Source organism: Hakea prostrata, chromosome 2 (assembly GCF_041222555.1).
Source record: "Hakea prostrata isolate BN-2017 chromosome 2, UWA_Hpros_2, whole genome shotgun sequence".
Classification (NCBI taxonomy): Eukaryota; Viridiplantae; Streptophyta; class Magnoliopsida; order Proteales; family Proteaceae; genus Hakea; species Hakea prostrata.
The window spans coordinates 63,040,009-63,098,132 of record NC_142601.1 but is presented as its reverse complement, the minus strand read 5'-3'; the positions used below and the strand labels follow the sequence as shown (position 1 = coordinate 63,098,132).

Below are 58,124 nucleotides of genomic sequence, written 5' to 3'. Positions count from 1 at the left end.
TTTTCGTTTTGTTTACTGCCCTGAAGTTTTATATAATAACATTCTACAGGAACATTTGAGGACAATAGCCCTATGAGAGAGTAAAATTCTACTGAAATTCATTCCAAGCAAGACTCCAGAGAGAGAGAGTCCAGTAAGCTCTCTTAAATTTGACAATATCAAGATATTCTTGCCACTTTCACACTTAAAGCCAAACCTTACTGTAAATAGTGCACTCAAATCTTGGTTCTTAACATGTTTCAAATCAAAGATTAATCTATTCTTGCTGAGACCAGTTTCAGATCGTAGTTTTATGTCTCCAGGGACCCTTAGATTAACTTGGATAAAGGGTCACTTAAATTAAGAACAGTGAAACAGCAAGAACCCAAAGCTTAACACTACAAGAAAATGGAACACTTGAAAAAAAGAAAAGATTTTCTGAACCTACAGCCTCTCAGCCAGACACTTGGAATACTATTCCTGACATACAACTCGACGTAATGAATTGAATTCCATGAGAAAGTACTCTTCAGCCTCATCGATCACAGACAAAAAAAACAAGTTAACAAAAACAAAACAGGAGAATTGGAGTGAAGTGAGATGAATATATCCTCTTGTATTCTTCTTCTTGTATAGCTATGATCCGAAGGAAAACGACGCTCAGAAACACATATATATATGAAGGAGAATTCGTCTAAAATTTGACCATGACCGTGAGCATGACCATCTGAACCTCACATTTGAATGAACCTGTCACCCACTTGACTATTTCTTATCAAACCATGAGAACGTAAATAAACTTTCTTCATCCCACTGACATCAATAATAATTTAAATCAAGGAGAGTAAGATATCTTCTTCTTTTTTAACTATTTCTAAGGAGTTAAGTCATAACCATTATCAATTTTGCCTTCATTACAAATACATAATCAAATCATAACTTATCAAAATACCCCCTTATAATCTAAATCATGTTAGGTGGGTGGATGCCTCCAGGCATTGGATCCTACAGCTCTTAGCAAGACATGTAAACTAATGCAAGGGATTAGACTATAATTAATGATACCAAAAATCTAAGAAATGAAACAGATTAAAATATAGAACCAACTGACAAAGGCAGTGAATTTTTAGAAGTATGAGCAATCGTCAACTTGTGGGCTGATTTTTCTTAATAGCCTTAATCATAATCTAATGATGTTTAAGAGACAGCCTTCGCTTTCATCATTAGTTTATTATTCAATCTTTGGAGTTTAGCTGTTGAACTCTTGCGGCCCTGGAATATTCCTTCCCTTCCCCAGTACCCTCGAAGACCTCAGCTTCAAGATTTATCTGATTCCTCTACAATTTTCCAAGAGGACTTCTCTCTCATCCTGACTGGTGTAGCTGTCTCTGAAATATATCTTCTTCTCCCAAGTAAAAAGATCAGAAACATCTCTGGCGACGTCCATGGGGAAAAGCAAATTACTTATTCATTAATAAGGTTCTTGGGTTTGATTTTGCGTGTTGAAATTCAAAACAAGCCCCAAAATTAGTTCCTAATTTCAAGGCTGGAGGTCCCAGATCCATCTCAACTTTCCTCAAACAACCCAGATATAAAGTAGTTGATTGATTGCGGAATCCACTCTACCTTCATTCCATTTTTTTTTCAAATAAGCTGTCCTGAAGAAATGTATCTTCTAGTATATTTTCTTTAACAGTACAAATATTGGATTTGAAGAGAAACATGTTAAAACGAATACCAACATAACACAACTAGAAATACAAATATAACAAAAACAACAAGGAGACTTAAACGTCCTTCACACACCACAATGGTATGCTACATCCATGAAAAAAGAAAAAAAGAATAAAGATCTCTCAGCTAATTATTCAAAACAGCATTACAAAACTCTCAAAAAACCATGTAGCAAAAAAAAATCTTCAATCTCACAATATGACCTCATTTAAGAACGTAGGGTATATATGGATTTTAATCAGGTAAACAAGTTGATCCATCTGATTGGGTACAAAAACTTGGATCATTCAAGTTGCCCATCAAAATGTCAGCATGAGTCTATCTTTGAAGTTGGGTACAAGGATTCAGTTCACAACATGATAGAACATCACGCCTATGTTATTGAACATGAAATTTTAAAGATGAGCTCTACTCAAATCCCTATCAGGTTTTACCATTCCACTAAAATTTTCAATATGGTTCAGATTATATGTTATCAACCTGACATCTCACACAAATCACAAATCATACTTTGTCTTATGACACCAAGAAGATGATCCACGCATGATAAATCATTGAAAGTTCAAGTTTACCAAGGTAGGTAGTTTCTTACATTCAGTATCTTTTAGAAAGATACTGGACTCGAATTTTAATCAAAAGGATAGTAGATTTGGATCTGGAAAATCTTATAGAAATCCACGTGCTTTTACTTCGCAAAGTTGAAGAATAAATGCCTTTCAGAAACCTCTGAACGATTCAATTTTGAAATGCACATCTGACACCATTGTTTACATTCTCTCACTAAACATAACTCGCTTTGAAAACTTAAAAATAATAGTTATCTGGATGTTCCTTCAGATCTTCTTGTTTCCTTATTTCAATGTCTATACAATTACAGCTAATAGGTATATTAAGGATTGTTTGGTTGCAGTAATAATATGTATTCAAAGAAGTTGATAATAGAAATCTTCAGCTGAACTAGCTAGACTAACCAAGTCACAAACATCCTCCTTGTCGCTTCTATATCAGCTTTCATTGATTTGAACGGTTCATATTGGTCACATTGAAAAGGACACCATATAGTAAAAATATAATTTTAAGAAATGAAAAGAAAAGAAAAACTAAGGAAATGTGATTTATTGAGTGTGACCTTACATTAACATTAGAAAAATGCAATTGGAGACCACTATGACCCAGCAACTAAACAATGTACCTTGCTCATATATTACCTTCATTTATAAAGATTCTCCTTTTCTAACTTTACATCGATAAAAAATGATAAAGTTGTAAAGCTCTCTTTTTCTCTCCTTATTAATACATGAATCTCATGAAAAGCATTCTTAGGTTTGTTATAGCTTTCAGGGGAGGAATGGGACCATTGAATCCATGGACTGATAGTGACCACCATGGTGTCCAGGAAGCTCAGTAGTAAAAGATACCAAAACTTAGAGAGGAAAGTAACCTCTTTCTTAGTATGTGGGCACTAATATGCCCATGCCACTACTACTGGCAAATTTGGATAGCATATACGAAGCTCTTTAATTTTTAATGGAGTGAGGTACCACATCCCTCTTGACATTATAAGCGCAGCTCAAGCAACGTAAAAAAATTTTGCACAGTAAGTGTCAAACTTCCAAGTGTAGCTGTTTCAGCACGGTACCTAAAACTTTCACGAACGCACGCTCCCCTCACATTGGTTTCTTGTATAACTTATCTTTTACAAATGAAATAGGGAGATTGTGCTTTGCAAATGAGAAAAGGATTGACTGACTAACTAAAATATGAGTCATTTTCATTTGGGCCTCTTGATATTTGATTCAAGACATATAAATAAATAAAAACATAAAATGATATAATTCTAAATGCTAAGAGCAAGCTATTATTTCACCAAAACACCTTTATGTCTTGGATTTTTATTGGCAACCATCAAGTTTGTCTTGTGTAAACTCAATTACATCTAATTAAAAAGATAGGATATACAAAGATTTTATAATATTTTAAATTTACGATATTATATCATTTGTTAAACTCGATCAAACTGAACTAAAGCCTAAAAGTATCTCGCGAATTTGTATTCAGACCGATTTTGCCAAGCTAACCTCTTTCTTGTACCTGGGGAAACACTAGAAACCCTAGAACCCATCCAATGACAATCACACCAAGGTAATGCACCAAACTAATATATTTTAAGAACTAACATTTTCTTTCTTTGAAAATAAGTTTGTCTATGTATCGCTACCTACCCAAATTCTGCAGAGTTTTATTTCTTGTACTAGAAGCTTCTTCATGAGATCCTCTTTTCCTTTGGAAGTGTGCACGAGAGCCCAAGGAAATCTTCAGTCCTCTTGTTTGAGTGTTGCAAAAAATCTGATGACCAATCTAGATCCGATTTCAACCAACATCAAAAACTTTCCACAAGGTTTGATCGAGTTTTTAGGTTTTGGTTGGTCGAGTTTAAGCGAAAGGTATATGACATTGCACTTAAAATATTAAAAACCCTTTGAATGTAAAATATGAAACTAAGAATTACTTGGGCTGAATTGGTTAACCCTTTTACCCAAAAAAAAAAAAAAAATAACGAATTGGTTAACCCTAGTCAGTAGGTTGAACTTGACCTTTACCCTACGGGCCTGCAGCCCACTAAACACGACCATTCAGACATGTAATTGTTTCAATATCTATGGGCTTTCTTGCAGCCCACTAAGCCCAACCATTCGGCCCGTCTCTCCAACTCCAATAAACCATTTGAATGCTTACCAGTTGGGTGACATACAAGTACAACCATTTAAGCTGCTTAATGTTTAAGGCTTCAAGCTAACCCCACTGAGTGTTTTTGTTTTTTTGTTTTTTTGTTATTTTTTTTTTTTTTAAGAAATTTCTCTTAACAGAAAGAAAGAAAAAATAACCCGCGAAACAGCCTAGGCAATTGGAGAGCATAACTCCTGAAGCCAAGGAATGAAAATAGGCACTGAGTATTACTGCTACTACTTCAGCAACTTTGAGTTCATATACGAGTAGTACAAGTACGAGTCCTTCAATGTAAGCTAATAAATACAGCCTTAGCACACTCAAGACAGTTTTGATAATTAGTAAAAATTAATTGAAGGAGAGAAGTCTCAGACTCTGAGTGGAGAATTTTGTAGGAAGGCAGAAAACCTATATTTTTAATGGCTAGGCCCACATTTGGATATGATAAAATAATTTAAAGGTGGGAAATACATAGGGTCCCACAGTGAAAAAACATCAATGCTCCCCAATAGAGAGGTTATTTAGAGTCATATTATTAATCCCCTCCCAATGTTGAATCTTGTGTTCGTCCCTACGTGTCATCTTTTTGAAAGATTATTATTCATCCTCCTCAACTTTTAACATTACTTTAACTATAACTATTGAGTTTTACCAATTTTGCCCAAACCATGAAACACAACGAATGATGTGTTGTAGTGAAGAATGGTTCTATTGAGCGATACCAAGCTCTTTTGGTTGCTTAGGAACTTGTTACTGTACATATTCTTCTTACCATTGCAGTAGCTCATGAATGGAGCTTTGCAAGCTAAGCTTACAGAAAGGGTGGCAGAATTCATAACGCTTCTTGGTGGGAGTTGGAAGATGCCTTTGGGATTCTGGAACTACTAATTATTCCAAGCATGAGATTTATTTATTTATTATTATTATTTTTTTTTTGGGTGAGGGGATAGATTGCGTGACAGCTACTTGAGATGAAGCATGAGAAACCCATGCACCCAATTTATTGAGCCTCATCTTGAAAAGATGACTTGCCAAAATCTCAGTAGAAGCACCACAAACTCCACCAAACAAGCACTAGTAGCTAGGCAAGATTTCTCTTCTGACCCACAACATTACTATAATTTTCATGGACACCGATTGTCCATGACCATGACCATGACCTAAGTCGCTACATTTACTCTGTTTCTGCCTTTCTGGCAAACTAAATTGAAGGGTTCTCAATGATATGCACTCCAGCAATAAGAGAAGTGTCTTAATACCTTACATAAGGATGAATTCTTTGAAAATCCTCTTTCTTCCACATTAATGGAATATATTTCTGTTTGCTTTCTTACGCTTGAAAATCTTTTATTCCCCCTAGCAGGAACTTTCTCTTTGTGTAGTGTGTGCTTGTGGCCATACCATCATTTCAACACAATGCGGATTAAAATGGATAACCGAAATCCGCTTCCGAATTTGCATTTACATCCGTTTAGGGGTATCCGAATCCGTCAAATTACTAATAGAATGCGGATATGATATGCCCAATTCTTATCGATTATTATCCGTCCGATAAAATTATCCAATTATTTAGATTATTTTTAAAATTTTTTACCCGTGATATATGACTATTTTTTTAGATTTTCTACTAAAATAACTACCAAAGTTGTTAAATTCTTAAATTTCAAACCTAACCCTCACAATTAAAATGGTAAAAATGTAAACAGATAGTCGAAAATTTACATTCAATCTGTATTTATGCCAATTTAAAAGAATTTACTTAAGAAATTAATTATCCGATTATCATCTGAATTCAACTAAATCCGTCCGAAAACTGATAGGATATTATCCGAATCCGTCCAAATATAATAAGATGCGGATTTGGTATTATCACTATCCGATTCGAATTTGGTCCGTTTACACCCTAGTGCGGATCCAACCCGAGCATGCTGCAACTTACTTTTCTATGCCATGCCATTTGGTTCATTAAGAAGTAGAAATTCGATTTGACAGGTCAATAGAATTCTAATACCAATATCATTACTTGATTGACTGGTAAACAGTTCTTTCAAGGTTGTTGGTGACTAAAACAAAATTGAAAGATGACTCTTTAATCTCTTTCCCCCAATTCTCATCTTTGAGTCATCATTTACTAATTCTATGTAATGACGTTTTGTCTCCCAATGCAGACGTAAACAGATTAGTTACATGTTCTTAATCAAAACAGACAACTAAGTCAATTTTGCAGCGTGGAACGCCCCTTCTAAGTTACTTGATTTGGTCAAAAAGACAATTTAATCAATTTTCCATGGAAAATTTTTTGATAGAGATCTTTCTGCCATTAGGGTTTTGCTGTTTCTTGGTGGTAGCCGACGATGACTATTTCTTCTCTACCTGGAATTTGCGTCTGGTGCATATGGTCTTCTCAAGAAAAAGCCAACCTTCTATCTAATGGTTAATATTAAAACCCAGATTGGAAAAAAGCTGATCTTTTCCTAAAATTTCTTTCTAAGGCAAGATTTCTATTCGTTACTCTCTCTTTCTGTAATTCCCTTTCTCCTCTTTCATCAATGTAGCCATTATATACTTGTGCATGTTCTTCAATCTCTTTCTTCTTCTTTGTTCAATTTAGCCATTAATAAATTGAACAATTTATTGCCATGTATCACAATCCTAACAGTTATTTCTAGGGAATCCTGAAGGATGTGGATCTACTCAAGATCTTTATAAGGGAATAATGGAAAATAACATTTGGATGGAGAAGCTGAGCGTGTGACCTGTTGAACCATATAAATCTGAATCACACATGGGCTTTGCCGTGTGAATTGTGACCACAACTCTCTCAGTTCTTCATCTGCTACAACTGCCGTTTCAAATCAGGAAAACCCAAAGCTTACGATTATGGTTAGGTCATCCATATCAAGAAGGTTAGATAAGCTCTTACCTTCTTGTGAAAACCCATTTTTGGTGAGAAGAAAAAGCAATTTGAATTTTTTTGTACGCCATTAATTAAAGTGGAATTAATTAACCCTCTTCTTCAGAATTAGTTTTTCTTTTAAGGTTTAAAGAATAATTTAATCCCATTTCAAAACTAGATGTTCCCCCTTTCTGACATGTTTCTCATGCAATGCAAAAACAGAGTATGAACAGGGGAAGAAGATGAACAGAAATCACAAAAGTTCTCCTTATTTTTCTTCCCAATACTTACAGATTATAAGGAGACGAATCATCTTCCTATGTCTAAATTGTAAAGGAAGACCGAAATTAAAAAGAAAAACCCCTGCACCTGCACTCCTCTAATTTAATTCCTTGATGAAGAGTGCAAGCAGAAGTAACTACAGAGCAGAGAAAGTAGTTAAAACTTGAAAATCAAATCAAATGAAATCAGGTCTCTAAAGTTTCAAATGGAATTCAAAGCCACAAAGCTCCTGCTTTCTTGAGAATGGGTATGAGTTCCCCAGAGATATGAGCATTCATAAGGCGATCCAAACCTCCAAACAACTTCCCACCAATGAACAGAGCAGGAAACTGGAGCTGATTAGCATTAGTAATGGAAGTTAATTCCTTAATTACTCGAGCTTCATCTTCATCATCCACCTCATACACAGATGGGTTCACTCCCAATCCAACCAGAAGCCTCTTCACCACATGACACATACAACAACCTCTCCTCCCAAAAACTATCACAGCGTTTTCTGATACCAATCCCTTCACATCCTTTCCAATTCCACCTATTGATGATGATGATGATGATGAAGTGTCTCCATTAGTAGTAATAACTGAAGATGAAGAAGCTCCTCCTCCTCCTGACTGGGCTTCCGGCCGCCGGCACTGGCAGCCATGTTCTGTAAGGAATAGCTTGCTGCATGGTCTCAGCTTCTTCTCCGACGATCAATCAATAACACAAAGAGTTTCTCAAGATAATAAAAACGAATGAGAATTGTTGCAGTTAATGAATGGTGAAGGGGAAGGAATTTAATCAATTTATACAGAGTGTGGAAGAAAATGGTGAATTATAATTAAACGCGTCATCTACCCTGTAGATGATATCAGCTTTGCATCAGCACATCATCTTCTTTGCCTGACTACGTTCCATTTTAGATAAAACATTGCTTGCGTAGCGATGATGTAGATTGTTTGACAATTTCTTCCTCTATTTTATTTTCATTATCTCTATCATTCCCCTTTTTTCTGGACTCTTTAATAAATTAAAGAGTTCATCTCAATTCGGAAATCCAGCACATGGTTTCATGGTGTTGCTGCAACTTGCAAGAGAAAACAGGCGAAGTGGTCAAGAGATCTATAATGGGAATTGTCTGGACATTCATTTAATTCTGATTATAATTTTTTATTTTTACAATTAAAAAATTAATTTAATTGCCTTCCATTTGATTTGATATGTTTGATACGATATTATAATCTTGCTGATGAGAAAAATCTCTCGATTCTATTTGTCCAGGTTTTCTTAAAATCCGCTAACCCTAACCCCATGAAACAATTTGGTGTAATTCTAAGAACCGCTTGTACATAATGATTGAAATTTAAAATATTTTTAATAAAATCTAGATGCTGTTAATTTATTAAAATAACTGAAGTACTTTTGACTAATCATTCTATTTTCAAGTTTGAGTTATACACATGGGAGTTTTTAGACTTATGTAATCTTGATGCCTTACGTGGGCGCGTTAATATATAGACCTATTTCTACAAGAAATAAAAAAGTTATACACACGGAGGGAGGTCAATAAAACAACTAAAATAGGCCTCCCTTCTAAAGGTGTCAATGGGTACGATTTTGATAACCTAATAGGGTAGCTGATTTCCTTGCCGGTAAGGCTGTGTCCGTTACGTGCCGGATTCTTTGGCCTTATTTGGATCCAGGGTTTTTAGATTTATGTAATCTTGATGCTTTGTGACCCAGAATTAGATTTAGATTTATGTAATCTCTCTTTGGATCCAGGGTTAATATATAGACCTATTTCTACCAAAAAAAAATTATACACACGGAGGTAGATCAATAAAGCAACCAAAATAGGCCTCCCTTCTAAAGGTGTCGATGGGTACGGTTTTGATAATCCGATAGGGTATCAACTTTGAATACCAAAAATCAAAATATTACCATATCGAACTTATATGGTACGTACGGTACAGTTTTAGTATTTGAAAAAAAAAATGAATAGAATCGTAGAAACTAGATTGCATATGATTTTTTTTTTAATAATTGAGGACTTAAAACAAAATGAACAATCGTCTACTTACAACCATCAATGGTTGAATCCGTCAAAGCATCAACAAAGAAGAAGATCTCGACTAGTCAATTGCAAATCTCGTGTGTGGCTTCAAATGACAAGAAAAAAAGGGAAATAAACTGCAAGCATAACTCTCTCTGTGGGCTCCGGCGCTTCGCCTATCGCAGAGTCAAAAAAGAGGAGTGAAGGGTGAAACAAAAGACTCAAATAGGGAATTACATTTTCCCTTAATTTGGTACGGTATCATTTCGGTACATATCCACTGTCTAAGTATCTGAAACCATACCGTACCATATCAAAATTTAAACAGTGCAGCTCAATATAATTAAACAATTTCAATACACAATTGTTATTACGGGATGTTTTCCCGTAACTTCAGAGTAAGAAGTGCTACACAAAAGTGAGGGTTTCACCTGTTCCGTGCAAAGTCAGAAAATGCAAGTAAAAGTAAAACTCTGATATTTTTTTTTCTTCTCCATATTAATTGAATACATAATAAATGATAAATAAAGATGGCGTGTGGTTTTTTTTTTTCTTCTTGTTTTTCTTGGGGTAATTGAGAATATAATGGCGTGTGGTTGGATGATACCAAGAGGACTAACAAGTTAAGAAAAATGAGAAAAAGGAGCCAACCATGTCTTTTTCACTTTTCTTCTTCTTCTTCTTTATATTAAAAAACAAAATAGCAAATTCTAATGCATGCATGCAACCATGCACTACATCTCTTTAGGAAAAAGCGAAACAAACCATACACTCTTTATATTCCTTTTTTGATTTTTTTGATTTATTTTTTATGGAATCTTTTTTGGTTTTTCTTGTAAATTAAACTTTTCATTTTCTCGGTGAAAAAGTTATTTTTAGAAAAAACTCATGACAAAATATGTGGATGGTTAAAAATCAGGAAAAATAGGACACAAATGCCGAACTATTGGATTTCTCTCTTTCTTGATTTTGTATTTTTATCATATCATATAATTGTAAATATATTGTATCAGGAAATATGCTAGTCTAAGTAATTCATGGTGGAGATCAAATTCAAAATTGAAGATCAATTGCTAGAATGCACAATTGACACATGAAATTTAGGTGTTTGATCCAATTTAGGCCTTCAAATTAGGAAAAATTCCGTACTCGCAGTGGAATCAAGTATAAAAATAGAGATAAGTGATAACAATTTATTTAGTTTAGTCAAGTTATCTACATCCAATAATAAGTCCAAAGTACTCAAGATAATAAATTTAACTAAATCAATGTAAAATTGAGTACAAATGAACTCTCAAATAATATATACAACTTCTTAAAGAAGGAATCTTCAAGAGATCAACCAAGAAGACATGACATCACAATGGAAACACCATAGAACGATCTCACATTGAAGTATACAACAATAACATATCCACGAACAACACGAAGCCAAATTGAATGCTATAACGCCATCGAATTATAGAGGAAACCAACCACCAAGCCTCAAACCAAAGAGTAAGAGAGATAGAAAAGAATCACATCTCATATGGAGAGAACCCAATACAAATTACAAAATGACTTATGAAACCCAAAACCCAGAATAGGGGTTTATATATACAATACTATAAAAGACAAAAATGCCCATTTAAATGAAAACAAACTACAAGTACACCACTTGAACAAATAATGACCAATATGCCCCTTTTAAGAGAGATGTTCCAACATTTTTTCATATAAATTTGTCCTTTAAGCTATTAAATGGTTGCTCATTTGGTAACAACGAACCTCTTTTAATAAAGATACCATAAGTTTGATTCTCCTTGGTGAGGATCAAAGAATGATTTGGCCAAGCTGAACCAAACCCTATCAACCCAGGGAATTCGTTTGGTCAAGATAAGTCATTGTAGAGTTATAACCAACCATTCCTAGGCTTTCAGAGTAGACTCCTAAACGAATAAGAAAAGCGAGGTTTATCATTGTGTCCCAGGAGAACTCAAATAATGATGAAGGTAGGAATGCCCTTGATTAGACAATCGACAAACACCTTGCAGAAGGTGATTGGACAACTAAGGTAATGACCATAAACCTCATTAATTCGCACTATCAAGTACAAACACTTTCACCTATTTCCATACTCAAAGGGTTGTAACTTACTTAGTATTTCTAAAAATAAAAGTAACCACTAACTTAATCATTGGAGGCATTTATTGGCTATACGATCCGGTTTTTAAGACAAGAGTAATTCATTCAAATTATATATAAAAGTTATTCTACGAATGTAGTTGGAGTTTACGTATAATGGCTGGATAAACCGCATATCCAAAAACAAAACCTTATACTTTTAAAGTAGGCTTCTCTGGCCTATGAGCTCTCCCTGGCTTTTGGGCTTGGTTTCCTTTGAGCTGGGTCTTTGTAATCGCTCTTTATCTAATTAAAGTGTCGTTTACCAAAAAAAAAAAAAAAAAAGTAAAAAAAAAAAAAAAAAAAAAAAAAAAAGTGAAACTTATACTTCTAACGCATGTCCACTTACAAAGAAAAGAAATAAAAAAATGAGCAAAGAATAAGAACTTTATTGACATTAGAGGAGGATATGGACAAGGATCATTGAATCTGCACCGGTGGATAAACTACACCGCGTAAAATGGAATCGAACCAAAACCAAATGCCAATCGAACTCTTTCTAGTTTAACCACTTCGACACCACACCACACCATGAGAATCACCACAAACACGGGGGCTATACGTCACACATGATTAAGTAATACTCACTCTTTCTAGAAGCTCTCCTCGTCGGTGACTCCATTGTGATGACGTCATCGCGGTCGTAGTAACCAAGAAGATTACAAAATGACGCGTCCGCAGTCGTAGCCCACGTGGTTCACGATTTTATCTTAACTTATCATCCCCCGGTCCCACCCAGATACTAATAAGTAATTAATAACCGATCACATGAATCGCAACGTGTATAGAATTTTGCTTTGGAAGTTGGAACTCTTAAAAGTTTTAACAAAATAAGATTTTCAGACGGTTCAATCAAGCAATTTACATAATTGTTACCGGCACCTTCTCAATTTTAATTGTAAAAAATCAAATGTTTATTGCTCAAATTAGTGCTGCTCTCCAACAAAATTCTAATTTACATAGAATCACCAATGCAATAATGCAACTCTCACACGATAGGACCACAAGATCAAAATCTAAGGCTGCCAATGAAATGAAGAAAGAGATAGTAGTGGTGCGCGTTGTGTGCACGCGATCAGTAGGTGAAAGTGGACTTCGCATTCAAAAGTTGAGTGATGCAGTGGTCATTTGAAACCAAAGACTCACCCAACATTTCAACAAAACTATGGGAAAACTAAATCCTTTGGTAAGATGTTCAAAGTCCAAAACCAAGTCTATGGTCTCCCAATTTTTGAAATCTTTCTAAATACCCAAAGAAGAAGGTTACTGATTATAAAATGGTTTTTTTGGGCCATGGTACACACGACCGAGAAAAGAAAGAAAAAAAAGACAGCATGTGCAACCCATGAAAGTATCAAAGAATGAACAAGAAGTGATTTCACATATGAGGATATACATAAGTAGATATGAAACTGCTGGGTTGATTGGCTTTTTTAAGTGTAGGATCTTAGAAGCTCAGTTTCCTAAAGTTTGGTTATCCTTATCTACAGAAAACATCATTTGTTGTGCACAGCAATGTAGCAGGAGAAGATGCCATTTGAAAAAGGTTAAGATTTAAATGCTTATTTTAAATGTGAAGAGGCCCGGTTAAAATGGGTTTAACCCATTACCCTCTCAAGAAATCTTAATCCAGAAACTTAGGCCTCTCTTTGTAACCCTACATTCGTAGAGGCCATTACCGACCGTAAATAATGAAATGGCAACACCAATGCCATCTGTGGAAGCTCTTTGAAACAGAGGAAAATAACTCCAATAGCCAAGACTTCACAAAGGTGCCCCAGAGAATAAAGTTAACCATTAGATGAGGTTAGTTTATGATTGCCGTATTCCACTTCAAGGCAAAAATAATACCTAGAACGACAGTTGCACCTTCAGCTTGTAGAAACTACCACCTAAATGAAACTTTTAATCTCACCCATCAGATTAGAATTTTCCAGGTGTCATACTCTCCTGCTATACTGTTGTGCGCAACAAAGGATGTTTTTTCCCTTATATACCCCCAATCTCATTATATATTGGGATGACTTCAATTAATTAATTACCTTTTTTTCTTAAATTTTTTTAGTTGTATTCATTTTGACCTTATAATACATTAATACTTCACTTGTTTTTTATTCATAATAAATGATATCCAATACATGTTTTCTGCAGGTTGTCCTCAAATAACTACAAATTATATATATATAATCATATGCACATGAGCACATCATACGTATACAGTGACATCATTTTGATATACCCAAATCCCCATAGACCACCAAATACCCAACCCTTGAATCTTCTCTTGTCTGAAACAAACATTAGTCAAGCCGATCATTTATTTATTTATTTATTATCTTTTTGTAAAGAACCCAAATTAAATTTTTTGAAGCATTTGTTGTGTTATTATGGACAAACTTAGAACAGGTGTCATTTATAGGTAAATTCTTATAAACACATTAGTTCTTGTATCTGATACTTTAGTTAGCCAAATAGTTTATATTCATTTTCTAAGAAAAAAGCTGAGAGATCTCCTACGTAATAATAACCAGAAATAGATTTCTAAATGGTTCTTCAATGCCCTTCCATACAATCGCCTTGACATGTTTAATTATGTTAGTCAAATCCAATTATGTGAAAATATGAAACACAAGATTTACTTTAACAGAGAATGAGAAAAGAGGAAGATTTGGTTCAAAACTTCAAATCAAGATGTGCTAACAAGGGACCAACCCCACGCATAATTATTTTCGTGTGTTATAGGGTCTCTATTTGGTTCAATCTTCTGATCCGCAATAGTCGGCCCATTCATCCTGAGCCCAAACAAAGTCCAACCCATACTTTCCAGCCTAGGCCCATATTGGCATTTACACATTTATATGGGCTGATATTGGGCTCTTCAACAAATAAGAGACAAAGAATGTTGCTAGTTATACAACCAAAATACAAGATACGGAATTTAGCCCAAAAATACATGAGTTGGGATCTTCTGTCTTGACGATTGCTCTCTCAACATTTTTTTCACCACATATTTAGAAGGGAGGTCCATTTTTGAGTCTTTGGCCTGAGTTCACATCCTCTACAATTCCTCACCTCCTACAATTCCCTGTAATTCCTATCTAGGATTGTGACATGCGACAGTTCATTATCCATGGTCATGATTAGAACCCAACTAATGGGGAATAAAGTTAAAGAAGATTTTCAGCATTTATTTTGAAGAAAGTTTACCATTAAAAGTTTTTCTATCTTAAAATGTGTATCATAGTGGATAAAATATATGAATTTTTTTTCATTTTCTCTGACTTTTTCTTGTTTTTGGTAAGTATGTCCTGCTTTAGATATCATGCTATCATATGATTATTATCTAATTAATCTTCGTACTTTAAAAAGTGACAAATCTTTTGTTAAACAAAAGCATCCTATTTCTTTTATCTATAAAGACTAGCCACAAAGCTATTAAAAATAAAATTAATTTTTTTTCTTATAAGGTCAAAATCGTCCATTTACTTTCATTTGTGACAAATCTTTAATTAAATAAAATGATCTAATTTTTTATTTACAAAGGTTGCCCACACAGCTATTATACATAAAGAATTTTAACTTTCTTATAAGGTTAAAATTAGTCTATTCAATTTTATTTATACTTAATTATTATACTAATTATTAATTTGAAGTTAAAAAACATTAATTATTACCGATAATTATCTCATTCCCTTGATTCTCTCAATCAAACCATTATATTGTAGAAAAAACCATGATTGTCCACTAAACCCCTAAATTCCAGTCAAAAAATATTAATATCACAAATAATAAATAAAAAAATGATTCCTATTTATGTGCAAAATCTTTCGTTTATTTTTTTATTGTATTTATTTTTATCCCTTCTCGAAAGTTTCAACTCTATCTCTTTACCTTAAAAAATAAAAAAATGTAATTATTTTTTCTTTCTTACTATGAAATTTTTTATTTTTAGATTGGGATAATTTTGCCCCCGTACTTTTTTTTACCCGTTCTTTACAAATTTTGCCCCCTTCCTTATAACGGTGTTAAGTGCCGTTGTTTGAATATGTAATGTCCATTTGTCCTTCATTAAAATTAAGAAATCAAAAGCGTACTACCCCATTTATAAACCGTTGTGTCAATTTTACCCTAACTTCATTTTTTTGAATTAAAATATTGGTTTTCCACCTTCACTAAACTTATTTATTTTGAATTAAAGTTGGATTCTCGATTTGGTTTCCCACCTTCTCCTCTGCTCGTGGGAGGACCACAAATTTTTTTTTTTTTGGGGGGGTGCTTTTATATTGGCGCGTCCCTCCCCTGGGGTTAGATTTTTCTCTTTACTAACCCCCTTGCGCCCAATCTTGCCGGGAGGTTCGGTGGTGTATTCGGTTTCCAAATTTGAGTTGAATTCTTCTTCCCTCCTCTTCGGTTTCTATTTTATTTTATTCAATTATTATTTCTTTTTTTGGTGATTTTTTAGATAACGTTTGATTATTTTTTCTCTACAATTAATTAGGGTATTTCTTGCAGGGTAAATAAGTGGTAAGTAGGGTATTTTGGGTTTTAAAAATATGGAGATGCCACATCTTGTCTCGGCCGGGGGGCTGTTTATATCGTTGGTTGGTTGTAATTTGCTCGGGGGATCATTGTATTCGTCAATAGTATTATCCTTTTAGATTTTATTTCTCCCTTTTATCTTGATTTTTTTGGCTCTCGATCAGTGTATTTGCACGTATCAATATCTAACTAGTATATGAAAATGGATAGATGAAAATGGATAGGATGACAATGGGGTGTACATGAATGTTAGTTGGGATACTTCTTTAAAAAGTAAGCTTTTGTGTTTTCTTGGAAAAAGCTCCTATATTATGTCACGAATAATCATATATAATGGTATACTTTAAGTATGATATATGATCCACCAAAAAAAAGTTTGATATAAAAATTTTTAAATGTGTTACGAATTAATGATTTTAATTGTCATCAACCAACTTCCACCCTCCAATATAATTATAGGAAATAAATGGTTAGACTGCATGTCCATATGATATTGTGACAGCATGTGAGATTATTTATGGAACCATACAACATCAGAGAGGGAGGCGTTCACATGATGTCCAGCCGGGTGAACGGTGCATTTAACTTTTACCTCTGACAATCTTGTGTCAAGTGGGTGTGCTTCAGTGCAACACTGAGTTGCCTACGATCGGGATCAATTCTTGTGATCACCTTTTTTTTTCTTTCTATTTTCCAGGTTTCAGTCGGTGTAATTAAAAAAAAAAAAAAAACAGTGGTCGAGATTGAATCTTGACTACCAGAATTGATCCCGACTGTAGCAGTTCAGTTGCTCAGTATTGAAGTCAAACGCGTGTCAAGTGGGGTGTGAGAAAGAAAGTTGGGTGCACCGTTCACCTAGGTGGAGGAAATCCAAATCCGCTTATGCACCGCTTTGGTGGCCGAAGATTTTTTTCACGGGTAAATAACAAGTTACTCCCCTCTTTGTTTCGCTACTCCAGCGCTGGGTTGAGCTAAGATGGAAGTGGATCTGGATTTGCTATTTGAGCAGTAAATTAAGTATTGAAAGACAGATCGACGAGATTGAAATATTGCAAGTGCAACTCGATCATGTGATAGCCAGGGGCTTTACAGAGCAGTTCATAAAGATTACAAGGAAGAAAGCAACAAACAGCAATAAATCAAGATATCAATGAAAAGGGGAAAAAAGCAATGGAGACAAAAGCACAATTACAAATAATTCACAAGCAGGTATAGAGTAACAAGCATGACCATGGGTTCTGATCATTACTGTAATAGAACGCCCAGGCAAATCAATCCAAACCCAGACACCAAGCCCAGTCCCAGATTCCTGCCGTTGGCGCCTGACTTGGTGTCTGCAGCAGGGGCTGACTCTGGCTCTCCACCGGTAGCCACTGCCGGAGATGATGTGTTTTTAGCTATAGCAGGCTTTGGAGCTGCTGCTGGAGCCTTGACACCAAATAAAGATTCAGGTAACATGACCTTATCGAGTTGATACACAGCCAATGGGGGTTGTTGTCTAAGAGCATTGTTCACCGGCGTGTCAACTATGCCAGATGAGACATTTAATTGGTTGTTACCGGCACTGGTGAAATTAAGCCCATCAACTCCATTTTGACTTCCTGCTTGAGTTCTCACTGGATTGCTCACAGTTTGAAGACTTGACATACTGTAATACTGAGGCAACACATGGTACAACACAAGCTCATCTTGATCTTGCTGTGAGAGGCTATTGAGTGTGCCTGCCTTGAGGTTGTTGAAAGCATTGTCTGTTGGAGCAAACACTGTCATGCCTTGGCTGGAACTGTTGAGCTGGCTTTCAATCTGGCTTCCTACTTGGGTTGTTGTGAGGAGACGGATGAAGGTGGTGTACTGACCAGCCTTATCAAGAATCCCCGTGAGATTGACAGGGCCGGCCGGTGCCGCTGCCGGACCAGATTGGGCTCTTGCCTGAGGAATACTGAGGAAGAGGCATGGAATTAAAGTTAGTAGAATGGCTGCCAAAGGAGAAGCTGCAGAAGCCATGGAAATGTTAGTAATGGACCAGTCACAGTAGATGATGGTGGTGCTGGAGGAGGTTGTATGTACATGTATATATAAGAGATAAGGTTGGGAAGCCTATGAGGCTGGGAATATGCTGGGCATGACCCCATGAGCTGTCTATCTATACTCTATTTAGAGTTGTTAGAACAATACTTAACAATACTTATTAACAAAAGCAAATTACTTTAGCATCACTCTAGATCTAGTGCACAACTTGTAAAAAAAAAATTTCACTACCTAGCTCGACTTCCATTGATACTAACCTAGTCCAAATCATCCCTAGCTCGCTAGTTTTGAATTCACTAATTTCAACCTAGGTTTTTACAATATGATAAGCACATCTTCGTCATTGTGCACAATTATTTCGATGATATACGTCATACTGCACAATTAGATGATATTTTTTCTCCCTTAATCGATTCAATCGTCTAATCATCAATTCAAAATTAGGGTTTTTTGAATCCATACCTTCTCTATACTAAAGGAGAGCGTTTGCCCTTTTGCTTACGTCTTTGGAGGTGACACATGACCATTTAATACCCACACAAAATCACGTGCCTCTCGTCTAGAGGGCTGGACAAAGACTCTTCTTAGGCGAAAAAATATTTATTACTTTCTTTTTGGTTTTGGATGGTTACCCAACCTAACTAACTCAATTTCACTTTCCCCTCCAAAAACTTGAGGTATATTGGTTAACTATTGTTCATTGAATGGTATCTTGAGCTAATTACCTGATTAACAAAACTTTGTTTGGTGGTGCAATAAGATAATGACCCAAAAATAAAATTTGTTTTGTTCTTCCCGTTTGGCACTAGGCAGCCTGGCACCATGTGGCTGAGAGTGGGGGCCAACTAGATATTCCCTAAAGCCTAGCATATAAAAGTTGTCATACCAAACATATAAAAGTTCTAATCACCAAATACAACCAAAAAGGCAGCTAGCAAATGTGTAGTGAATGACGTGGATCAAATGATCGTGTTGTAGACCCCACCAAGTATACATTTTTTCTTCTTCTTTTCATTTAAGACTCAATTTGAGTGATTTTATATAATCAATATAGAAAGGAGTTTCGCCTCTAGCTTCGAGAAAATTCTAAACTCTAACCTCCTATGTTGAAGCGTTGATCTTTTGCCGAACTGAGCCACCCCTCGGGGTTAAGTACACATTGTTAGATCTTTGATATTACTGATGAAGAGATTAGTCGACCAATTTTGTAGTGGGTCTACATGAACTTCATTCTAATGTTTGAGGGTATAGTTAATTAATAATTCAAGAGGTTGGCATTTTATTGCTCTGTGAGCACCTAACATTTAAGTTATACCCACAAATGGTATTGCTTGATGCCAGTAACCTTGTAATGAAGGGGGTCCATTTGTATCTTCTCTGTCTGTAGAATGGTTTTGCAATATTGTTAAAGTTGCATTATGGGAATCAGATTTTAGATCTCTATCACAATGAAAGAGACGAATCAACAGACATCGGATCTGTTTCTCTATAAATCTATAAACTATTTAAAGATGAAACGTTTTTGTTTAAGAATGTTCTTTTAACCATTAGGTAAACTTAAATGAGTTCCAACACATCAATTTTTAAAAAATGTTTATATATCGTTTGTGAATGCAATTGTGCACCATACTTGATTGTATACAAAACGTTTAAACTAAAACATATCAAAATAGCTGGATACGGAAGCCAATTAATATCTCTTTCTTGTGTCTCATATCCTTGCTGGTGACAGAGACATGAAATCCGTAAAACTAATCATAGAGAAGAACTCCTGATCTAGACTCATAAATTCTTCACCGACAAGCTAGAAGAAATCATGAGTTATACGTATTTGGTAGCGAGTGTGGATCATCTCCCCACGATTGACCTTTCCCCACCGCAGGATGGGGCGAGAGGAGGATGAGATTTGCTCTCCGGGTATTAGGCGCAGGAAAAGCCATCATTCCAAGAGCACCGGATCAAGGATCACTAGTAGAGTCACTCCCGGTCATGGATCGTCAGGAACATGAGACCTCGGACCAGACAGAGAATGGCCTTGAGCGAACACCTGAACAAGGACTAGTGAATGGGATGGAGGTACTGGTAGACAGGGTTTTTTGGGAACTTATACCTCTTTTTTATCAGGTCCGTCTTTCAGCTAAAATCCGCCTGTATAAGCGGGCGTGGCGGATTATGTGACCACCGCTTAGGACTCTGGATCGGGTGTGATGGCTATTTGGCGGCTTTACTAAGCTGGACTAACCACAGTCGCACTTGTATTGCCACCTCAACAGATTTGTGCTGTGTATTTTGACGCTGTGCTCCCCCGACTACATTACAACCACAAATTATGTAGGGCCCACAAGTAAAAAAAAATAAAAAATTTTCATTACCTTAACCCTGTGGGCCTCTCTGTAAGTCGTGGTCAATAGTGGTCGGGTAAGATCTGGCTCGTTAGTAGCAGGCTTAGAGTTACACGTCATCGAAGCCCAACACCATTTCAAATGTTCACTCCAAAAAGCCTTATTCCTCGAAGCCCAAGCCCAGCCCATTTTATGTATAATAACTCCAGACGGCCTTATTATGTCGTGTCCGGTTCGGTTCAGTAAGATTTGATTTCGGTTTAGTGGTTCGGACTAACTAACTAAGTTTTGATACCTTTATCGTGATTCGTGCATCATACACGAGCCGTGCAGCAAACTTCAGCGGCTCTGGTTTCTGTTATGGATGAAAGAGTGATCGGCTCAACGTTCCCTCCAAACAAGGATGCAAACACAGAGGCATCACTAGAGTAAACACTGAATGCAAATTGCAGGCTTTGGAGCTTCTCTGGACGATGGTGCATTCTAGTGTTTGTTTTTTTCGTTACTGCTCTTCCTTACCAAGAAATAGCATGGCCTTGGCAGCTAATTCCATCTTCTCGAGATCTTCTCTGTCGCTTCCTCCACTGCGAGGGATTCAGGTCACTGCTTCCACCTCGTTCTCGAATTCGGCTTCTCAATTGGAGACGGTGGCTTCGAAGACAGAACGTTGGAAGCCTTTGTGTTTGTATCATAGTCAAGGCAAGTGCACCAAGGTAGTTCAATCTTCTTTGAACCTTCACTCTGTTTTTAATTTTGTCTCGGTTTCTTCTCAGTTTGCCTCTTCCGTTCTTGAAATATTAAGTAAAAAGTTTGAAATTTCGTACTGGTTAGCTACATTTCTCTGTTGCATACCAAGTGTTCGATGGAAAAAAGCGTTTACTTGGTGGTAATTCAGCCTGTGAAGCAAACTAACATTCTTGATATCCTGGAAGACAAATTATATGCGAATGACGCTTTGAAGTTTCTTTTGGCACTGCAGACAGATGATCATCTGCACCTTGCGAAGTTCAATCATGATTGCTCCAAAGATCTTAGAGTAAATGCTGCTGACCTCAAATGTTTGCGCTCTCAGCATCTAGATTATTTCTTGGTGCTTGACTTGGAGGGGAAAGTTGAGATTCTTGAGTTTCCTGTCATAATTATTGACGCAAAAACCTTGGATGTCGTGGACTTCTTTCACAGGTTGAGATCATCTACCAAAAATCATACTCATCTTTCTTCTATTCCGTGCTTTCTCAATACACAAAAATTCACAATTGATGCGACTGACTTTATTAATGGAAAAATGAAAACGAATATATAAAAGCAAGTCATTAAACATATATATCTAGATAATATTTGAAGTATGCAGTCTCTAATGGATGGCAAGTTGGATATTTACTTCAATGTTGTTACAGAAATGCTCACATTTAGAGTTCATAATCTAAAGGTTTCTGCATGTAAAAACAATTCATTTTACTTCACGAGAGATGCTCTCAGCACAGTAATAAAATGTATCAAGAACATATATGCTCTAATGCTCAATGTCTAGGCAATCATTCTGTTTAAGTCTTTACCTTTGTCTCTAAAAGAAAAATTAAGCACCGCATGTTTTTCCTTTTTTCCTTTCTCCCTTCTCCTAAGACATGTACTGGACAAGACTGTCATGCCGGATTCATTCCGTTGTTAATATTTGCTTTTATATTTGCATTTCATGATTAGAACTCAAATCGGCAATGGTTTTCAAGAAATGCTTATATATCTCTACCTTGTACTTTCTTCCTCAGGTTTGTGCGGCCTTCCAAAATGAGTGAGCAAAGAGTTAATGAATATATTGAAGGAAAATATGGAAAACTTGGAGTTGATCGGTATGCTACTGAATTCTGCTCTGGTCACTGGAGGACTTCAAGGAGTTCAATTTTGTCCAATGGTTGTTGGTTTTCATGTCATCGTCAACACTGGTCTAGTTGCATTTTATTTAGTTCTTTTAGGATTTTTATCTCTCTGGGAATTGTGCAATATCAATCATAGTTGTCAAGGCAAGTAGGCAACCCAAGGTGTTGGAGGGGTGCTTAGTTGACAAGGCGCCATCATGCGCATGCATTAATGATATTTGTGATATAGCAGTGATAATTTTATGTATTTATGTTTATGTGCAATGTAGGATCCTTATTCCTGCAATATGTTTTGCTTCTGCTGGTAATGGTGTGAATCATGATATGGGAAAATCAATGTATAATAAACAAAGCCTAGGATCTAGTATAAGCATGTTTGTTTAAAAAACAAAACAAGAAACGTAACATCAATGTGAAACTTCCAAAGTGTCAACTAGCATGCTGTCAGTAGTCACCTTCGACTGTAAGAAGAGCCTGGATGCCTTGACAAATATGATTTCGATACCGAGAGAATTGCCTCAAGTCTTGAAATGATTGATTGGAAACTTCTTTCCATGTGAATCATGACCATCAGACATTAGTCAAATTAGCATCCTTCCTGCTTAAAATCTGCTATCAACAGGACCATGAAGCCACAAACTAAGGACCTCCGTAATTGTAGTCATTTCATTGACTTGCATGTAGGTTTCTTGTTTCTTTCCATGAACCACATCCATCCAATGCAATTATGAATCCTGCCTGTTAAGCCTATTTTATGCTATTAATTGATTGTTTGTGTAAGTTTTTAAGTTGATCCGATGTAAGAAACACAAAAAGGGAGACAGTGAGTGGACCAATTCTGGTATCTGATTTTTTCTGTGTTCCACGAATGATCTCCAGAATTTGTGGGTAGCCAAGTGCAGACCCCCAATGTTGGTTCATTGTAAAGGACTGCAGCACCAGCCAACTTATAGAGCAACAGCACTTGCTTGAATGGGAATATTAACAGTTGCAACACAACTCATAGCCTTGATGGTCCAAGAGGACAATAGCAGCATGCCAGGCCTGCTGGAATTGGGGCTCAAATCCAGTGGACGGTTGGTTCAAATGGTGCAGGAAGCAGGGCTGCACAGGCCTGCAGAGGTGTGATCAGATCCCTCCTTAGGTTGATCAGCAACAGCAGCTCTTCAATTTGATTGTGAATTCTTTTAATTCTTCAATGGTCATCATGAATCATGTATTGGTGTCAGGAAAACAGTGACACAAAGGATTGATTTATGGAGAGAAGAGATAAGAGAAAAGAAGGTAGAAGGAGAAAGGGGTTAGGGGATGGGCTATTTCAGCCCTAGGTCTCTCATCCACAGCTAGCTGTTGAAACGTGGATTACTGATAAGCAATGACCAACATGGCCTGCAAATTTGATTTCTCAAAACCCCATTTGATGAATCCGCACTTTTGGTTTAGGAAAGTTTTACCTCACTAAGATTTATAAAAAGAAATTAGATTTGATAAAAACCCCAGGATTATAAAGTTGAAAATTTATCAACCATTGAAATCCAGTTTGAGCTGGGGGTTGACTTTTTTCCTTTTAGAATATTTTTTGGTTAAAATAAAATGCAGTGTATTTGCTTATAATGAATAAGATTTTAAGTAAATGAAATACAAATAGAAAAACGTTTAAATGATATTTGGCGTAAACAAGTGCTTGTATTAGGTTCAACCCAATGTCGAAGAACAATATATACTATCAAACTTGGCTGCAAACCACAAGTACCATTTTGAGTATCTTTTTAAAGATAATAGCTCATGCATTGTGGGTAGAAGGTAACAGATAGGCTTGTATGTGAAAAAATTAGATTAAAAATATTAAATAAAAAGAAACAGCAACAACAACATCTAGGCCTCGAAACCACTATCTCGAGATGGCAGGGAAAAAATTGCTTGTTTTGACCATATCTTGGTTTTTGGCTAGTTGAAACCTGAGATTTGTAATATTGATTTAAAGTTTTAGGTTGAGCCTATCTAACCTAAAGCTTGTTAGAACGAACACTAAGAAATAACAAACAGAAGTAGAAACAAAACAAGACAAAATAGATATTTAACATGTTTCATACACCAATGAGATGCGCCACATCAATAGGCGAATACAGGACTTTCACCATGTATAGAAGAAAATAACAATGGAGATCTCTCAAAAACGCCTAAAATGGACATCACCAGCTCTTAGCCAAACCCCTAAGTTGAAACTCCCAAAATCTCACATTGACTTTACAAGAGAAACGTGAAGCATATAAGTAGTATCCCAATTGGGATTCTCAGCCCAAGCCTTCTTCTTCCACCAAAAAGGTACAAGAATTTCAGGCGTACATAACAAAGCTTAATGAAGTATTTGATTTAGAAAGATGTTTTAACTGCTGTGGAAGAATGTGAATGCTTAGAAATTTTGCTTTGTTGGTACATTGTTGCTCTGTGTATAAATAATTGGGAGTTACGTCTCAGTTTACTCTAGTTTGCTTTTTCCACTGGCATTATATGATATTCCGACTGGCCTAGCTTGTGTACTTGCTCAAAACTTGTTTTGCATCTGCTGCTAATCTTTCCAACAGGGGGGAGAAATTCCATGCTGGGCATAGGAAAGTTTCACCTCCAAGCTGTATTTGCAGATAAAAATGTAGAATAGAATTTAATTATGTTTTGTGTATAGGTTGGTACCTTAATTTTGCTAATGCATAATTACAGTGTCTGGCATGACACAGCAATCCCTTTCAACGATGTTCTTCAGCAATTTGAGACTTGGATAACTCATCATTATTTGTGGGAGCAGGAGCTTGGAGGAACTCTTAATCGAGCTGCATTTGTAACTTGGTTAGACACCCTACTTGCCTATATGCTTACTTGTTTTTGGTTCTTGGGAACTATTTATGGAAAAATATGTACTGAACTATTCATCTAAGTTATTTAAAAATCAATCATGATCCAATGTTGAATTGCACATACGGACAAGGGGATTTAATTTCCTACAAGAAACAAATACATTATTAGTAGTTATACACTTATACTCAGAAATGCCAATAAATTTTTCTCTCAACTGCTTGAATTTTTGCATGGATCTTGTTTATATATTTCTATCTCTTGTTATTTGAGTCTTCAAATCTTTTCTCTCTACATGTATCCACATCCTTTTATTGGCATTTTGTTTGTCCTTCCTACTGTGGCTGTCAACATTATCCTTGGGTTTTGCATATGAAGGCTGGAAAGCTATCCATCAGTAGATAATCATGGTTGAGATGTCTATTAAGTTAATGTAGGTTCCAGTGTTTTTCGAGGTATCAGAATAATAAGCCCGATTAATAACTTTTTATTTGTTTGGCCTAGAAAATGAAGTAGTGCAAGAAAATCTGAAATTCACACTGTAGGGTTGGGAATGGGGGTGGTAATGGTAGTTGCAGGGGTAGTCCTGGTGAGCAAAGAGATGAGCGTATCCTGTTAACTTTTTCATAAGAACCGCAAAGAGAGAGTGAAGAAACAGACAGTATATTATCATCATAAGAATCATTGGACAAGTGTATTCCTGACTTTATACCCTAAAAGTAAAAGTAAATATGACACACAGATGCGGATGAATTTATTCTTTCTCGTTCTTGTGTATGAAAAATCTGAAATGTTTGGATCATTTGATGAACTCATCAATCAAGTTGCAACATCCAACATCATTATGTTTGGCTGCCCCTGACCATCTAATCTACAGGATCTTGGAGTTCTGTTCAACCGCTTCATCTGAGTATTTGGGGGCTTATTACATTGGATAGCTTCGATTTTCTGATTAAAAAATAACAATACCTCATAGGGGCAAGGTAGATGCAATCTGTAGGGCTACAAAAATGCTATACGCTACTGGATGATTTATAAGAGGCAGGTTCTTTACACCATCATCGCAAGTTATCCCACGTCACTTGGTGGGTAATGTTGGAATTTGCACAGGTAGACTCAGTGTTTCCTGTTCACATCCAGCACCATTTTTATTATTTTTAATTGTTGTTGAAGTGTTTTAGCTGGACTGGATTGGGTCATTAAATTCTCAGCCTGTTTCAAGTTGTCCTTTTTATTATCTTATGGTATCCCAATCAATTAAGACCACCTACCAGGTAATTTGTTGGCTGGAGGAGCTTTAAACTTAGTTTGATTTCTGTCTTGAGCCTTATAGGTTTATGCTGAAACCCTCTTCATACATGCTTGAGTGATGAAAGCCTTTTACCTTTGATTCTGCTGTGATTCCATGGTTGCAGTACTGGTGCTGGGCAGTCCTGCAGTTCAGGTGGTCACTGCTCACTCCTCACTCCTGATTGTATGCTTTCCTATTCTTTCTCCTCTTCTTAATTCTCAAGCCAGATCATATTCTCTCTATCCCACACACAATTTTCTAATTTGTTCTTAGTTAATAAATGATCTGTTGATTTTGTTTCTTGGTTCTATTAACTTCTTATTTCAACTTAAGAAATCAGTATCAAAATCTGTTTTCAGAATCAGTGTCTAACACCATTCTTTTCACCATTTTCTAAGAATCCTTCTTCAAGCTGGAATTCTGAATTTCTGAACACTAGAGTCCTATTTTTTGTTTATTTTCATATATGGATATTAGGTTTCAATCTGTTTTCAATATCAGGTCTTTCGATTGATTTTATGGAGTCATAATCCTGTCTGATTTCTTGGTTCTTTCTGTTTTCCATTGAGTTCTGGAACATGTTTTCAGATTGGTACTGTTGTTACTCCTAGTCTTATTGCTGTTCCCATCATGTTTGGCTGCTAAACTAATTCTTCTAACGTCAGCAATCAGTTAAGATTCTTTTCTGGAATCCTCCCCTCAGCAATATTAGGCCATAACTTCAGATCTATAAGACCCAAATAAGTTGTTCTGCCCTTTCAAACTCTTTCATCTTTTGGATATTTGAATCGTCACCTTTTCCGTAAGATCCTGTTTCAAGCTGATTTCACACTGGATTTCACTTGTTTGATTGGCCATTTATTATGGAGTTAGTTAGAAGTTATTATCTAATTAGTAAGATGGATAAATAATTTGGGGTAACCAAAAATGGAGAGGAGGAAATTTTTGTGGGACAGGTGGGGTAATTGAAAGGACAATAATATGACACAACAGTGGAAAGTTATAACTAACAAGTAAGAAGATGATGAAAAACATGGGAGACAAGAAGGGCCTATAAAACCACTGGAGAACATTGTCTCCGAATCTCTTCGTATGTACAACATATGAAGTTATCTATTCTTGCAACTATTCTGCAAAATTAATATTAATAATTAATTAATTAATAAATAAAAAAACAAAAGGAATCTATGATGGTTACATATTTAGTCAAGAGTAAAATGTGATAAAAATCAATAAAGTGGGGGTAATTCTTCTAATTTAGTTTAACAATCTTTTGCTTTGAGCAAGTAACCCACTAGACCTTGGTTGACTGATCTGATGTCTCTTGCTGTTATCTTCATTAGTGGTAACTGGGACTTGAAGACGAAAGTTCCTCAGCAATGCATAGTTTCAAGAGTGAAACTACCTCAGTATTTCATGGAGTGGATCAATCTGAAGGACATATATCTCAATTTTTATCACAGGAGGGTGAGTACTTAAAATTCACTCGTCCATGAATATGTTGCTTGCTTATTTTGTTTCTTTGAATTGACCTCTGAAATTTTTGTTCATCTCTAGTTCTTTCTTGGTAATTTGCTCATCTCTAGCTAATCTTTTGGCTTGTTTTACGAGTCCTAGGCTACAGGAATGATGACGATGATGAAGGAACTGGGGATTCCGTTAGTGGGAAGCCACCACCTTGGAATTGATGACACTAAGAACATTTCAAGGGTTCTGCAGCGCATGCTTATTGATGGTGTGGTTTTGCAGATCACTGCTAGGAGGAATTCTAGTTCTCTAGAAAATGTTGATTTCCTTTTCAAGAATAGAATCCGGTAAATCACTCGCTGATGGCTGAGTCTTGATATGTAAAATGGCAGTCAGTACCCAGGAAAAAAAATGGCAATCAATGTTGTTAAAATTTTGTAGCTGTATTAATTCTTTTCTCCTCTGCTTTCTTGTTCTTCTTTCAGTGTATTGTTGAATTGTCTGTAAACCACACACGAATTGGATCGAGTTCTCTTGTTATATGTGTAAGTTGCTTCTTGCTCCAATCAGCAAAGCCTTTTAGGGGAACACAATTTGATGATCTCCTAAGTCCTAACTGATAATATTACCAAGGCAGATGTGTTGTTAGGACGCTCTGAAAGTAAGTAATGGAACCTTTATCCCCCTGAGTTTAAGGGGGAGGGGAAATGGGGAAGGGGAGAAAAAAATGTTATTGCCCCAACATGATAAAGAGTGTGGATCATCTTTCATGACATGAGCACTCTCTGTGTTCCCAGCATAGTTTTATAACCACAAACTATGTGGGGTTCATAAGTAAAAAATAATAAAATATTAAAATAAAAAATCCATTATCCCTAATCCTATGGGTCTCCTGTTATTTGTGGTCAATAGGTGTTGAGGCGATGATCGGACTCCATGATAAATGGTATATAGGTATAAGCTACCTATGTAACCAAAATAAAATCTAGACCCTAATAATAAATGTCAAAGTTGATTGTTTGGTCATATAGTCCTGAATCGACAAGGGTGTTTTACATGCAAGGAGATCAACAGATCAACAAGGATGTAATTTTTTGAATTTAGAATGAATTAAATGATAATCCACCATGCTTCTATTTATTGGCACAAGAGCTTTGTGAGTTGTGGCCCAACAATAATCACTTTAGAAAAAGAAAAGGATTTGCAACGAAGTTGTATTACCATGCACTAATATGGGACCAATGGTAGTGAGTTGACAAGCATCTAATGGAAGGATAGGTGGTACATTTTAATATCTCATGTTAGATCATGGGTGTTGCTACGAAACATTATATTAAAATTTTTCAAGATATGTTTAATTACATTGGATTTCATTGTACTATGATTATTTTATTTATTTATAAATTCTTTAGATATTTTTAAACTTTTAAACAAAATATCATAAACCATTGACATGCATATTTTTTAAATACCCAACGAATAACACTATTTATCTCCATCAAACAAAAATATTATAAATTATTTGATCATTGTTAGAAATAGAAAGAAAAAGAAAAATTACTTGATTGAGCGGTGCCAAAAAGAAAATCCTTAAATTATATCAATGTAGGATTCAAATAATCTTGGTTTCCCAAGTTTGGTGGACCTGATCTTGAATCCAAGTTCTTTAATCCATGATTTTATAACTTCTATTACAATCATGAATGCTGTAAGATCCAATCAAATAAAAAAATACCTAAATATACCATATTGTCTCATTTGTTCTTCTACCTTTGTTTTGCTAGTGTATTTTTTTATTACATTAATTATCCAAAAGATTTACAAAGTTGGCCAGACACGGCTTCTAAAGTGATTTCCTTTTTCGGTTCAACCAAGTCGTTTAAGAGATTAGTCATAAGATAATAGAATTAGGGCATCCTGAACCACCCAGTAATGAATTTGAGCCGTTGCAACTTGAAACGTGCGTAAATAACTCGTTTTGTTCAAATCTTTTTAATGGTTTTTTTTTTGGTAAAGAGAAATGGTGTATTCAATTGTTTGTAATAAAAGTAGAGGGAACTTCGTTGGCGGTAACGATGAATTGGAAAACAGAGAAATATCAAAAATCTGTAAAAGATATTTATATACCTTCTCTGCCCCCACCCTTTCTCCAATCAACCCCCAACAATCCAACAACAAATGACGTCTGATCTCCAGTACCCTTGACCATATAAAGTCTTGCGAGAGGTACCTTACACAGAGAACCGAAGCAAGAAAGAAAATCGTAAAAGAAAAAAAAGAAAATCGCAGGTTCGTCCAGTGTTCGTGGAACCCTTAACTCTCTATAAAGAACAATACCAGAAGATTACCAGAAAAGAAAGAGGTGATAAGAGGGAGGATAGGCAAAAAGAAGAAGATAAAGAGAATCCATGATTGATTTCTAGGGTTTGGTTTGCTTCGGTTCTTTCGTTTCCATTTACAGATCGTTGAACGGAAGTTAGGTCTATATGTAATCACATATTTATTTGTCTGTGATTAATCCGACAATCAAAGAACGAAGAGGAGAAGATCTATTTGATCGGAGGTCCTGTCATTTTTTTCCACCATTATCGTGCATCGTTCTTTGTTTTCTTGTCATGCGATTGTCTCAGTCGACCTCTGGCTCGCCTCCGGACGGTCGCAAGCAAAGGAACTCTTCCTCTTCGCCGCTGAAACTGCGTGGTTCCGAGCGAGACCATTTGAGAGCTCGGAAGAAACACAAGAAGCTTGACGCTATATGCGAGAACTATTTCACCCGTAACCGCAGTATCCTTGAAGAACCGAAGGAAAGCAATGCCAAAGGAACGTTGGAGGCTGCTGATTCGGATCTTCGTCGGAGCTCTCGCGTTAGGAGAGCTCCGTTAATGCTTGATTCGTCTCCTCCTCCAGTGAAGAAAAGAAGTCGGGTTGATCAAGGTGGGGCGAGTCCGAGTAACAAGGAGAAGAAAAGGTTAAATAGTGATAAGGCTGAGAATGATGGATCAGAGAAGCCTTCCCCTCGTCCTAATTCTGGGGATTTGGAGGAAACGGAGGGTTGGAAATCAAGGTTAAGATCTAGGGCGAAAAGAGTGACTTTTGTCCTGAATGCAGAGGAAGCTTCTCCCCGTGGCAAAAGGAGGCTTTTTGATGAATCTGATGGATTAAGAGAGGAAAATAAGTTGGTTGATAATGATTCCATTGATAAGAAAGAAGTACCAGAAGGAGCAAAATCAAATAATGCAAAGCTAAAGAGAAATGGCAAAGCTAGGGGAAGAATGCGGCTAAAGAGTGACAATCTAATTGAAGAAGAAGAGCATGAGAAGGATGCGGAGAAAATAATGTTGGACTTAAATGAGGTGAGTGTTTTGCCCATGGAGAGCACAGTAGGTGGTGAAAGTGAGGGGGCAGTGGTATTTGATAGTTCTACGCAAGTAATTGGGAAAGAGGCGAGCAAAACTGCTACTGTTTTATCGGCTGAGGAGGATTTGGAGGTCCAAGGCAATAAGGTTTTAGAAGGTGCATCTGAAAATGATAAGCAGCTTGAGTCAGCAAGCAACAAGCAGCCGGAACAAATAGAGTCTAAAAATGAAGTTGGGAATATAGATGCTGCTGAAATTCTTGGACCCTCGACGAGCCAACTGGACAATGAAGAATGTAGTACTGACAAGGATACCTGCCCAGGGATATTTCCTGGTAAAACCGTAGAAAATGAGCATGTTGAAAAGGAGAATAATGCAAAGAACTTTTTAACTGATGCACTTGACAGGCCACGGATACATGAAGGGCGTAGATGTGGTTTATGTGGTGGAGGAACTGATGGAAAGCCTCCAAAGAGGTTGATAAGGGATTCCGTTGAGAGTGAAAATGAGGGAGGTGGCGGGTCATCAGCCTCAGAGGAACCTAACTATGACACATGGGATGGATTTGGTGTTGAACCTGATTGGCTTGGACGTCTCTTGGGCCCCATGAATGATCGTTTTGGTATTGCTGGTGTTTGGGTTCATCAACACTGTGCAGTCTGGAGTCCAGAGGTGTGGTTTGTTGACCTAGTTGCTTTTTTTTTTTTTTTTTAATTGAGATTTATTCTTCTGGTTACATGAGAGAGGCTGTGTATATGTGACCTTTGTTATGTGTTGCATAGTAGAAGTGCCAATTGTTAGAGATATTGCTTCTTTGCTGTCTGACTATGAATAGAAATTTGGTAGGTAGTTGCACCCTTTGATCTCTTACTAATTTATTAAGATGGTGGAACTCACAAGATTTTGTAAGAATGTACTTAGTTGTTATTCCTCAGTATCACCTGTGATGGCTAGCAGGTGTGTTTCCGAATGTTTTGTGCTTATTGCACTTAGAAATAGTATGATATGAATTTTCAAAGATGCAATGTGTTACTTGTTTTGATGTTGTTGATGCTTTAAACTCAGAGGATTATACTGTTGTTGAACTAGTGGGGGAATTATCTTATATGCTGCCAGTGATTAGACCAATATTCTGCTGCTGGCATGCAGCCCTGTTATGCATGAAACTGTGTAGTAGCCTATCTTGAATTTCATGATACCTATTCAGGCTTGTTTGGGAATAGGATGAGGTTAGCAGATGGGCATTGATGGGTCAGTAGTGTGCCTTTTAAGTTTGATAAAAATATCAAGTAAAGAGAAATTCTAGTTTGGAACAATAAAACGATTTAACCTTGGAGGTGTTCAAGGGAATTTTTTTTTCTTTCTTCTGACATGGCGATGTTGGAGGGGATGAAAGAGGTTTCAGTTCCTTGCATGTTTAGAAATTCAGGATAATTTTTAAATGAAAAAGACATTTTTGAGCATATCATGGTAAAACTGTCGGGTTGGTGATTAGCAAGTAATGACTTGTCCAGTTAGGAACCAGACCATATCTAATATCAAGGACATAGTTTTCATGCTGATGAGGTGAGGCAATAGAGGGCAATGAAAGCCCAGGTAATGCCTAGCAAAGTGACAAGGCAACACCAGGACGGCTTGACTCAAAGAAGGGCCAAGACGCCTAGGGATGCATAGACAACTTGGATCAAGGATGTGTCGGCTCTAGGATAAAGTGGGGTGACAATGGGGCAAGAAATCATATGAGGAAACCGGGAAACAATAGGGTAATGGTGATGTAAGCAGGCCTACCTCCTTCTTGAACCAGCAAAGTTGGCCCAAAAACCAAGCCCATTGACTCACCAAATGGGCTGGCCAAATTGTACTAGGGGTAATTTGGTCTTTCCCACCTCTTTTGGACACAAAGAGGGTCTAGTAAATTTTCTAATATTTTTATGAGTCTATATCAATTTAAAAAAAAAAAAAAGATTAGTATTGAGAGTCCTAGTTAGAGATGGGGTCCCAATTGGAATTAATTTTAAAGTAAGATTCCTTTTGGATAATTGGTTATTAATTTTGCAAGTTCTTTCTAGGAGATTCCTTTTTTGTGGTTATTTGATTGTTGAGTTGTAAAGGGGATCCTACTCTAAATAGGATTCCCTAGTTGAGTCTTATTTAGTTTCATTGTTTAAGTCAAAGTCTATTTTCCAAGTATAAGGCTATATAAAGCGCTCACCTCCTTGTAAAAACAAGAAAATTGAAGATTAATAAGAATTCAAGACTTGGGAGTCATGGGAAGCTAGCCCACGACCTGGGTTTAGGAATTGAGTGAGTCATTCTGCAGTTTCTGCATGGTTCTTCATCTTTGCAAGCTTGGTGACAGTCCTCTTCAACTATATTTCAGAAGTCAGCCTTCCACCAACAAGTCCCATCCCAGCCCTCTCCCCAACCCAAATCCCCTTCCTACCCGTCACAGACCCCTTCCCCTTCGTCTGAACCTTGCGAAAGCAAGCCTCCCACCCTTCCACTTCATCTGAACCTTGTAGTAGCAAGCCCCACCCTTCCCTTCATCCTAGCCCTGGCGAAAGCAAGCCCCACTTTTCCCTTACATCTTCTCCCCTTTCTTAATCATGCGGCAGTCTACGAAGAAAAGAAAGAAAGAAAAAGAAAAAAGAAAAGAAAGGGAAAAGAAAAGAAAGAGGAGACAGAAAGATTGAGAAAGAAGAAGAAGCTTCCAAGATCCGTTCAAGAATTCAAGAAGCCGCTCAAGATCAGCCAAAAACCTTGAAACAACACCCATACCTCTTCATCCATTCATCCCTAAACCTTCCCTTTTCCACCCAGTCCTACCTAGGGTGAGTTTGGATACCCTATTACCAAATAAACCATCCCATCTTAGGGTTTTAACAAAACCCTAATTTACCTTTTTCCTAGTTTATCCCAACCCATCTGGGTTTTGTTAGTCAAACTTTCTCTGTCTTTCCCAAAACCCTATCCCATCTCAATGATTGTTAAACCCCTAATTGTTACTTAATCCTCCCCTCATAATCCTCAACAACAGTTGTTAGTCATTGATTACTGGTTCACAAGGAAGAGGATCTTGGGTGACCCAATTTTAGGGATTTATCTTAAATCTCAAAACCCTAGAATTTGGGTTACGTCAAATGGAGGTGGCTAGGGTTGATTTAGTACTGAAATCAGCAAACAAGTGAGATTTGAGCAGAATTGGCAGCATGGGTTTTGGAGAAGTAGGTTAAATATTAATTGGGTGGGGGATTAAGAGGGAAAATGAGATTCCTAGGGTTTGCCTGGTTAGAAACCACATACAAATTGGATTGAGTTATCCAAATGGGGGGGGGGGGGGGTTGGAGTCTATCAATTCAAAACGTGTGATGATTCCCATGGTTGGTTTGGGTTGGTTGAATGTGGAGCTTGGGAAAAGAAAGGGGAAAAAGAGGGGATCCAGGGTTTGGGGATTTTTACTTTCTTGTTGGCGATGAATAAGCCTTGAGATTCGATCCCTTGCTAGGAATAATAATGGAGATTCAAAAATGAACTAATTCCTTGGGCACCACACTAGAGGTTCTCAATTAGATCAACTTATGCGTTAATGACTTATATAGAACTTCTAACGGTTGTATACTTTTATCATTCTATTCTCGAAAGTCAAGATTGTAATACTCATATGAATGTTATCTTGATGACATTTAAGTTATTTGATACACTTGATTTTCATTTATATGCCTTAATGGTTTTATATTACATGTTATATAACCTTGCATTCTCTAATCCTACAACATTAATGGTTTTATATTTCATGTTATATAACCTTGCATTCTCTAATCCTACAACATTAATGGTTTTATATTTCATGTTATATAACCTTGCATCCTCTAATCCTACTACATTTCGGTTTCACACTATGGGTAGACTTAGAAATCATACTTAGGGCTGTTTTCTCACAAATCCAAGGCTACTAGTGTGTTCAAAGGCCTTAAATAGGCTAAATACTAAGTTTTAGCCCAATTGGGACCCTAAAACCCACCGAGATGGGCTATCGAGTTGACGCCCAAAAAATGGCATATCTCGACTGAGATCTCGCCGAGATGGTCGAGATCTCACTCTCCTACCATGGTTCCCTTTACTCATACCCCACATTCTCCACTTGGTGAAGAATCCCAGCCATCTCACTCTATAGCTAATTTTCCTATTTGGAGGAATATAGGCAGAGGGCAGGATTTTAGTTGTGCAACCACCCTTCGAAGAGCACTTACAGAGTTATTTCACTGGAGCACAACCTACATTCAATAGACATGTTGGTGACTCTCAAAAGGTTAGGCTTGAACTCAAGGTTTACTCTGGTAAGCATGATCTTCAAATGTTTTATGATTGGTTGGCAGCATTGGATGACTATTTTGATTGGTAAGAACTATTGGAGGCACAAAAGATGAAGCTAGTAGCCTAGCACGTACCAAGCTAGTTGGAGTTGCACGTGAATGGCGGAGAACTCGTGAATATGAGTTGGAAGATCGTGGTAGAGCTCCTACTACATGGGAGGAGATGAAGGAAAAGTACTTGTCATCCATTTTCGATTGCAACTACAAGACAAGTTAAATTCTATTCGTCAAGGGAACTTGTTAGTTGTAGAATATATGGAACAATTTGACTCCCTCTCTTCTTGCACATGAATCTAAATCTTGTCAAGTTTCAGATTGGGTTTACGGCCTGAAATCAACTGGGCCATTAGCGTTGTGGACATGGAAAATGTTAGGGACTGTTTTGAGAAGGCCTTATGTACTGAAGAATTACTGGCATCCACTAACACCAAACCTACTATAGCAACCTCTCCTCGACATACAGTTCCTACCCAACAAGATAAGGGCAAGGCTCCTTTGATTACTGGCAACCAAGCACAATGTTTCCATTGTCAAGAGGTTGGACATTAGACTAAATATTGTCCACATTGTCAAAAGATCAATGTTGTTGAAGTTGAAACTATAGTGGAGGAAGAAGAGTTTGATCTATTTCCATTCCCACTTGATCAATGGTGATGCTTATGACATTTGTATAGTAAGCTGCATCTTGGTGGTTGAAACCAAAGGAGAGGACTGGCAGTGCGACTGTATCTTCGATAGACGTATGAAGTCTGGAGATAATATTGTTTTGGTGATAGTGGATGGTGGGAGCTGCATCAAAGTTGTTTCAGACACGTTTGATATGGAAGGCCAACTTGAAGGTGGAGAAGCATCCTCAACCATATTGGGTATCCTTGTTGAATGATAATACTTTGGAGGTAAATCAACGTTGTTTTGTACCACTAAAGCTCCATAGGTATGAGGAAGATGTATGGTGTGATGTAATCCCTAATTCCTTATGCATCTTACAATGGATGTATGATAACGATGTTATGCTCGGGGGGGACCCAATGTGTATTCAAGTTCAAAGGACTTCACACTGTCCTCCATTCAGTCAATGTCCCAGCTGAAATGCGTCAGCAGAGGTCTTCGAGGACCAACCAAAAGGGCACCAATGAAGCATAGAAGTTGTTGTCCATACCAAAAAAGAAGCTGTTGGCTGTTCCTCACAAGGAGTTCATTCACAGTAGCCAAGATACAAGGCTGGTATTGGCCCTTGCTACAAGGGAAGTTACCCCTCAACCTGAGGTGATATTCCCTCCACCCATCAAAGAGTTACTTTCTGATTTTTCTAATGTGGTTCCTAATGAGTTGCTTGATGAGCTACCTCCTATGCGTGATATTCAACATGCTATTGATTTTGTATTGTTTTGGTGTTACCAAACCTACCGGCTTATCGCCTTAGCCCAGCATAGCACAATGAACTCAAACGACAAGTGGCTGAGTTGCTACATAAAGGATTCATTCAAGAGAGCTTAAGTCCATGTGATGTACCAACATTACTCACTCCAAAGAAGGATGGCTCATATAAGTATTGAAGTTGACGAGTTTTTGTGCCATATAACAGAGGTACATGTTGATGTTCATTGAAGAATAGCTCTCAACAATGATGTCTACAAGGCTACAGCTGATGGTCATTGACGATATGTGGAGTTTCAACCGAGAGACATGGTGATGGTTCGTGTTAATCTAGAAAGGTTCCAACATGGAAGGTGTTGAAACATATTGGATCAAATGCCTACGTGCTCGAGTTACCGGAAGAAATGAACATAAGCAACGTCTTCAATGTGGTTGACTTGCATCTCTATGTAAGACACCACTCTGATGATGAAGACCGAACAGATGTTGAGGCTGCCCCAACTCAAGCTGCCAATAGATGATGTCATTGAGGAGTTTTGGATGACTTAAAAAACCACTCGTCATGGCACTGGATACCATGCTTTCCTCATCAAATGGAAGAAACGTCCACAACATGATGGTACATGGATTTGTGCTGATGATTTCAAGAAACTCGATCCCGATCTATATGAGCGTTACATGTCATTTTCAAGTTGGGGAGAGTTGATGCAAAATTGAAGACAAAAAATAAAGCCCAGTGGGTCAGGCCCATCAAAGGCCTAAAGCTCTAATTCAAATTGCCCATGGCTTTTATGGGCTAGGACTATTTTGGTGGATTTATACTATTAGAAGTATTGGTATTCTTGTTGGTATCATTTTCAGTAAAAATGATTATACGTTAAGTTTTCCTTGAACGAATAGAATCCTCTAATGCTTCTTCCCGATCCATCTCTTGTTCAAAATCCTTGATTAATTTGTATGACCATCGAAGAATCCTTTTACAGATTTCTTTTATTCCAATCCATTTTTTCTTCTTTTCTTTGATTTTTGGGTTAAAAGTTAGCCCACATATTTTGATATTTATGGACTAGATTTAAGCCTATGACTAGTTTTTGAAAAGTCAATAAAAGGGTTTGAGCTTTGAAAATAAGAAAAACTCATTGTCAAAGGAGTTTTCCTTTGTCGAGTTAGGTAGTGGTTGAGTCATTAATAGGTAAGCTAGCGGTTGGATGTCACATGATGTTCATGTTTCTTTAGAATTATATAAGAAACTTATGTAAGAGGAGTAGACATTCATCTTTTGAAATCAAGTTGCTTTGTCAGTGTTCCTTCTCTATGGAGAATCCTTGTGTTTGATTAAGGTAGGTTGGTGTTTGATCTAATTGATCCACTTTGCGGTGTGAATCCCGGGTGTTACTTTGTTGTTTTTATTGTTCTCTCAATTGGCTCATATTGTGTCTTCAATTTCTTCGTCATTGACAAGTCTACTTAAGTGATCTACACTTCATCCTAATTTCCAATCTAGTTCATAGTTCTGCCCCTGCTTTGAAGACCTATTTAGTCCCTATTGTTATGCTATTATCCTTGTAATACCACTCTAGTCTTCATCCCTCTTTCACATCTGAATTCTATTTCAACCTAAGTCTATCAAATCAGAAATTTATTCATTGTGAAAGATCCTATTTGGCTACTGTTTTGATCAATCAAATACAGTGCTACGTTACCGTGTCACTAGAGGACTGAAACCACCCTAGCTGAGACAACTAAACAAAACACTCCGTAGGTCAATGAAGAAAAGCAAATAAAAGTATCTAAAGGAAATAATACAAAAATCACTTAAATTGGACCACTGCTTGGACCAGTTGGACCTGGTTATGTTTACAAATATAAGATTCCAAAATAAAACTATGTCAGAAGTTAAAATAAAAGACCAAACCAACAACAGCTACTTTTTCTTGGATGCAGGTTTTCAGAGCTGCATCTTCAAGTGTGAGGAGCATCTGAAATCATATTTTGAGATTGCAGGTGGGTGGTAAAACACAATTATATCATTTTATAAGGTTCGTCTTGGCCTTGAAATGCAAATACAGTCCTGAGGGGAAAAAAATTGCAGAGGAAAAAGATACTGGGAAAGGAAAGATCTAGAATGTGCGCAAATCCCAGTATGATTGTAGATTGATTGTAGGGAACAATTAAGAGAACAAAGTAAGGAAGCTAGCATGGAGATGCGATCAATTTTGTTGAAATCTGCTCATTTAAAATAAGATTGCAATCAATTATACATCTTTGTTCTCTCCCAGATATTGCCATTGGAATGGAACTTCCGCTGAAATAATTCACTGATTACTGTTTGATCTTGTGATCTTATATAGGAATTTCACAATTGAAGTGAAGCTCCCTTAAAAAAGAATTTTTGGAATTCTTCTCTTGTAGAGAACTTTAGCTTCTATCTTTGGTTCCTCCCTAAAAAAACCCTTGTACATATTGCTTTGTTCTAACAGAACCGTACATGTTTGTCTAAACCCATTTAAAAATTGTAAACAGCCCCAGAATCTGTAACCAGTAATGGGTAAAGAGGAGAGAACAATTAGAGAACATTGCTGTGCAATTGAATCTATGTTCTACTGTACCAGCGAACACATATATTTATAATAAACCGGACATAGAAATACAAAAGGAAACCTATCTTCACTCTTTCCTAATTAAGTCTCAAGCTTAATATGACACTTAACTGGACCAGGACACTAATAAATAAAGATCTAAAGCAACAAGGAAGATTGTGTCACATTATAATATCTCATATATCTCATATCTGTAGCATTCCCCCTCAAGTTGGAGTATGCACAAATTAAAAGAAAGCTCCAGCTTGGACAAATAAGAATAAACTTGGAAGGCAACACCAGTCTTGAACTATGTAGTAATCAGGCACTCTAGTCAATTGTCATAAATCCTTGTCTTTCCTAGAGAGACAATAAAATTAACACCTAACAACAAGTCGATGACATCAAACACCCCTCCCAATGAGGGTCACAAATTGCAGCATCAATTAGCACCATAAAAGTCCATCAAAAGTAGCACCTGACGGCTACATAACTCCATAAAATTGCTGCTCCAATGACTGCACAAAAAATCTCATAAAAGTGTAACTCCCATGGCTATACAAAAAATTCATAAAAGATGAAAATGCTGCTCTAGTGACTACAAAAACCTATTTCAAGGAAGGCACACCCTTGCAGCCATAAGACCATGTAAAAAAAAATCACAGAAATTGCACAAAATTGCTTTGCTTGCTATAGATATCTTCAATACCCCCTTAATGTGCACCACTACACGTGACCTAGAAAGACCAAAATCTCAGAAGGAAAGCCCCACAGATCTTCAATCGGCCCCTCATGCTAACAAATAAAATCCCAAACCAATGCGATCCATGGTCCAATAAAGTAAGATAATGGCAAATTAATAGTTAATCCACTATACCTAACTCAATCCTTCGTTCAGTCCAAGCAAACATGCCAAATAATGGAAATCCTGGGTTCAAAACCCAATTTAAGGCTAACAAAATCAGCCAATTGGCCCAACTTAAAAAAAATAATGGCAATGCTGTAGTATACCAGATATTTTCAGAGGGTTATTGGTAAATTTAGGGAGTAATGGATATGAAAGGAATTAGATTTAGAGATGGAGGACAGAGCTGGAAGGAAAAACTTTTAATGACAAGATCGTAATATATAGTATGAGAGAGATGGATAATTATTGAAGGATGGTATTTCCACACATTAAATACCAAATCAATTAAATCTGAATGATGTAACATGTAGCCAAATTATGAATATAGGGATACAAGTTCAAATAAAAGAAATTACAAGGGTAATAATGTCAATCAGAAAACTATCCACTTTAACAGAAACTAACTTAAACCAAGAAAAGGGATTGGTCTTGGAGTCGTGACTGTTTTCTACCTCATGACATTCATGGTTCTAAGATCTAAACCAACAGAAACAAAGGGGAAACTTCTTCAGTACTTTGATCAAGAGGAGAATCCCGAAATTCCCGATTGCAACTGCTTAATGAAAGTGAGCTACAAAATTTCCAACCTTAAGCCACTAGAAGTAGACAACGGCAACTCTGCCAAGATCAAATAAAACCAGAACTCCAAATCAGAACCACAGCAACTGATTAGATTCTAGGCAAAGAACACATTCTCAATCTAGAGGTGGGGGGGGGGGGTGATTCTTAACAAAAAGGCGAAGCAATCAATCTTCAGGCTTCCAATTCAAGGCTGGTCATCCTCTTTGATCGGCTACCACTTTGGCACTGTAGAAGGGAATTGGCGAAAGGAGAAGAAACAAAGAACAGAAGTCATGGTTGCCTTCCTCAAACTCACACAACCAGAGACCAGTAACAGAGAGTCCAGAATAGAAATTGTGCCTTCAATTCATCAACTTCATGAAGAATCATGGGAGAAGATTTGGAACTAACGAAACTAGCCAGAAAACTAAAAGAAGGTTGCAATAAAGCAGGGTAGTCTTCTTTTTGCAACATCAAAACCCGGCAACGGCAGCACCACTGGCAATTAATTACTTATCATAGACAGGCAAATAATCTATGAAGAAAACCTCTCCATGAGTAGAGGATCTATCAACAAACTCTGCTACATTCCTGGACAGAGAACTTTGAGAAAATCCCGTCTCAACCCTCTCTGTGCTGAACACATGAGAATCAACCAGATCTCCTCAAGACAAACTGATTTTAAGAACCCTTCTAGCCAGCCTGCAATAAGCAAACTCCTTATCCCATTGTTCTCTTGGGGGACAAGATGAAAAAGTTCTCTGTGGGAATAACAATGGTAATATCGGACGCCAAAAAACCAGGTGGGTATATCAGAGTATCAATCTTCCTTGTCTCTTGAAATAGCCAGATACATCAACAAAAACAAGAGGATGTTACCAAAATTCTTTGATAATAAAAGCAAATCAGAGGCAGCAATACCAAAAATCTGCAAAAATCTATACTCTGACTGAAAAATTGTTAAACTAGGAAGAAAAAGGAAATCCTTCCTCTTCTATCAAGCCATACCAGAGGAACAAAAATCCTGGAACTAAAACCAGAATTTATAATTTTCATCAACTTTCATGTGAGAACTAAACAAATAAATTTCAAGTGTTCAATCCTTGTACTACAATGATGTTACGGATACATTGATAGCACCGCTATTTGGGAATGACTTTAGGAAACAGGGAACCCCAGTAATAGGATAATCTTCAGCGTATGAAACCCATAAGAAATCAAAGCATGAAATCCTAATTCAGTGAAGGAGAACCAGGTCTATTTCTTCAAACTAGAAGCCTTAAACGACTTTCAAACTGGCAATGGATGCTGTGAACAATCCCAGAATTTGTAACCAGTACCGGGTAGAGAGAAGAAGAGAGAATAATTGTAGAACAAGGCAGGTGATTGAAGTTCTACCATACCACCGACACATATATTTATAATTAACTGAAAATAGATATACAAAAGGAAACATAAATCAATTGTAACTCTTAACTAATTAAGCTTAAAACTATTGTGAAATTCAATCAAACTAGGATGCTAATAAGTAAAGACCTAAAGCAACAAGAAAACCAGGACTCCCCCCCATTGTGTTTAGTTGTAATATCTCATATCTCTAGCAAAAAGATAGTAGTCTATCTCGGTCTTTAGATCATGCTCCCACTTGTGCAATGCCACAATAATCTCTCTCGCGCAGCATCAAGTTGATTGCATCATATCCTCCGTTGAATTCATATATACAAACTTTTTAAAGGGAACCCATAGCCCTTGTATTATTTTTTTTTGGGGAGGGGAGAGGGGGCTGCTTAGTGCTGATTTGGTTTGGTTTTGATTTCAATTTATCCTATCCTTTACCATGTTCTCAATTCTCTGTTTTTTTTCTATAAATTGATCTTTGCATGTGGAAATCTGTTGGTGATCTGAATGTTATTCAAAGGAGTAAATCTGCCGTCCATGAATAAGGTGATCAAGCTCCTCTTTCTCCTGCAATTGGATATCGATTGTACACCTGAGGAAGGCCACCAAAAAAAACCTTAGTCTATTCCAGAATTCTTGAGATCTACCTATTTTCTACCATATCAGATCTGGTTGTGATTGGTTTGCTGTAATTTGTTGCTTGAACCTATGATTTAGTTATTTATCATGTTTGAGGTCCTTCGTGGGGTTAGGTCCATTGTGAAACAACCTTATATTATATGGGTAGAGCCGTAGAGCAGATGTTGGGTCTGACCTACCCCCTTTTAGATACTGTTGGTTGTTGTCTTGTTGAGAAACATTTCTCTAGATATGATGGCTTCCCTGATAACCATTGCCTGATCTGTTCCTAAGTTATCAAGGGTCTAATTATCATCTCAAAAAAAGGAAATTGTAAAGGTTGTGTGCATTTAATGAGCATTGGGCCATGCCTGGCTGGTGTTATCTCACTTTAGACTGGGACCCGTATAACAGGGATCTCTGCCTTGCATGATCCTTGCTTTGTGCATTTAATGGGTTCATTTCTAGCATTGCCCGCTGTGAATTTTGCTGGCACTTTATCTCTAATATTATCAAGTATGTGATTTGTACTATCTCAATCAATGTTTTGTGGGAGCACATGCTTGGAGGAAAGAGAAGGCACCTTTTCTTTCTTATTATCAGTGATATATTCTTTTTTAGTGTTAGTAATGTTTATCAAATTCTTTTTTTAGTTATGAGGCTCATGATTTGCTTTGGAAAGATGATCCAAAACTTCCATTCAATGCTCATGCATTTTCCATTACTTTCAGGTCTATTTTGCTGGATTGGGATGCTTAAAAAATGTTAAGGCAGCACTTTGCAGGGGAAGAGCACTCAAATGCAGCCGCTGTGGGAGGTCAGGAGCAACTATAGGATGCCGTGTTGATAGGTGTCCCAAAACCTATCACTTGGTAAGTTGTATATCCTGTTAGAAGTTGCAAATTGATGTTTATGCTTCCATTTTCTTCATCCTTTTTTATTATGGTTTTTTATTTCTCTTGCAGCCTTGTGGGAGAGCTGATGGTTGTGTTTTTGACCATAAAAAATTTCTCATTGCTTGCTCGGATCATCGGCATCTTTTCCAACCTCAAGGTAATCAATATTTGCACCAGCAGAAAAGAATGAAAGCTAGGAAAATGAGGTTGGAAGCAAGAAAGCTGTCACACGATGCTTGGAGGAAGGATTTGGAGGCAGAAGAAAAATGGTTGGAAAATTGTGGTGAAGATGAAGAGTTCTTGAAACGTGAACGCAGGAGACTTCATCGAGATTTGTTGAGACTTACACCTGTGTACATTGGTGGTCCTTCCTCAGAGAGTGAAAAGCTGTATCAAGGTTGGGAGTCTGTTGCTGGGCTTCAAGGTGTCGTCCAATGCCTGAAAGAGGTTGTTATATTGCCTCTTTTATATCCAGAGTTCTTTAATAATATGGGGATTACACCTCCTAGAGGTGTTCTTCTGCATGGGTACCCTGGGACAGGTAAAACCCTAGTAGTGCGGGCATTGATTGGTTCATTATCTCATGGTGACAAGCGAATTGCCTATTTTGCTCGTAAAGGTGCAGATTGTCTGGGAAAATATGTTGGTGATGCTGAACGCCAGTTAAGACTCTTGTTTCAGGTTGCTGAAAAATCTCAACCATCTATAATTTTCTTTGATGAGATCGACGGTTTAGCACCATGTCGCACGAGGCGGCAAGATCAGACACATATTTCCGTTGTGTCCACTTTGCTTGCTTTAATGGATGGTCTAAAATCTCGAGGATCAGTCATTGTCATTGGTGCAACAAATCGCCCTGAGGCTGTTGATCCTGCTCTGAGACGGCCTGGAAGATTTGATAGGGAAATTTACTTTCCATTGCCATCATTCGAGGACAGAGCTGCTATTCTGTCTCTACACACTCGGAAATGGCCAAAACCTGCTTCTGGGTCCTTGCTTCAGTGGGTTGCGAAACAAACTGCAGGTTTTGCTGGTGCTGATCTGCAGGCTCTTTGTACTCAAGCAGCCATGATTGCTTTGAAGAGAAATTGTGCATTGCAAGATCTTCTCACTGCTGCTGAAAAGAAGGGTAATATTGACAGATCTATCCCTCTTCCCTCCTTCTCTGTGGAGGAAAGGGATTGGTTGGATGCTCTTGCATGTTCCCCTCCTCCTTGCTCTCGCAGAGAAGCAGGAATGGCCGCAAATGATGTAGTTTCCTCTCCTCTTCATGCCCATCTAACTCCTTGTTTGCTTCAACCACTATTGCATTTGATTGTTGCCCTTGGATTTGATGAACGGCTGTGGCTACCTCCTGCCCTTTCCAAAGCTACAGAAATGATAAAAGATGTTGCTATTTCAGCTTTAGAAAAGAAAAAAATATCTGGGGCTTTGTGGTCATCTTGTCTACTAGATTTGATCAAGGAAGCAGATTTTGTGAAGGAGATAGAGAGAAATCTTTCTTATGCTGGTCTTTTGGTTAGTGCTTCTAGTTTTGCTGATTTCAATGCATTAAATGATGACACTGATGATGGCCATAGAAAAGTTGATATTGGTGGTGCACATTCTGCTAGTGCTCATATTAATTTGTTTCGGAATGTATCATCTTCATCTCGAACATCAGGATTCAGAGTATTGATTGCTGGCAGTCCTAGATCTGGGCAAAACCATCTTGCTTCATGTATTCTCCATGCTTATGCAGGGAATGTTGAAATTCAGAAGATTAACTTGGCTACCATTGCACAAGGACAGGGAGATTTTGTTGAAGCTGTAACACATATATTATGTATGCTTCTGTTCCTTTGCTTCTAGATGTTAGGTATTTTTTTTTATGTATTTTAAATTCCTAGTGGTTGTTAAATTCCTAGTAGTTGACAATTGTAATGATATCTCTTTTTTTTGCTTATATAATTCTGTCATGTTTATATCTCCACACCTGTAGGCTATTTTGCCTGGCTTTGCTGTTCCTTCAGGCAAATACTAGGATGTTTTATAGGACCTGCATAGGTTTTCATTTGTAACTTGCATGCGCAGTGTTGAGTTAATACTGCATCGAATATCTCTTCACTTGTGCTTAGAATACTGTATATCCATTTATTTCCTTTTTATGGTGAGATGCAATATTCTTTGTTAGTGAATGTATTATCTTTGTTGATCTGTGAGTTTTCTTCAGAACTGGCTGCTTTTATTTCCTATCTGGAATTGGTATAAGTTTTTCTGGGTATCATAATTGATGAACCTGCTTCTTTTTGGGGTTATGCAAACCATCAGAAGATCATGTTTGTCTCTTCAGGGACATGGATCTGTTATATACTATTTTAGCAGAAGACAGTTCTAATGCAGATGATACTTTTCCTTGGGTTGTGTCAGCCCATCTTTCTGGAGAAATAAAGATTTGTTATTCATGAAAAGAACCCTGGTGCAGATTTCATTATATGTCCAAATCTGAAGTATTAGGACTGGTGAATATTTTCTTGGATGTGTCATGGTTAATTAATTTGATGGCTAACCCCAAGGGAGTGGTTGAGTTGGCAAGGGATCATTGTGTAAGGAAGTGTGAGGTCCTAAGTTGATTCCTTGTACCCTGGGGCCACTCTCCTGAGGTGGTTTAGTGCTTTTCACTGCTTTTGGTGAAAGTTGAATGGTTCTCATTCAGCTTGACATGATCCATATGGTTGTGGGGTTAGTATGGACCTGTAGTTCAAAAAAACATAAATTAAATTAAATAGTTTGATGATTGGGGTGAAAATTGTGACACTTGCATGTTAACTACATTCACAAAATAAAATATAGTTCAACCCTTATTTTTTCTGAAATTTTTATTTTTGTCTAATTTCTCTGGCAGTGAAATGTGCAAGTATGCGGTCATGTGTAATTTTCATGCCTCGAATTGATTTGTGGTCCATAGAGACTTGGCATCAATTTGTGGAGGAGGATTTGCCTTCAAAGATGTCAGGCACAAGTGTTAAAGGAAGGTCTGGAGATGCTAGGGATGATTCCTCTCCAGAGAATGCTTTCATTTCAAATACAAGAGCAGAAATGACAGCAGGGCCAGAAGTTGCTAAAAAATGTAGCCTACAGAATAAGGGCTCGTCTTTGAACATGTCAGAGTCAGATAACACACCAAGGCTTGAAGTTGAAAGGGAAAGTGTCTCACAGGGGAATGTTTCTCCTTTACGTACGTGTGAATCAAATGGAACAATAGGTCCCGAGGATTGTGTGAAAAATGCATCTCAAGCCTGGAATTCATTTGTTGAGCTGGTGCAGTCCATCTGTTTGCCTGCATCCTTTATGATTTTGGTAAGATCACGTGACTCAGCAGTCTTTGTTGTGCTTCGTAATGATGATAGATTTTGCAGCTTTTGTTTTTGGGCTTATTTTGTTATTGATGTTTAAAGGGCTAACCTGGTCCCGAAGGCTTCCATGCGAGCAAAGGCTGTGAGGGCAATTTTCCTATACAACCTTATGCCAAGATGCTGTTTTAGTGCCTTGACCTCAGGCTAAAACTCTGGTCCACTGGCCATTTTGCTGTTGATGTTTCTTGATCTTTTATGGGAAGCTTAGCACAGTGGAACTGATTTTTAAAGTCATCTAAGCTTGCTTACACACAAAGTGATTTGCTCACTGGGTTCAAATTTCTTTCATAATTTGATTTTAAAGACCACTTGACCTAGGACCATAGGAGCTATGTGAACCCAGGAATCCCATTCTGTCTGTGTTGTGTTTCTGATTCTTTCCTTAAATAGTAGTCAATTGAATGACCTATGTAATAGTTATATTTCCAGCAACACATTGCTTGTTTGATGCATTATAGAATACATTGACATGTCAAAGGCAACTATAGAAAGCAGTGATTTGGTAAGGCATGGTTAACGTTACCAAACCATCCTACACTGTATATGCTTTCTGCCTGTTTCACATGCTGAATATGTTCTCTGCCTGATGCATTAGTTGTTTACATGTAGTGGTTAGTAAGCTATTTGGTTGTGCTTGTACCTTCTCAAGTTATTCTCATGTTCTTGTTGTTGTCCATCACCCAGCCTCCCTACTATTTGTACCTTATTCCTGTTTGCACCTGTATATTCTTGTAGTGAGAATGAACTGATTGACAGTGCTGTGCATTTCTCTTCTTTCAGGCTACTTCAGATGTGCCAAGTCAAGTTCTCCCTCTTGGGATCAAAGAGTTCTTCTCAAGTGATGCATTGGACAGGAATAGCTCAGCATCAGTACACACAATACCACGTTTCTTGGTGCAGGTTGATGGAAATTTCAATCATGATGAAGTGATTAGCTCATCTGCAGCAGAGATGTCGGTGAATATTGTTAAACAGTATGTTCAGCTGGTTCACCAGAGAACTCATTGTGGTTTGGTTCGCAAAGAGTTTGAAATTTGTGTTCCAAATGAAGGTAATAGACAGGTGGAATGTGATATAGCAAAGAATGCTGCAGTTAATGAAGGAGGCAGTCAGCAGGAAAAATCTGGATCATCAGTTCGTAGTGGGAATGCTTCTTCTGGTGGTCTGGAAACTCAACCATTTCTAAATGATTCTAAGGAACTTCCTTCATTATTAAGACAAAATGGTCTACATGAGATTGGGCAGCATTGTCCTCAAGATATTGTTACTAGGAGCCCACCGAATAATAGAACATTGAAAGGGAAACCTAGCTTGCTGTTTGCTATATCTTCCTTAGGCTTTCAGATTTTGCGATATCCTCACTTTGCTGAACTATGTTGGGCCACATCAAAATTAAAAGAAGGTCCTTGTACATATATAAATGGACCTTGGAAGGGTTGGCCATTTAATTCTTGTATCATTAGGCCCAGTAACTCATTGGAGAAGGTAGCTGCTGTTGGATTGAACTCCAGTAACATAAAAAACAAAGAGAAATCTGGTTTAGTTAGAGGGCTCGTAGCTGTTGGCTTGTTGGCCTACAAAGGTTTTTACACGTCAGTTAGAGAAGTTTCTTTTGAAGTGCGAAAGGTTCTAGATCTTCTAGTTGGAGAGGTAAATGCTAGAATCCAGAGTGGAAAAGACAGATATCAGTTCCTTCGTCTTCTGTCACAAGTGGCATATTTGGAAGATATGGTCAATAGTTGGGCATATGCATTGAAGAGGTATCATATTTGCTCTCTTGTTTTCTTGCTAGATCTATATGGATGTCTTTCAAACCATGATATTGTCTTAACCATGTTTCTTTGTATCTCAGTTTAGAGCTGGATTCTCAAATCCCAGCATCAGACCCTAGACCTACTCCAGATAAGTCACATGCCTGTGTGGATAGTCTGACTGAGTGTGATGCACAGAAAAGAGATCGAGAAGAAATACCTCAGAAACTTGGTTCTGACGAGGGAATTCCTAATCTTAGATTGTCTGAGACCGAAGAGAGAGTCACTACTTCTAAGGGCGGGCCTCATCAGATGTTTTTTGGTCATTCCATCTCAGATGTGCTTCAGAGTTCTTCATCTGCTGCTGATCCAGTGGCCGGTGTTACTACCATGATGGAACCACATGAACATCGTCATTCTGAGAAATGCAATCCAGAAAATCTTGCTTCTAACATAGAAGTTTCTGGAGATTTGGGGGGTGTGAAAAAATCTAGTGGTTTAGCCACAGAATTGTCTGTTAATTGTATGGATATTGGATGTTGTCCAGGTGAACTGGGTGACCTTTCGGTCTCTAGACCCACTCAAGTCTTTAATCAGAGCAATGATTTGTCGGCAGTAGCGACTGGTCTTTTGTCTGATGCCGATCCATGTAATCATGATGGGCTTACTGGAGATGACAACTCTAACATAAACAGCAGAAGGAATCTTTCAGCTGCCTCTGGCATTACATGTTTGTACAAATGTTGTGATGAGTGCTTGCACAATGTTTATGCCTTGATACAGAAAATTCTCAAACATGAATTTGGTAAGGATGTAAACTGCTCTGTAGAAGATCTTCATGATATCATTTCATCATGGTCCGTGAATCTTCTGTCAGAAATCAAAACATTAGTCCTTGCTGAGAGTAACAGTTGTTTGGAGAAAGGCTTCAACAGGAAACCAAGACAAGGGGATCATGGAATTTCTAGTCCAGATATTTTCAAATTTGAGAAGTTTTCATGTCAGTGCCTAATTTCAGGAAATGAGCTGGTCATACCAGTGGAGTGTAGTTGTCACTCAGGATGCGAGAGTTTGGCTGCAAAGAGAAATGCTTATACAAATTCTCAGTTCCAACTAGATTTAAAATTCATTATCATGGACAATGTACTTGTGCCTGCAAATCCTGATGAGACAGTTTCATTTCACTGCAAGTTTCCACATTTGTGCCTTTGTTCTCTTATAGAGCGGATATTAATGATCAAGCAACATTTGGGTTGATTTTGTGTTGACAACCTGAAACGGCAGAGTCAGGTCAAGAGTAGTTTTGGCATATTCTTTGTAGTGGTATGTGACAAGTCAATTTTAAACTCCGCCAGAGATGTACAAATCAAAATTTTGTAGTCTGCAATTCAATTAATCCTGTTCATCCTCTTGACATGGTGACAGCCAATATTTCCTCCTTTATGGTGACTCCTTAGTATGTTGATCAATATGGTATATGTTGTCAAGAAAAATAAAATGTAGTAAAATAGATTTCAAATGTTATCTTGGGATAAAATTATATTAGAATTTACTACAATGAATAGATGGGTGCTAGATAGCTGTACGTGTGGTAATATCTGATGCTGTTTATATAATGCGTTGTGAGTATCTTCTATTTTGTCGACCTGTGGTTACTCTTGGCTGGTAATTTGTTGTTTTTAGTTCTTGCCTGTAGCTGTTGTTGTCTCTGTAAAATTGACATTTGTTGTAATAGCTAGTTAGGCTATAAAGCTTCTCTTCCTAAACTTTCGTAGTGGGTCGAAGGGGTTGGGGCAAAATTGCCCAGTACCTTAACAAATTGCCTCAAGCAATGGTTTGTGCCTCAGGCATTGCATTCTTTCTCCCAACTGTTAATAAATTTGAGTCATTGAGTTGCATGGCTGTGCGTTTGAGAAAAAGGCTAGGAATAGGTATTCAGCATTTAATATCAAGTGTTCGATATCAGTATGAGGTGTGAGCAATTCTCAAAGAACTTGAACCAATGGAAGACTTGCAAGTTGGAAAACGTAATGAATTAGATGGTCAGACTTCTGACGGGAATTTAGTTGCATGGACCTAATGCACTTGCTACACTAGTTGATGGGGATGAAGGATGAAAACTGGGATTGCAATGGCAATGGGTGTTAAGATTTAAGAGCTATCAAATGCTTTCAGCGATACGTTGAATTTTGCTATGAATTAGGTTGTGAGGTGACTGCATTCGCTAGTTATTGATTCTGAGACAGGATGGAGCAAATCACTAGTCGGTTCTGAATATTGATTGAGTTGGGTTGTGGTTTATCTGAATTGCAAAATTCAGCCTCTTTTGGTGATCAGCATGATTGGAAGATATGATTTACGTATGAAAGGACAATTTGGTGATGAAATCAAGGGATCTGCATTCTGGGTAGTGGTGACTGATATATTCTTAAGCTAGAAGATGCGATAGAGCATTCAGGTTGTGTGGCCTGAATGCAGAGCCAGAGATCATTTGACACATAACACATACATGAGCAGCTATGTAGCCTGGTTGTCACTCTGGCCTTTTCTTCTCTTGATACTTGATTGAGATCCACTTGGATGCGTTTTCATGCCTGGAGGCCAAAAACATCCAAATGCTAGCTTGGTTTTTTTTTTCGTTGGACTTCTTTTTTTTTTTTTCTTCTTTTCAAATTTTGCCTGTTGGGCACCAAAAAGTTGATGTGCTTACCTGCTTACCAAACTCGAAGTTATAATTGATTGATGCTAGCTACATAATTCTGGCTTTCACGATTCCAGTATGTCAATGTCATATGAGCTGCAGCCTCTTGCTGCAAGACTTCTGTTTCCCAGTTAAGTTGTTAGGTGCCTTGTTGAAACCTTGTACCTGTATGCCTGTTACCAACACCCAAATTCATATCCATGTTGTATTGAAATTTAACAATACATGTACTCTGATGATCCATTCGAAAATTAAATTCTTGAAACCATTCTTGTGGTTCTTTCTATGAGCTCCTCAGGAACACAAATATATTTGGAGCTCCACCATCCATGTGAGGATGAAGCCTCCTTTCTTGGTATGGGGGAGCTGCAGATGGTGGGAGGAAAGAAAGAAAAGCCTTGACAATTTCATAAGAAGATTTAGAAGATAAAATCTGCAGCAACTTCTATTCCATCCATGGTATGAACGTTACTTTACTGAAAATAGAAACTTAATAGATGTACAAAAATCCTAATACAGGTTGGGCAATATAAGATACAGGCATGAGCCCAACAAGCAAAAAGAAATGGTCAATGAAATGGCTCAATACGAAAAAATTCATGAAGTTTTAGCTGTTAGTATCTGAACACATCCCGCAGGTTAGAAACTGAAGGGAGTCTTTCGAAGAACCATGAGGGAGGGCATCATGCATTCATGCTTCATGCAAACTAGACTTCTTTAATTGATGCAATCAAGAGTAATCCGTTTGCAGTCTTCACTGTTGCAGGTATTCCCCCTTGTAGTCCATAATTAGTTCAATCAATCAAGCTCTGTTTTAAGAGGAATTCTGATTTTGAATAGGCAAATGATCTGCAATCAGCTTTCTGTCACCCGTAAAGAAATCTCTCCATTGTAGCTTCCTTGATCATTCATGTTTGTCTCAGTCTCTACTGCTTCCTCGCTTTCAAACTCTTGTCCTCCAGAGACCGAAGTGTCAACAGTGTAGGAAATGGAGTTATCTAGGGAAGGGGTAGTTGAATTGGTTTTGCTGGCAGCTATATTCCTCTTGGCACTGGCTTGCCAGTTCTTCAGTCCCCCAAGTACTGTCTCAGTGAATACAGCCTTATTCATAGATGAACCCATCTGATGGAAATTGAAATTTCTATGCTGATTAGAGATGCAGGGGAAGAAACTTTTTGAGTTTGATGTTTTATTTTTATGATATTTACCTTTGTAACCAAGGCATACAAAGGTAGTGTCACGTAACCAGAGAGAACTTGAACCACGATACCCATGATGATCCTTATAACAATGTCCTCTGTTTTTTCATGAAAGCAGGACCTGAACCCAAACTTGACCTGCAATTAATAGAGTGGTAACTAGGATTCATTATTACTGCAACATGAAAGTGATAGTAACAATAATTAAGCTAGCAAATTAAAAGACTAACCCATGTCCAAGTGAAGAATGCCAATTGAAAGGAGTTCTGCAGACACCAAGATTCATTATTTGAAGTTGATGCAGAGTGGGGAGAAAGTGAATATTTGTTTCACGAGAAGAAAGTTCACAAGTGATTTTACCTGAAAAATGATGAAATGAATAAGGTGGAGGAGAAATCGAGGTTGGCTAAACCAGAAGTAGTCATCACTGGGTTTCACAAGGAAAGTTCCCTTAACTACAGGAGCAGCTTCACCACTTGCCAAACACATCTTAGTGATGATAACTTGAAGTTTCGTCCCTACTAATAGAAGCATCTGCAATAAATAAAACATACAGTCAATCGTCTTTTTAAGCTTTAATTACAATTTCTTAGACTGACAATGAGGATTCTTAGATCAAATAGCTTACCACCAAAGGAAAGAAGGGTAGCCACAAATAATTGTAGAATCCTGCATTTTGGTGCATAAAAAAAGCAGACTTTTAAGTTTGATTGGTTTATAAATGTGAAAACAGAAATGCTTTAGCATAGAAACAATGTACTGCCATTACCATGTGCGTGGAAGAACAGGAAACATACAGCAAAAGTCCAAACCCAGAGGCTGAAAAACAATTGAAGTGTTTAAAGCCTAGTAACTAGTAAGATAAACACATATGGATCCTATGCATATATCACCAGAGAGTGGATCTTGTTTCTCAGAACGTACCTCATACCAACCACCACGTGAAAATCGTCATCCAAAGCTCTTTTTAGGAACTTTTGGAAATCAAAATTACTTTCTTCTGGAATGTGAGCCTAAGAAGAAGAACAAGAAAGAAATCTGTTAAAACAGATCACCAAGTCAGAAACTTTTGACTCGACAAGCCAACCATTGCTCATTGCATTACCTTAATAAATCCATGACGAAGGGTTAAATAATCAATTTTGGAGACTGACCCATTAAACTGTCTAAGAAAACAAGCCTGCCAAGCATAATGCAAATGTAGTATAAGCTTCTATTTATTAATTAACATTTGAAATATGAAATACGAATACATGGAAGAATTAGGTGGAATAATACAGGCCAGCGAAGTAAACGGTGGCGGCTCCAGAACTTCAGATGTCGTCTCCCAAAAGATGTCTGATGGGTGAGTCTGAACCTCCTTGGATCTACATGTGCAAATAGCACTTTTAGAATCTCAGTAAATAAGAACAATTTCTGTGATAGTGTAAATACAGAAGTGTATGTAAGGCATAGTAGAAAAACAAAAACCCAGTACAAGAGTTGAAATATTGGATATCAGAAACAAACAATCACTCTGATGCTAGCATATGAGGATTTACGTGGTTCAGCAAGATTGTCAAACATGAAAAAAATGAAATCTTCTTCATTATCAATGGTGAATAAGATTGTAGTTGCTCATGCGCTGGATCCTTATTTGGGTTTCTGCAGTTGAAGATTAGGAGATAAACACCATTCTCACATCTCTCTGTCGGGATCCCTACAGCCTATTTCAGAATTAGCATGCATCATGACTTAATTTCTGTCGAGTACCCATCTGACCTTGATCTCATTCTCAACGGTTCTTCTGGATCAAGACACTTGACACATTCAAACTCCTAACACAGAAATAATCAATGATAGTGGAAGCCATATATTCTCAAAATTTAGGGGAAACCCATGAACAACAAATGCTACAGGTACATCCCACTGCAATACTATATAAGAAAACAAGTTGAACAAAAAATTCTTTATTTAATTAATAAGTTGAGTTGAATGAAGGAAAAGAAAATTATAGTAGAAAAAAAAAGTCCATGAATTTTACTTTCCACCATTAAAGGGGTGACTTGAACCGTAGAAATATTCTTATACAGAACTTGCTGACAATTAAGCGGAGTCCCCACAAAAGGGGCCCAGCAGAGAAGAGACGTCTGCTCTTTCCTGAGCTTACCATTGTTAAATTGGTATTCCAATTTCCTTGTTTCAGCTTCCCAGTGTTCCCATCTTCTCATCTGTTGAAATCACATGAACTTAATTAAGAAAATGGGAAGAACAAAATTAATTTACGCAACTTAACCAATCTCTGGTCTTCAGTTAACGGCGTGAGCTTGAAGTTACATGAAATTGGCACATAAAGTCCAAGTATACTGGTAAAATAAGGTTAATTAAGACTCCTAAAACCAATTATTATTTGATTAATTAGTTATTACCTTAGCCATCCCAAGACCGAAGGTTAAAACACAAGATAGAACATGAAAGGCGGCCAACACAAATATTAAGATTTGGAGTTCCTGAACGCCGTCTCTGGACAAAAGAGAAACCTTTCCCTGTTCAGGAAAGAACAAACAAATATCTGAGAATACAGAAAGTAATTGAAGATTAAATTTTTTAGACTTTGCTAGCTTCACGAAGTATATGTATACCTTGTTCTCGCAAGTAGCTTCTTCCACCACATCACTTGAAATTTCACGATCCTTGCAAGGAAGGAATGTTTTACCAAGAGTTTTGGGTATGCAAATCTTGGCGACAAGTCCTTGGCTGATGGTGAGTAACAGAGAGATGAAGCCCAAAAGTATCAACTCTATATTTGTTTTTCAAAACAAGAGAACCCAAGAAGAGGGGAGGAAAAATTAGAAAGCATAGAACAGAAAAGGAATTATCAATTAGAAAACCCTTTATTAGTTCCACTTTTCAATACCTGATTTTATCTTGTAAAGAGCCTGATTGAGAGATCTCCTCCTGTTTTTTTGGAGAAACTGAAACAGGTTCAATATGGAAAAAGTAAAGTAGAGAAGACAGCAACAAAAGCCTATTCTAGATCTAGCTCCCATATCTCCAAACCAGTAAGCTTTCAGTGATCGAGGAGATATAATATTCACATAAGCATGCATGCTTACCTTAGTTAAATTATGGATACCATGTTCAAGGAGCATGGAAATGGAGATCAAGATTGCACAAACAGTAGACACTGCCCATGTTGGTGTTTCCTGAAGCGAAGTACCCATCTTTCTTCTTCTTCTTCTTCTTCTTCTCTCTCTCTCTCTGAAAATGGAACACAGCTAGCTTTCTTCAAAAATCTGAGGTTACAGGATGAATGAAGAACTGACTGGTTTGTTTTGGGAAGTAGACGAAAAGTACAACTGTACGTGATAATTCACGGGAACCATGAATTATGGAGACAGGTACATGTATCATATATACACTCAGAGCAAATTAACAGAAGAGAGAGAAATTCAATTGGTGGGGTTGAGCAGCAGCATCATGCCCCTTAAAGTCAAATTAAAATTTGTCAAGGTCCCAGTGTCTCACTCGTTCCGTGACCGTTTAAGTGGAGGAGACGAGGAGACCTTCGACTCGTTTCTTTTCTTTCCCATTCTACTGTGTTTGAGTAAAACGCGTACCTGGACATCCAATTGTTGCTTGGAGGGTACGGATGCAATGACACGTGTCTTAATTTGTCTAAATTGCCATCTGGCTGACGCGGTGGTTGATGCAAATATGCAATTGCAATGTGAACCGTTGGGAAGACTTCGGCATCAGCCTGTGCATGCATTCGTTCTCAGTTCTCAGTTCTCAGTTCTCACTGAAACAGAATAAATCTAGACACTTCGGTTGGTGTCATTGTGAAAATCCACGTTTCTTTGGGTTTTGGAGTTTCTTTATAGTTTGGCTTTGGGGTCATGAATAGTTGTGGCTTAGGATTTCTAAAGACATATATGTATATATATCTCTTGTAACAAATTATCTAAAATTGTTGTTTTGAGAAGAGTATAGTTAAAACCCTAATGTTGGATGTAACCTCACATTGAAGTGAACCAAGGTAAAATTCATGTCTCTATCTTTTTTGTTTTCTATTCGATTGTGTGTGATTGATCGCTCTAATATTAATCTTTATGAGTCCAAGGTACATGCATGTTGCCCTTGGAGTCCCATAAATCAAGATAACATATCCAAATTAATAATCTATTGGGATAATTTTTGCCTCATAAGCATTTTTAGTCTTTTTTATTTTTTTGAAGTATCAATATTGAGTATCGTATTGACTCATGTATTATAGTGTAATTCAATAAAGAGAAGTATCAAGATGTATTGTATCAGTTGTATTAAATATGAATATGTATTGGCTAGTATCATCTCTCTCTCGTGGGATACTCTAACTCGTGTCCCAATCTCCGATCTCTCGATCATCTCGGGGCCCCCCCAGATCACCGGGGTTTCCTGTTGATGAATAATTTGTGTTGCCATCCTGTTTGATTTTCGGAGATGGTATTCATATTGCTGTTTTGTTGCCTTTTCTCTTTCTTTTCTCTCTCCTGTTTCTTACATTTTAACTTTCTTTTGTTCAAACGGCAAAGAAACAAGAGAGAGACATAGGACTTCTATAGGCTCCGAGGGTGCTCCCCCATAGCCTTGCAAGGGTGTTCCCTATGTTCATCGGCAACAAAATATGAAGCATGAGTCATACTCATATAATTGTATAATGAATTGTAAACTTTAATACTTCTCTTCACTAGCTGTGTACTTGTGTTCTTTTTGGATATTTACAATAATTTATTAAATTTTCAGACTTTCCAATTTTGCCTCGCATACAATTGGACTTGTGCCTATTAG

General features: G+C 37.3%; 4 protein-coding genes and 1 pseudogene across 5 annotated transcripts; 2 read left to right on the top strand and 3 right to left on the bottom strand.

Moving 5' to 3' along the window:
- Positions 1-6,967: 6,967 nt before the first annotated feature.
- LOC149025588 (glutaredoxin-C9-like) lies at positions 6,968-8,351 on the bottom strand. The gene is given in 2 exon segments (XM_089143148.1): positions 6,968-8,227; positions 8,229-8,351. Coding segments are annotated over 2 exon segments (456 nt in total). The 5' UTR covers positions 8,288-8,351; the 3' UTR covers positions 6,968-7,830.
- Positions 8,352-17,390: 9,039 nt separating this feature from the next.
- FLA13 (FASCICLIN-like arabinogalactan protein 13 precursor) lies at positions 17,391-18,415 on the bottom strand. Its single transcript, XM_089145788.1, has one exon. The coding sequence runs from the start codon at positions 18,354-18,356 to the stop codon at positions 17,598-17,600; it is 759 nt and encodes a 252-aa protein (XP_089001914.1). The 5' UTR covers positions 18,357-18,415; the 3' UTR covers positions 17,391-17,597.
- Positions 18,416-21,059: 2,644 nt separating this feature from the next.
- Positions 21,060-28,891, top strand: LOC149025586 (Polynucleotidyl transferase, ribonuclease H-like superfamily protein). Its single transcript, XM_089145787.1, has 6 exons — positions 21,060-21,435; positions 21,702-21,904; positions 22,489-22,569; positions 25,315-25,440; positions 28,081-28,204; positions 28,355-28,891. The coding sequence occupies exons 1-6, from the start codon at positions 21,196-21,198 to the stop codon at positions 28,553-28,555; spliced, it is 975 nt and encodes a 324-aa protein (XP_089001913.1). The 5' UTR covers positions 21,060-21,195; the 3' UTR covers positions 28,556-28,891.
- A 1,478-nt stretch (positions 28,892-30,369) lies between these two features.
- LOC149025585 (P-loop containing nucleoside triphosphate hydrolases superfamily protein) lies at positions 30,370-51,035 on the top strand. Its single transcript, XM_089145786.1, has 6 exons — positions 30,370-32,232; positions 44,105-44,245; positions 44,339-46,094; positions 47,154-47,608; positions 48,445-49,424; positions 49,517-51,035. The coding sequence occupies exons 1-6, from the start codon at positions 30,820-30,822 to the stop codon at positions 50,670-50,672; spliced, it is 5,901 nt and encodes a 1,966-aa protein (XP_089001912.1). The 5' UTR covers positions 30,370-30,819; the 3' UTR covers positions 50,673-51,035.
- Positions 51,036-52,192: 1,157 nt separating this feature from the next.
- Positions 52,193-56,748, bottom strand: LOC149025584 (MLO-like protein 12; annotated as a pseudogene). The gene is made up of 14 exons (XR_016171751.1): positions 56,411-56,748; positions 56,212-56,269; positions 55,937-56,094; positions 55,724-55,840; positions 55,465-55,525; positions 54,594-54,682; positions 54,421-54,495; positions 54,240-54,328; positions 54,085-54,134; positions 53,944-53,984; positions 53,676-53,849; positions 53,546-53,581; positions 53,325-53,453; positions 52,193-53,238 (listed from the first exon to the last, which is right to left on the bottom strand). The product of XR_016171751.1 is annotated as an MLO-like protein 12 (transcript).
- Positions 56,749-58,124: the final 1,376 nt, after the last annotated feature.

Excerpts from the sequence above, each read along its gene's own strand:
- LOC149025586 (XM_089145787.1), top strand. The coding sequence starts at position 21,196 with ATGGTGCATTCTAGTGTTTGTTTTTTTCGTTACTGCTCTTCCTTACCA. Across the intron at positions 25,441-28,080 it reads CGAGCTGCATTTGTAACTTG|TGGTAACTGGGACTTGAAGA; the intron begins GTTAGACACCCT and ends TATCTTCATTAG. Across the intron at positions 28,205-28,354 it reads TCAATTTTTATCACAGGAGG|GCTACAGGAATGATGACGAT; the intron begins GTGAGTACTTAA and ends TACGAGTCCTAG.
- FLA13 (XM_089145788.1), bottom strand. The coding sequence starts at position 18,356 with ATGGCTTCTGCAGCTTCTCCTTTGGCAGCCATTCTACTAACTTTAATT.
- LOC149025585 (XM_089145786.1), top strand. The coding sequence starts at position 30,820 with ATGCGATTGTCTCAGTCGACCTCTGGCTCGCCTCCGGACGGTCGCAAG. Across the intron at positions 44,246-44,338 it reads GTCCCAAAACCTATCACTTG|CCTTGTGGGAGAGCTGATGG; the intron begins GTAAGTTGTATA and ends TTTCTCTTGCAG. Across the intron at positions 49,425-49,516 it reads TGGGCATATGCATTGAAGAG|TTTAGAGCTGGATTCTCAAA; the intron begins GTATCATATTTG and ends TTTGTATCTCAG.